Source organism: Leopardus geoffroyi, chromosome E2 (genome assembly GCF_018350155.1).
Source record: "Leopardus geoffroyi isolate Oge1 chromosome E2, O.geoffroyi_Oge1_pat1.0, whole genome shotgun sequence".
NCBI classification, from domain to species: domain Eukaryota; kingdom Metazoa; phylum Chordata; class Mammalia; order Carnivora; family Felidae; genus Leopardus; species Leopardus geoffroyi.
This window is the reverse complement of record NC_059335.1, coordinates 6,391,553-6,462,573: the sequence shown is the minus strand read 5'-3', so window position 1 is coordinate 6,462,573 and position 71,021 is coordinate 6,391,553. Positions and strand designations below refer to the sequence as shown.

Sequence of the window (71,021 nt, the reverse complement as noted above, 5' to 3'; positions counted from 1 at the left end):
TAAGCAGTGTTTTTGTATATCATTAATTGAATGCACTAACTTTCTGCACAGCACAGCCAGGTTCTCATCACCTGTCTGCCCCTAATTAATGAGTGAATGTAGACAAGCACTTAACCTCTCTGTTCTTCTGTGGTCCTTATGTTTCTAAGGAAGGCAGCAGTGCCTGCCTCATGTATTTAATGAGAAATAAGTTATTTCATGGGTGGTAGTTATACTATTGTTTCACACATAGCAAGTGTTGTGTAATGGTTGTTCATGCAACTCTTGGAAGGCCTCAAATGACTGAAGAACTTTAAGTAATTATTTGAAAGTAAGAAGTGTTGGTGAGTGGAGAGTATCAGATTTCAGTTGACATGATTTGTCCGGCCTCTGCCTCCTATTCCCACGCAGGATCCTCTAGCCCAGAAGACAAGTATCAGTCACTGAGGACAGACAGGTTGGCCACCAGGGATCTGGCAATAAGAGTGATCTTCTTAATCCAGACTGTGGTTGGAATCCTGGGCAACTTGTCTCTTCTTTACCATTATGTCCTTTTTTCTTTCACTGGGTGTAGGCCAAGGCCCACAGATTTGATTGTCAAGAACCTGATTGTAGCCAACATTTTGGTCCTGGTCTCTTTTGGAATACACCATACACTGTCAACTTTTGGGTGGTATCACACGTTCGGTGATTTTGGATGTAAATTCTTTCCCTATGTTCGCGGAGTGAGCAGGGGCGTGTCCATTGGCATGACCTGCCACTTGAGTGTCTTCCAGGCCATCACGGTCAGCCCCCAGAACTCCAGATGGGCAGCGCTTAAAGAGAAAGCTCTCAAGTGCCTTGTCCCTTCACTTGTCCTATGCTGGGTCTTGCAGATATTGATAAATATCATGTATCCTGTGTTTATGGGTAGCACTTTGAACAAGAATAACATCACAAACAGAAAAAGTTTCGGGTACTGTTCAGCTGTTCGTTATGAGAAAACCAGAAATTCATTAAATACAATGTTGTTAACATTACCTGATGTGTTGTATGTGGGGCTCATGCTCTGGGCCAGCGTTTCTATGGTTTTCCTTCTGTACCAGCACAAGCAGAGGGTCCAACACATTCATCGGACCAGCGTCTCCTCCACATCATCCCCTGAGTCCACAGCCACCAAAACCATTTTCCTCCTGGTGTGTACCTTTGTCTACTTTAATACCCTTTCGTCGGTCTTTCAAATTGTTTTGTCTGTTTTTGACTGTCCCACCTGGTACCTTGTGAACACCAGTTCAGTGATCACTCTGTGTTTCCCAGCTGTCAGTCCCTTTCTGCTCATGAGCCGAGACCCCAGGGTATCCATGGTCTGCTTTCCCTGTATAAGAAATATAAAATGCCCTCATTTTATGAGAGTTGTGTAAATTGTAGGAATTTCCATAATGTTCCTCATGTCAGTTATTCCTTCTTCACCTCTGAGTCCTGTATAATTGTGAGAGGCTAACTTAATAATGGTAAGCAGAACATATTTAACATCTCCTTTAAAGTGAAAAATAGGGGCGCCTGGGTGGCGCAGTCGGTTAAGCGTCCGACTTCAGCCAGGTCACGATCTCGCGGTCCGTGAGTTCGAGCCCCGTGTCGGGCTCTGGGCTGATGGCTCAGAGCCTGGAGCCTGCTTCCGATTCTGTGTCTCCCTCTCTCTCTGCCCCTCCCCCATTCATGCTCTGTCTCTCTCTGTCCCAAAAATAAATAAACGTTGAAAAAAAAATTAAAAAAAAAAATAAAGTGAAAAATAAGTTACAATAGTAATCATAATGCAATATTATGTCATTATCTTATAAATCCTTATTGAAGTTTTGCTAATGATTTTAGTGGAGGAGTTCATAAATTATGCAATTTCAATCATCAGATCCTGAAACAATCTGGATATTATGCAGAACTTTTGGGAGTGTCATGTAAATTTGTTACAGCAAATATCCCTGAAGTGATGTAGGCATGGAATTAAAGCAAAAGGAGCCTGGAAATGGATCAGCCTGTGGCTGCTCAGCACTGACACTGAAGAGAATAGTATCAGAGGAAAAATTCAGTAAATGAATAAAGCCTTGGACACCCAGTTATGATTGTGGCACATTTCATCCTTAGGAAGGTGGTAGTTAGTCAGGTGAAGTATGATGTTATGGGAACATGGGAGGTGAGCATGAGTAAACATTTTCAGATAGAAATGGTCAGATTGGACTGGAGCAGATAGTGGAGAGCATAGATTAAAATTTTAGCTGATTTAAAAAAAATTTTAGAGAGTGTGAGAATAGAGGGTCAGAAGGAGAGAGAGAATCGAGCTGCATGATACATGTGGAGCCTGCTTGAGATTCTCTCTCTCTCCCTCTGCCCCTCTCCCAGCCTTGTGCCCTGTCTTTCTTTCTAAAGGAAAAAAATATATAAAAGTATGTTTTAAAAATACATAAAGGCACATTCTCCTGTCATAAGTGTGTCGCTCAAGGAAAGTTCACAAAGTGATCACACTCTGTACCAGGTATTTAGTTCAATAGATAAAATATTGTCAGACTCAGAAGCCCCTTGTGCTCCTTAACAGTCAGTCCTCATCACGGTCATGCATGCCGTGACATGGAACAGCATAGGTCACTTTAGGCTCTTTAGTACTGATATAAAGGAAGTTATAGAGCACGAACTCTTTGTATTTGGCTTTTGTCATTTTTTCTGTTGTTTGTGAACTTACTGCTGCATGTTGTTACCGATCATTCATTGGCATTGCTGCAGAGAGGGTTCTCCTGCATAAATTTGAAACTATTAACTCAGTCACTCCACTTTTAATTAGGATAGTGGTGGTTTTCAGTTTGGGTCTATTAGGAATAATGCTGTACGTAAATTTCTACCGTGCTTTGTTAGCACGCATAAAACCTTCTGCTGGCCATAGAAGTAACAATGCAGTTGAATGGTGACAGGTTTACATCTCTGCACCTTTAGGAAACAGTGTCCAAGGAGTTTGAAAAATTGTACAAACGTTCACACCCACCAGCAGTGTAGGAGATTTTTGGTTTGTGGACATGCTTGTCAACAGTGTTGATTTTTTTTCCTTTTTCTTTTTGACTTCTGGTTGGTGTGCACTGGTATGAAGTAGTGAACTTCTTTTTTTTTTTTATTTGTCTTAAAAAATGTTTACTTTTGAGAGAGAGACAGAGTGTGAACAGGGGAGGAGCAGAGAGATAGGGAGACAGAATCAGAAGCAGGCTCCAGGCTCTGAGCTGTCAGCACAGAGCCCGACACAGGGCTCGAACTCACAAACCAGGAGATCATGACCTGAGCCAAAGTCAGACGCTTAACGGACCGAGCCACTCAGGCACCTCATCAAGTAGTGATTTTCTTATACTCTCCTTGATTACTATGGAAGTTGTGCATTGTTTCACATATTCCTTAGACATTGGGAAGTATCTTTTTCAAGTATACCTTAGTTTTATTTTGTCCAGTTTTTTCTATCATGTTGTCCTTTTCTTAAAAAAATTTTTTTTTACATTTATTTTTGAGAGACAGAGAGAGAGAGAGCATGAGCAGGAGAGGGGCAGAGAGAGAGGGAGACACAGAATCCAAAGCAGGCTCCAGGCTCTGAGCGGTCAGCACAGAGCCCAACGTGGGGCCGAACTCACAAACCACGAGATCATGACGCGAGCCAAAGTCGGATGCCCACCTGACTGAGACACCCAGGCGCCCCTCGTGTGGTCCTTTTCTCAATGTTTTGTAGTAGGTCTGTATATTTGTTAGACGTGTTTCCTTTCTTGGTCTCTTTTTTCTCATGCTCTCTCTGTGTCTTTGTATGTTCATTTTTTTTCTTGAAATTTATTTATTTTGAGCGAGAGAAAGTGAGAGACAGCATGTGCACGCGTTGGGGGACACTCAGAGAGAGAGAGGGAGAGAGAATCCCAAGCAGGCTTGATGCTGTCAGCGCAGAACCTGATGATGGGCTCAAACCCTCAAACTGTGAGATCTTGACCTGACCTGAACTCAAGAGTGGGATGCTGAACTGACTGAGTTACCCACATGCTGCCTGTCGTTGTATGTGCTAATGAGAAGAAAGTCTTTAAATTCTTTTTATTTTCTAATGTTTATTTGTGAGAGAGAGACACAGAGTATGAGTGGGGGAGGGGCAGAGAGAGAGAGAGAGAGAATCTGAAGCAGGCTCTAGGCTCTGAGCTATCAGCACAGCTGACACAAACTCACAAACAGTGAGACCACGACCTGAGCCAAAGTCAGATACTTAACCAACTGAGCCACCCAGGTGCCCTGAGAAGAAAGAAGAAAGTTTATATATATATATATATATATATATATATATATATATATATATATTTAAAAAAAATTTTTTTTTCAACGTTTATTTATTCTGGGGACAGAGAGAGACAGAGCATGAACGGGGGAGGGGCAGAGAGAGAGGGAGACACAGAATCGGAAATAGGCTCCAGGCTCTGAGCCATCAGCCCAGAGCCCGACGCGGGGCTCGAACTCACGGACCGCGAGATCGTGACCTGGCTGAAGTCGGACGCTTAACCGACTGCGCCACCCAGGCGCCCCAGAAGAAAGTTTTAATGTTAATATAACTCTTTCCTCCTTTATACATAATGCTTATTTCTGTTCAAGAATACTTCCCTTTTTTAAGTTATTTTTAATTTTATTGTAGAGAGAGCATGAAGGGGGAGAGGGGCAGATGAAAAGAGCGAGAGAAAGAGAGAGGGAGAGAATCTTTAGCAGGCTCCACTCTCAGGTGGAACCCAAGATGGGGCTTGATCTCCCCCTACTTAGCAGAAATCGAGAGTCAGCAGCTCAAATGACTGATCAACCCAGGTGCCCCCAAAATCTTTATATCACGTTAATCTTTAGATTGGCAGTCCTTCCAGAACTGAATTGCTGTATGTGTGGGTAGTGAATTCTGTTTTTTTCTGATAAGCTAACAAATTTCAATTCTTCCAGAATACACGATGTTATATGTGGAAACAAGGGGAACAGATGTGACCACGAATCTCTTGCTGCCTATTGTGTGTGAATAATACTGCCTTTTGTCTTGGTCCCTGGAGTCTCATGTCTTCTTGCAGCATCCATGCAGCTGGCAGGCTCACTTACTGGTTTGCAAATGGGGTAAAATCTTATACCCTTTACATTTCTTGAAGTCTTGGCAATGAGGATGGGATAGCAATTGAGCAGTACAAGGACTAACCTTTGTGTGTTGCCATAGTAACAGTGGGAAGTTGAGTTGATGTGGTAATTGAGTGCTTTCTGAGTCTGTGTGGACTGCTACAAGAAAATTCACAAGTGTATAGTGTAGAAACGAGTTCACATCTCCCAGGTATGGAGTTTGAAAATCTGAGATCAGGGTGCCAGTGTGGTTGTTGAGGGCCTTTCTCTGGGTTGCAGCCTTCTGCTATTGTCCTAAGACAGAATAGAGGAGGGAGTTCTCAGGTCTCTTTGTAAAGGGCACCCATCACTTTCATGAGGGCAGAGCCTTCAGGTCACTTCCCAAAGGCCCCACCTCCAAATGCCATCACCTTGTGGGTTAGGTTTCAATATATGTATTTTTAGGAAACACAAACAGACCATTGCAGGACCCTTTGGAACAAGTTCGACAACCAGTTTGTTTCTATGTCACAATGTCATAGGAATTGTTGTGTTAGAGGCTTTGCTTCCCCATTCCAGAAGTTCCAGACGGGATTGTTCCAATCAGGGTGAGGTGCAGGTAGAGAAGTGTTACTGGGACACACAGCCTTTCATTTGCCATCATTGGGGCATTTCCGTCCACCTCTGATGTACCAAGTTTTCATAATGTATGTGATATTCTGTCTGTTGGCCTGTTAGAGGCCTTGGTCTTAATCGCTCTGTCTAATGTGCCATCACCTCTGCCAGTAGGGGTGGCTGATATAACCCAAGCAATTCAGAACCCAATAAAGTTCACTAGTAAAGTGCTCAGTCCCTCCAGCAGTGAAGGAAAAATCCTCTTGTTTCCTTCCTGTCACCTAGAAGGAAGTCAAGTCTTACTGAACCCCTCGGGTGTGGGAGACAGCATAGGTCTCTGTGAGTGCTGTGTCTGTCATTTGGAGCCTCTGGCAAAGGGAGGAAGCCTTGACCCAGAAGCACCCCATGGTATGTGATTTGGGGGCTCATGCAACACAGTTAACTGGTGCACTGTTTTGAAACAGCAGTTTTAAAACTAAATAAATAAATTTTTAACAATACACTGATTAACTTGCTAGTGTGCTCTCCCCAAAACTGACCCTTAGTAGTGTTTTCACTGTGTGGCTTCATATTCCACTTTTGGAATGAGTCAACATGGACTCACTGGGAAGAGAGTAAGGAAGGGCCTCACGTTTCTCGTGTCGAATGGAAGTGCCTATTCAAGAATGAAGGCACACTCTTTCCGGCAACATGCCACGTTGACAAGAAAAAGTCATACCCATCCCTTCCAAAGAAATTTTTAGCTCCACGGTGTAGCCAAAGCCACTGGCACTAGGAACCCTCAATATCCTGAGGGTCCCCTAAATGCATTGCTCCCTTTGCTGATGGTTTAGGTAGGCTGAACTCTGGTGGTGTCCCCTGGGCCACTGGGTCTGGTTAGTCTCGGTGCTGGCTCTGCAAATCCGAAATCAGAGGCAGTCCTTCCTTCACTGGTCGTATGTCAGATTCCTGGGCTGCTGCCAGGGGTCTAGCTGTTGAGTGTGTGACGTGGAAAACAGTGGATGGCAGATGAATGACTTCCCTCACTCCCCCCCACCCACCGCAAACCTTAATGGGCTGTGAACAGCGGAAGCACATTTCACTGCTATAATAATTGTGTGGGTCCCTCATTCAGTGCCCTTGGTGAGGCCTGTTCTCACAGAGACTGATCAGAATGAAGCTGCTGATTGAGCCTGTTTCTGATCAGAGGTATCTGTGTATAGCACACTTGTGACTCCCTTGCACGGTTTTAGTGAGGTATATGGGATGAATAAAATTGTATGATATTTAATGTGCAGCCTCAGCTAACAAGACCCAGAGCTGTTGGGGTGGAGAGAGATCCCAGAACACGGAGAGCAAGCAATGAAAAATGCAATGCCTCAACATCTCTTTTTATTGGGAGTCTTGCCCTTCTGTTGACACAATGAAGGGGGAGAGAGCATCCCAGGCCTTCCCTTCCCTATCAGCAAACTCACTGTAACAGTCTTCCTAAGATGTTGGTGGAGGTTGTTTTGAGTGAAACTTGGAACAGAGGTTAGACCCAACATTTTCCGACTCTGTCAGAGGAGACAGACTCCAGGGCATACTCACGATGCCAGGTCAGGGATGGAAATTCTGGGTCAGGGGGACAGACACGTGGTGGTGGAGTGTGGCTCTGGGGTTCAGGGCCAAGCCTGCAGAGGTGCAGGGAAGGGGAGACATCTATGCAATGATCTGAGAATTGAATGAGAACTGCTCTCTAAGGTATGGAATGGTTTGGACAAAGGCCTGTTTGGTGTGAGAAAGTGTGATGTGCTGAGGGGGGTCCGATTTTCCACACCTGCTAACCTCCACCAGTGGAAGTGACATGGGGCGTGATAGTGCCTGCGGTGCACCCTGGGGGCTTGGAGCTCCAGACTGTGTCCTGAGCAGGATGCCTGGGCAGGCACAGTGTCTCTGGCCTCAAGAGACTCATGCCCTAGGTGGTCTCTGATTTGGAGTCTGAGGCGGATGAAAGATAGATAATGCCCTCGTGTTAGAGTGTGTTAGAAGTTTCTTTGGGCATCTCACTGAGTCTCAGGAACAGGGAGTATGATGACAAAGGGAGAATTTCTGGCAGGTTGATGAAAGAAGTGTATGACAAATGATAGAACTGTACATTGGACAGTAAAATTTGCTGTATGTACATTAAACATACATATTAAAAAGTTTTTTAAAAGGAGGCAGATCATGGGTGGCTTGGTTTGTTGAGCATGTGACTCCTAATTGCGACTCAGGTCATGATCCCAACATGATGGGATTGAGCCCCATGTCAGGCTCCATGCTGAACGGGGAGATTGCTTAAGATTCTCTCTCTCCCTCCACCCTTCTGCTACTCACATTTTCCCTCCCTCCCTCACTCCTCCCCCCTCTCTCTGTCTCTCAAGAAAAAAAAAAAGAGGAAATTCCTGACACATGCTACAGTGTGGTTGCACCTTGAAAATATTATGTTATTTAAAAGAAGTCAATTCCAAAAGATGATAGATTCCATTTGTAGGAAATGTCCCTACTGCACAAATGGATGGAAACAGAAAATAAGCTTATGGTGCCCAGAGTTTGGAGGGATGAGGCTACTTAGGGTGATGGTTGAAGGCTACAAGTTTTTTGTGTGTGTGGTGATAAAAATATTAAGAATTGTGTGGCGCCTGGGTGGCGCAGTCGGTTGAGCGTCCGACTTCAGTCAGGTCACGATCTCGTGGTCCGTGAGTTCGAGCCCCGCGTCAGGCTCTGGGCTGATGGCTCAGAGCCTGGAGCCTGTTTCTGATTCTGTGTCTCCCTCTCTCTCTCTGCCCCTCCCCCGTTCATGCTCTGTCTCTCTCTGTCCCAAAAATAAATAAACGTTGGAAAAAAAAATTTTTTAAAAATAAAAAAAAAATTAAGAATTGATTGTGTTAATATGTGCACAGGTGTATGTTAAAAAAAAAACAACACATTGAAACCACTGTGCACTGTAGGTGGTGAATTGCATGTGAATTGTACCACAGTGCTGTCCCAGAGATGGTACAGGAAGATAAGAAAGCTGCAGAGCCTAGTTTATGATTTTACAAAGGAGACTTCAGGAAAAGTTGTAGGTAGCAGGAGGGATCTAACACTTTGAGAGAAGGATAAAGTTACCGGGAAGTTGTAACAATCCTGAAAGTCTGAGTACCTACCATCAGAGCTTTAAAATTTGTGAGGGAGCAAAAAGAGAAATAGAGAATCTCACAATTATGTTTCACAATATTTACAGGCTGTGTATGAAAGTCACAGGAGATCAGTAAGGATATGGAAAACTTGAGCAGTGTGTCAATCATGGTGATCTACATGGGGCACCTACTCCACAATGGCAGATACACATTCTTTACAAGGTCATGAGAACTATTCAACATGATAAGCCAAATTCTGGGACAAAACCAGTCTAAACAAAGGAATTACAAGACATAATCTGTGATCATAATGGAATGAAGTTAGTAGCTGGTAGGAAAAAGATATTAGAAAATTATCCTAGATAATCTGAACTCAGAAAACACACTTCTAAATAAAGATGAGTCGAAGTGGAAGGCTCCAATCAGGTGCCATCTTGAACTGATTTAATAAGAATAGTGCACGTCCAACTTTGTGGGATAGAGCTAACATACTGCCTACTGGGAAACAAAGCATGAAATGTTTTCATGGATTTTGTTTTCTGCCACTTGATTAAATTCCCTATTTAATTGTAGTAGATTTGTTATTTATTTTTAAAGAACTGCTTATTTGCTGTCAATCTGATTTCAATTTTGTTTTTTAAATTTTGTTCAAGTATGGGCCAGAAAAGCCTGTGTTTTATTTTGAGCATTTTATTTCCCCATTTGGTTAGTGAGAGATGCTAATCTATAAATTTCTTGTAATGGTTTTGGCATCAGAAGAATGCTAGATTCATAGAGTAAGTTGGAATATCTCACTTCCTCTTTAAATTTGATTAGAGTTTGATAGAATTGGTTTGAATCTCATTATCCCTCCCCCACTGACTGGATGCTAGGTTATTGATTTTAACTGTTACTGTAGTTGCAAGGTGATTGGTTTGCAAGGCTTCCATGGAGTTGAAGAGATTGGATGAGGATTGGAACAAGCTACAGTGCCACAAGGCTCACTGTGATTTGATGTGTGGACTTAATCAGCTGCTCAGCAGGGCAGAAATTATTCACCTCTAACCAGGGCCTCACAAATGGGTCAGAACAGCACACAAAAAATTACATCAACATTTCAATATTCACCTAATCGATTCTAAGCTTGGAAGGGCAACCTGATCTCTCTGCTCTTCTCCTGACATCCATTTATTTCATATTCTTTCTCTCATCATGTAAATATATTCCTTGGGGTCTCTGTCTGTTCTACACTTGACCTAGATATTAGCTGGGTCTAGCTTTAACCCTCTGAAATCTTGTCTTTCAGTCTACCAGTTCCATAGTCTTGAAAGGCTAACGTTTTCCCAGGAGTTTGTGCTAATTCCCACAAGCTGACACTATCAGGATCTCCTGTGTTGTGAAAATAGCTTTCCCCATAAAATTAGACATGCTGTCTATAAGGACAGACATCAAACTGAAGCCCTCAGTGAACATTCCCAAAAGAATCCTCTTACACAGAAAAACATCTGGAATCTATGTGGATGTTGAAAGATGTGGTCAGAATGACAGAAGATTCCAGGGCAGTCTAGGGCAAAGAGTTGGTATCCTCTTAAAATAGTTGTTTTTCTTCCATTGGCCCTCTGAACTGCACTGTTTATGAGGCTTCTTGGATCTTTTCCCTCTTCCTATGCAGTGCCTTCCCCTGCAATTCCTCCCCTCCTCTCTGCCAAGTTGCTGATCTGCCCAAACAAGTTACCTTCTTCTCCATTTGGATAGGGATCGGTAGGCTCTCTCAAGTCTCCGTGCTACCCGAATACCTGAGTATATTGTGATTTAAAGAGTAGTTGAGCTTTGCTTCAGTATAATCCATATTTTAAAGAGTTTCTCCTATTTATCTATCTTCTATCACCTATATTTCAATCTCTGGCTCTGCCTGTTTGTTTTGCATCACAACTATGGTTATTTCAGAAACCATGAGAGTTTGAGATTAGCCTGCAAGTCTTAATAGCTACCAGCAGAAGACAAGAGATTCCTAGATTGAATACAAAGCCCTTTATTACTCATGGCCCAGCAGGCAGCATGAACATCCTGATTCCAATAGTTTTCCAAGGCCCTCTTCCTTGTCCTGACCTTATTCCAATCATGGTTCCTTGGAGGGGTCCCAATGAATGCTACACATGGAGTGTTTACATCACACCTGAGGAACCCTGAGTATACAAAATCCAAGACTTATAAAGGGGTATTCTAGCACACCTGCTGTACTCTTTGACCCTGGGGAAGACTTTAGCTTTGTTTCCCTGTACAGCAAATAAGTCAGTATGGTGTTCCAGTGGGTGACACTGTCCTTGTCTCCCAAGGTATTTTTCTAATCACACATAAGGTAATCCAGTATAGAAGAAAAGCTGTCCATGCTTCTGTAGGAGGCATGTACATACGTGAGAAACCCATGGTAGAACTGTCTTCCAACAATATCCAGCAGTCATTTCTGGACTGTATTGGCTCCTGTCACAATTTCCCATGAATTCATCCCTTGTTCAAATGTTCTGATTAATCTCACAAATGGCTAGGATCAGATTCATTCAATTTTCATCAAATAACATTTGATTGAGACCACTATCAACAGGATACTATGTATCAGGATGAGGTGAACCTGCATTATTCACCTCTACTGTGCCTATATGGTTCCTACATTCATCCATCAGAAGGAATCCCAAATACCCATTAGGGTCCACCATAGAATGACAAGTGGCTTACTCTTTTAGATGCCATATTGGGGTGCGTGGGTGGCTCAGTCAGTTGAGTGTTTGACTTTAGCTCAGGTTATGATCTCATGGTTCATGGGTTCTAGCCCCATGTTGGGCTTTGTGCTGATAGCACCAGATCTGATCTGCTTCAGATTCTCTGTCTCCGTCTCTCTCTGCCACTCCGCCACCCGACTTTCTCTTTCTCTCTCTCTCACACACACATACACACAAATAAATAAACATTTAAAAAATTTAAAAATAAGATGCTATTGACTTTTCTAATGTGATGAGTGAATAATCAACTGAGGATTGTGCAAAATGATACAACTTACATTTTTCTGCTAAGATAGTGTTCCTTATCCAGAAAAAGCAGAAGCTAAATACTGTGGAATCTTGTCTCATTATCAGAAAGGGACTGACAGTTGGAAAACATGCAGAAATTATGTCAGTGAGGAAGTAATGGTGGGTTGCTCTAGACTCAGCAGAGGATCTGGGGGAAACACAAGTGCTGTGAATGTGTTGGACCTGTGCTTGTGCCTGTGCAGGATGAAAACCCTGGAGCTGCTGGCCCAGATCCTGAGTCCAGGAAGTGAAACTTCAGGGAATACTATCAGTATTGCATAGAGTGACCCTGAGATTGTCTCATGGTCAGATGTAGAACAGTATTCAAAATCCCTTTTCTTTGTGATGTTTTTTTGGGCTGCTCTGTTTCCCTGACACATACAACACATACATAGGAATGATAAAATTTTCTATCATACATATGATCCAGAAGAGGGAAATGGACATGCCAACATACTTTGGAGCTTTGACTTGAAGATACTTCTATGAGGAGTTCATGGGGCTGATCACGATGGTCTGGAAGACACTCAAGAGGCAGGTGCTGCCAATGGACATTCCCCTGCCCACCCTCTTGAACATACAAAAGAAGTTTGCATCCAAACTCATTGAAGAAATATTTTACCCCCAAAGCTGCCAATGTCTTGGGGACACCTTTTGAGAGCATCACCAAGGAGTTGGCTATAATTAGGTGCATGAGAATCAACTCTGTGGGTCTCAACCTCCCTTCGGTGTGGTAATGGAAGACATAATGGTGAGGAAGAGAGAAATTGTCCAGGAGTCAGACTGTTGACTGTGGTAAGATTATTGCTATTGCCAAATCCCCAGAACCTATTCTATCATTCAGTACATTTTCCTTTAAATTATAACCAAAGTCATTCCTGTGAACAAAAAGGTTCCTTGAAGATTTGGACATCAAGAGTAACTTTGGTGGGTTGCTCCTTTGGGCTTGCCAAAGACTTGAAGAGGCAGGAGGAGATGGAGAGAAGTACCAGGATATTCCATGGAAGTGTCAGCACTAAAGATGAGGTGGTTTGATTGGGAAGAAGCAAAGGTAAGTGATAGCAAGTGGAAAGAACGCTGAATACTAATAACAACCTTTTTAGAAACTGATAATCGTTACTCATATTGGAAAAAAAAACATACAACGTGAATCATTACCTACATCATGGGATAAATCAATTCTGAATATGTTCCTGATTTATATGTCAAAGAGATAATATGAAACTTGTCATTGCTTGAGTTGATCAAGATAGCAAGAGATGCTTGAGAGATCGATGGTACCATTGGATATGTCCTGCCAAAATTGTGTGGATAGAAAACAAAGTTAGATTCCAAATCATTGAGGAAATGTTTCAAATAACTCTATTCTTGTGGATACCTTTAAGGAGAATGATCAGGACTTGGGTAGAAACAGGTGCTTGAGAATCAAAACTGTGCACCTGAATGTGTAATGAGGGTGGAAAAGGAAGAGATGGTGGTAAGGAAGAGAGAAAGTGCCCAGAATCCCTAGATGGTCTGTGATAAGTAGGCCATTCATATTGGTAAGTGCTTTGATGCCATTCACACAGTTCCCAGTGACAGATCATCATCTTGAGAGCCTGAGGAGCCTGCCTGAGCACATGTGGTGTGGACTATATTGATCATATCAAATAAAATACAAGTATTCACTGAAAAATAATTAACATTTTTGTTGTTGTTGTTAAGCCTCCCAGAGTTGAGGTTAGAATTTTATTTTTTTTATTTTTTATTTTTTCAATATATGAAGTTTATTGTCAAATTGGTTTCCATACAACACCCAGTGCTCATCCCAAAAGGTGCCCTCCTCAATATCCATCACCCACCCCCCCTCCCTCCCACCCCCCATCAACCCTCAGTTTGTTCTCAGTTTTTAAGAGCCTCTTATGCTTTGGCTCTCTCCCACTGAGGTTAGAATTTTAAATAACACTTAGTTTGCATGAATCAGTGCTATCATGTTGTACCTCTGGTATTTTCATAGGTCTTCCTACCTGCATAACGTAGGCACTGCCATTGCATTATTTTCATTGTAAAGAGAAGGAGAATTTGGGACACAGAGGTTGAGCGATCTAAATTCACATGCTGGCAGAGGAGGGGCAGAGAGAGAGGGAGACACAGAATCTGAAGCAGGTTCCAGGCTCTGAGCTGTCAGCACAGAGCCTGATGTGGGGCTTGAGCTCATGAAGGGCGAGATCATGACCTGAGTTGAAGTCGAATGCTTAACCGACTGAGCCACCCAGGCACCCCTTTCTCAGACTCTTAAGTATAGAGAATACACTGATGGTTACCAGTGGGGAGGTGGATGCGGGGTATGGGTTAAATTACTGATGGGGATTAAGGTGTGCACTCATTGTTATGAGCACTAGGTATTATATCAAAGTGTTGAATCACTATATTACACACCGAAAATTAATATAACAGTATACGTTAACTAATTGGGATTAAAAGAAGAACAAAAAAAAAACTTTGCGTATATTGTTTGGAATAATATACAACCTTTCTGTAGTATTAGGAAAAATAATTATATTTCCTAATTAAAAAAAGAGTTAAATATTGTCACTCCACACATCATGGGATGTGGATTGTTAATCAAGTTGCTTTGTGCACATATGAATGAATGGTCTCAGTGGTTCTTGAGATGGGCTGACCTCTCCACCATTTTTGCATGTTCTCACAGTGCATGTATACTTGTGAACTTTCCCTTGAATGGCTGTAAAATGCAAGATCCCACCATCTGCATACCCTCATGCCTTCACCTTTTATTAAATGGTCACTTTTGATGTTGAACAATTTAATAGAAAATGTAAAGGAGAAAATGTAATCTTAGAGCAAATGTACACCTGCATCATATGCTTTATCTAAATTCACCAATCATTACTGGTTTCTCACCAGTCCTTTATCTGTTGACGTGTCTTTGCTGTTTCATGTGAGAATAATTTGTCACCATATTGACATTTTGCCTGAATACCAGAATATTTATCTCTTTACATGAAGGTTATTCTGCTAATGCAATAAAACCTTCACACTTAAGAAAGGATACTAGTGTTATGCTATCATTTCATAGACAGTCCATAGACAGATTTCCCACAGTGATACAATGATGCATTTTTTGTCTGTTTTCAGAAATCTAGGATCCAGTCATGTCACAGGGACTTAATTTATGGTCTTCTTTCTTTAGTTTCTTTAACCTAGAACAGTTACCACTCTTGTTTTTAATTTGTCCTCAGTGTAAGTGACAGTTTTGAAGAATGCACTCTTTGTTTTTCAGAATGTCTCTCAGCATGGATTTCTGTGATTGTGTCTGTTATCCTGTGTCTCAGGTACAACATTTGAGCAGAACTTCTACACACAGATGATGGTGGGACCTGCTGAGTGTATCGCCTCAGAGGCAAAGGTTATAAGGAAATGTTGGTGGACTAGATGTGTGGATAAGTTTCTTTTTGGGAGAAGCAGGAGACTTGCCTTGATTGTTGAAGTGAGCTGGGTAGAGAAATTGTGCCTGAAAGATTTTCAGGGTCCTGAAGGAGCCCTGTCAGCTCCCAGATGCAGACTGATCAGAAGTCTAATTCTTAGCATAGAGTATCCCAAAGAATCTTTCAGGAAAATGCCCAGATGATTCCTAGGCTCATTAATTTGAGAAGTAATGTGTAACTAAATGGTCCCTGGCACAGGTTTCACATTTAGGATCACCATGGGGTTTCAGAAACACCATCACGTGTGCTCTACTGACGTCTTCCATTTTCATTCTGTGAGCTGTTATGTCTCCAGGACTCATTTCTGAGAGTGGAGCCCAAGCTCTGGCCCATGGGGAGGTAACAGGGGTCTGCTGTGCCTGGTTTTGTAGGAGGATCTTGGTGCTGTCTCATCCCCTGTGCTGTAGCAGGATTTGAGATGTTTCTAGGAGGGCAATGTCTCTGAAGACAGGGGAGGAGAAACTTGTGGTAGGACCTTCAGATCAGAATTGTTTGTCTTTGAATCCATTCTGTGGAAAAGGACATAGAAGGGCAGCCTTTTCTGCCTTTGAAGGTGCTTCTTGTGGGGAGGCAGGCAGAAGGGAAGGTGTATCAGTTTGCTGCAGTTGCCATAACAAGGACCCTGAACGGAGTGACCAAAACAACAGAAATTTATTGTGTGGCAGTTCTGGAGGCTAAAAGTCCGAGATCAAGGTGTCCTCAGGGCCATGCTCTCTGTGAATATCCTGGGGGAGAGTCTGCTCCAGGCCACTTTAGCATAACTTCATGTTGTGTCTACCCTTCATGTATGTGTGGTTTATTTTATTTTATTTTTTTAATTTACATCCAAATTAGTTAGCATATAGTGCAACAATGATTTCAGGAGTAGATTCCTTAATGCCCCTTACCCATTTAGCCCATCCCCCTCCCACAACCCCTCCAGCAACCCTCTGTTTGTTCGTCATATTTAAGAGTCTCTTATGTTTTGTCCCACTCCCTGTTTTTATATTACTTTTGCTTCCCTTCCCTTATGTGCATCTGTTTTGTCTCTTAAAGTCCTCCTATGAGTGAAGTCATATGATATTTGTCTTTCTCTGACTAATTTCACTTAGCATAATACCCTCTAGTTCCATCTATGTAGTTGCAAATGGCAAGATTGCATTCTTTTTGATTGCACAGTAATATTCCATTGTGTATATATACCATATCTTCTTTATCCATTCATCCATCGATGGACATTTGGGCTCTTTCCGTATTTTGGCTATTGTTGATAGTGCTGCTGTAAACATGGGAGTGCATGTGTCCCTTTGAAACAGCATACCTGTATCCCTTGGATAAATGACTAGTAGTGCAATTGCTGGGTTGTAGGGTAGTTCTATTTTTAATTTTACAAAGAACCACCATACTGTTTTCCAGAGTGGCTGCACCAGTTTGCATTCCCACCAATGCAAAAGAGATCCTCTTTCTCTGCATCCTTGCCAACATCTGTTGTTGCCTGAGTTGTTAATGGCAGCCATACTGACAGGTGTAAGGTGGTGTCTCATTGTGGTTTTGATTTGTATTTCCCTGATGATGAGTGATGTTGAGCATTTTTTCATGTGTCGGTTGGCCATCTGGATGTCTTCTTTGGAGAAGTGTCTATTCATGTCTTTTGCCCATTTCTTCACTGGACTATTTGTTTCTTGGGTGTGGAGTTTGAGAAGTTCTTTATAGATTTTGGATACTAACCCTTTATCTGATATGTCATTTGCAAGTATCTTCTCCCATTCTGTCAGTTGCCTTTTAGTTTTGATGACTGTTTCCTTTGCTGTGCAGAAGCTTTTTATTTTGAAGAGGTCCCAGTAGTTCATTTCTGCTTTTGTTTCCCTTGTCTGTGGAGATGTGTTGAGTAAGAAGTTGCTGTGGCCAAGATCAAAGAGGTTTTTGCCTGCTTTCTTCTCAAGGATTTTGATGGCTTTCTGTCTTACATTGAGGTCTTTCGTCCATTTTGAGTTTCTTTTTGTGTATGGTGTAAGAAAGTGGTCCAGGTTCATTCTTCTGCATGTTGCTGTCCAGTTTTCCTGCATGACTTGCTGAAGAGACGGTCTTTATTCCATTGGATATTCTTTCCTATTTTGTCAAAGATTTGTCATACATTTGTGGGTCCATTTCTGGGTTCTCTACTCTGTTCTGAGTGTCTGTTGTTGGCCAGTACCATACTGTCTTGATGATTACAGCTTTGTAGTATAGCTTGAAGTCTGGGGTTGTGATGCCTCCTGCTTTGGTTTTCTTTTTCAAGATTGCTTTGGCTATTCGGGGTCTTTTCTGGTTCCACACAAATTTTAGGATTATTTGTTCTAGCTCTGTGAAGAATGCTGGTGTTATTTTGATAGGAACTGCATTGAATATGTAGATTGCTTTGGGTAGTATCAACATTTTAACAAAATTTGTTCTTCCTATCCAGGAGCATGGAATCTTTTCCAATGTTTTTGTGTCTTCTTCAATTTCTTTCATAAGCTTTCTATAGTTTTCAGTGTATATATTTTTCACCTCTTTGGTTGGATTTATTCCTAGGTATTGTATGGTTTTTGGTGCAACTGTAAATGGGATCTATTCCTTGATTTCTCTTTCTGTTGCTTCATTGTTGGTGTAGAGGAATGCAACCAATTTCTGTGCATTGATTTTATATCCTGCCACTTTGCTGAATTCATGAATCAGTCCTAGTAGTTTTTTGGTGGAATCTTTTGGGTTTTCCATATAGAGTATCATGTCATCTGGGAAGAATGAAAGTTTGACCTCCTCCTGGCTGATTTGGATGTCTTTTATTTCTGTTTTGTCTGATTGCATAGGGTAAGACTTCCAATACTATGTTGAATAACAGTGGTGAGAGTGGACATCCATGTCTTGTTCCTGACCTTAAGGAGAAAGCTCTTCAGTTTTTCCCCTTTGAGGATGATATTAGCGTTGGCTCATTCATATATGGCTTTTATGATCTCCGGGTATGATCCTTCTATCCCTACTTTCTTGAGGGTTTTTATCAAGAAAGGATGCTGTATTTTGTCAAATGCTTTCTCTGCATCTATTGAGAGGATCATATGGTTCTTGTCCTTTCTTCTATTGATGTGATGAATCACGTTAATTGTTTTGCAGATATTGAACCAGCCCTTCCTCCCAGGTATAAATCCCACTTGGTCATAGTGAATAATTTTTTTAATGTATTGGTGGATCCAGTTGGCTAATATCTTGTTGAGGATTTTTGCATCCATGTTCATCAGGGAAATTGGTCTATAGTTCCCTTTTTTAGTGGGGTCGCTGTCTGGTTTTGGAATCAAGGTAATGCTGGCTTCATAGAATAAGTTTGGAAGTTTTCCTTCCATTTCTATTTTTTGGAACAGCTTCAAGAGAATAGGTGTTAACTCTTCCTTAAATGTTTGTTAGAATTCCCCTGGAAAGCCATCTGGTCCTGGACTCTTGTTTGGGGGAAGGTTTTTAGATTACTAATTTGATTTCCTTACTGGTTATGGGTCTGTTCAAATTTTCTATTTCTTCCTGTTTCAGTTTTGGTAGTGTGTATGCTTCTAGGAATTTGTCCATTGCTTTCACATTGCTCATTTTATTGTCATATAATTGCTCATAATATTCTCTTATTATTGTTTTTATTTCTGCTGTGTTGGTTGTGATCTCTCCTCTTCATTCTTGATTTTATTTATTTGGGTCCTTTCCTTTTTCTTTTCGATCAAACTGACTAGTGGTTTATCAATTTTGTTAATTCTTTCAAAGAACCAGCTTCTGGTTTCATTGATCTGTTCTACTGTTTTGTTTTGTTTTTTGCCTTTTTTTTTTTTTGGTGTGTTTCGATAGCATTAATTTCTGCTTTAATCTTTATTATTTCCTGTCTTCTGCTGGTTTTGGGTTTTATTTGCTGTTCTTTTTCCAGCTCTTTAAGGTGTAAGGTTAGGTTATATATCTGATATCTTTCTTCCTTCTTTAGGAAGGCCTGGGTTGCTATATACTTTCCACTTATGACCTCCTTTGCTGCATCCCAGAGGTTTTGGGTTGTGGTATTATCATTTTCATTGGCTTCCATATACTTTCTAATGTCCTCTTTAACTTCTTGGTTAGCCCATTCATTATTTAGTCTCCAAGTATTTGTTACCTTTGCAAATTTTTTCTTGTGGTTGATTTCGAGTTTCATAGTGTTGTGGTCTGAAAATATGCACGGTATGATCTCGATCTTTTTGTACTTGCTGAGGGCTGATTTGTGTCCCAGTATGTAGTCTATTCTGGAGAATATTCCATGGGCACTGGAGAAGAATGTATATTCTGCTGCTTTAGGATGAAATGTTCTGATTATATCTGTTAAATCCATCTGGTCCAGTGTGTCATTCATAGCCATTGTTTCCTTGTTGATTTTTTTGATTAGACGGTCTGTCCATTGCTGTGACTGGGGTGTTGAAGTCTCCTATTATTATGGTATTACTATCAATGAGTTTCTTTATGTTTGTGATTAATTGATTTATATATTTGGGGCTTTCACATTTGCCGCATAAATGTTTACAATTGTTAAATTTTCTTGGTGGATAGACCCCTTCATTATGATATAATGCCCTTCTTCATCTCTTGATACAGTTTCTATTTTAAAGTCTAGATTGTCTGATATAAGTATGGCTACTCCGGCTTTCTTTTGTTGACCATTAGCATGATAGATGGTTCTCCATCTCCTTACTTTCAATCTGAAGGTGTCTTTAGGTCTAAAGTGGGTCCCTTGTAAACAGCATATAGATGGATCTTGTTTTCTTATGCATTCTGTTACCCTGTGTCTTTTGATTGGAGCATTGAGTCCATTGATATTAGAGTGAGTACTGAAAGATATGAATTTATTGCCATTATGTTGCTTGTAGAGTTGGAGTTTCTGGTGGTGTTCTCTGGTCCTTTCTAGTCTTTGTTGCTTTTGGTATTTAATTAATTAATTAATTAATTAATTAATTTCATCTTTTTCCCCTCACAGAATCCCCCTTAAAATTTCTTGCAGGGCTGTTTTAGTAGTCACAGACTCCTTTCATTTTTGTTTGTCTCGGAAACTTTTTATCTCTCCTTCTATTTGGAATGACAACCTTGATGGGTAGAGAATTCTTGGCTGCATATTTTTCTGATTCAGCACACTGAATATATCCTGCCATTCCTTTCTGGCCTGCCACGTTTCTGTGGATAAGTCTGCTGCAAACCTGATCTGTCTTCTCTTGTAGGTTAAGGACTTTTTTCCCTTGCTGCTTTCATGATTCTCTCCTTGCCTGAGTATTTTGTGAATTTGACTATGATATGCCTTGTTGATGGTCGGTTTTTGTGGAATCTAATGGGAGTCCTCTGTGCTTCCTGGATTTTGATGTCTGTGTCTTTCCCCAGTTTAGGAAAGTTTTCAGCTATGGTTTGCTCACATAACCCTTCTACCTGTATTTCTCTCTCTTCATCTTCTGGGACCCCTATGATTCTGATGTTGTTCCTTTTTGATGAGTCACTGATTTCTCTAATTCTTAAATTTTTTAAAATGTTTATTTACTTTTGACAGAGCGAGAGAGAGACAGAGCATGAGCAGGGGAGGGGCATAGAGAGAGACACACACAGAATCCAGGCTCTGAGGTGTCAGCACAGAGCCCGATGCGGGGCTCGAACTCACAGACTGCGAGATCATGACCTGAGCCGAAGTTGGACGTTCAACCTACTGAGCCACCCAAGTGCCCCTGATTTCTCTAATTCTTAAATCATGCTCTTTTGCCTTAATCTGCCTCTTTTTTTTCTCCTCATTATTCTCTTAAGTTTGTCCTGTATATCACTGATTCCCTGTTCTGCCTCATCCATCCTTGCCGCTGCGGCATCCATTCGAGGTCACAGCTCAGTTATAGCATTTTTTATTTCATGCTGACTAGCCTTTACTTCTCAAAGAGGTAAAAAATCTGTATGCTGAAAACTATAGAAAGCTTATGTAGAAATTGAAGAAGACACAAAGAAATGAAAAAATATTCCATGCTCATGGATTCAAAGAACAAATGTTATTAAAATGTCAATACTCTCCAAAGCAATCTCCACATTCAATGCAATCTCAATCAAAATGCACCAGCTTTCTTCACAGAGTTAGAACAATCCTAAAGTTTTTATGGAACCACAAAAGACCTCAAATAGCCATAGTAATGTTGAAAAAGAAAACCACGGGCACCTGGATGGTTCAGTGGGTTGGGCGTCCGACTTCGGCTCAGGTCATGATCTCCTGGTTCGTGGGTTCGAGCTCCGCATCAGGCTCTGTGCTGACAGCTCAGAGCCTGGATCCTGCTTCGTATTCTGTGTCTTCCTCTCTCTCTGACCCTTCCCCGCCCGTACTCTGTCTTTCCCTCTCTCAAAAAGAAATAAACATTAAAAAAACATGTAAAGAAAAAAGAAAGAAAACCAAAGCAGGAAGTTTCATAATTCCAGACTTTAGCCTGTATTTCAAAGTTGTAATCATCAAGACAGTATGATATTGTCACAAAAACAGACACATAGACCAATGGAATATAATAGAGAACCCAGAAATGGACCCACCAATGTATGGCCAACTAATCTTTGACAAAACAAGAAAGAGTATCCAGTGTACTCGATGGTGCTGGGAGAACTGGACAGCAACATGCAGAAGAATGAAACTGGACCAATTTCTAACAGCATACACAAAAATAAATTCAAAATGGATGAACAACCTAAATATGATTCAGGAAACCATCAAAATCCTACAGGAGAAAACAGGCAGCAACCTCTTTGTCCTCAGCTGCAGCAACTTCATACTTGACATGTCTCCAAAGGCAAGGGAAATAAAAGGCAAAATGAACTACTGGGACCTCATCAAGATAAAAAGCTTCTGCAGAGCAAAGGAAACAGTCAACCAAACTAAAAGGCAGCCAATGGAATGGGAGAATATATTTGCAAATGACATATTGGATAAAGGGTTAGTATCAAAATCTATAAAGAGTTTACCAAACTCAACACCTGAAAAACAAATAATCCAGTGAAGAAATGGGCAGAAGACATGAACAGACCATTTCTAAAGAAGACATCCAGATGGCAAACAGACACATGAAAAGATGCTCAACATCACTCATCATCAGGGAAATACAAATCAAAACCACACTGAGATACCACCTCACACCAGTCAAAGTGGCTGACATTAACAACTCGGGAAAGAACAGATGTTGGCGAGGATGTGGAGAAAGGGGAACCCTCTTGCACTGTTGGTGAGAATGCATGTTGGTGCAGCCAGTCTAGAAAACAATGTGGAGGTTCCTCAAAAAATTAAAAATAGAATTACCCTACAACCCAGCAATAGCACTACTAGGAATTTATCCAAAGGATACAGGAGTGCTGATTTGAAGGGGCACATGCCCCCAATGTGTATAACAGTGCTATCAACAATAGCCAAAGTATGGAAAGAGTCAAAATGTCCATCAACTGATGAATGGATTAAGAACATGTGGCATATGTATACGTGGAATACTTCACGATGTAAAAGAATGAAATCTTGCCATTTGCGACCATGTGGATGGAACTAGAGGTGTTAATGCTAAGCAAAATAAGTCAGAGAAACACTAATATCATATGATTTCACTCATGTGGAATTGGAGAAAGTTAACAGATGATCAGAGGGATAAGGGATAAGGATGATCATAGGGATAAAATAAGATAAAAACAGGGAAGCAAACCATAAGAGACTCTTAAATACAGAGAATAAACTGAGGATTGATGGGGTGTGGGGAAAATGGATCATGAGCATTAACGAGGGCACTTGTTAGGATGAGCACTGGGTGTTACATATAAGTAATGAATCACTGGATTCTACTCCTGAAGAAAAGACTACACTGTATGTTAACTAACTTGAAAATTCAATAAATAAATAAATAAATTCAAGATAAAAAAAAAAAAGGCGTATTTTGATGCCATAAAAAAAATGTATATTTGCAAACTACGTTTTTTCCAGATGATGAGAAAGAGGCCCGGAGAACTGAAGAGCAAAGGGGGGAAAAGTCTTTCTCAGGCAAATATTGGCTTCCAAGTAAGGTGCTGTGTCCTTTCTTCCCCCTGAGAGGTCATTTGTTTATAACTTGAAAACCTTTACTTCTCTCTCTCAACCCTGTCACCCTGGCCCCTTGTCCTGGATTCTGTGTCTCACACGCCCGCTCTCCTCTCCAGCGCTCTCTGTCCTGGGCCCATGGTGCCCTCCTGCCCAGACTGCTTCTTTCCCTCAGGCTTTGCATCCTTTCCCACACACTAGTGGTCTCTAGAGATGCTAGCTAGAAACTTGTAGTTGTTCTTGGTAATTGGCAAGTAGGAAGAATGTTTGCAAAAATATTCTGAGGACCCAAGCCTATCACTGCTAGTGCTGCTTTCGGTGAAATGCTAATTGCCGTTGTGAGGGGAGGGGGGGGGCTCACACAGTCATAAACACACATCTCAGGGCCCAGCTGCCCATCTTGCACACGTACTCACTTCTCTGACTGTCAACACAGAATCTGGCTCAGTGCTAAAGCTACACGGGAAGGTGGAATACCTCCTGAACCAGGAGCTGAGTTGGTATAAAGAGATGGGGTCCTACACCTACACCCATCCCTGATGGCTCCTAAGGCTCATAGTGTAATCCTCACTGACAGTGATTATGTGGTTTCACCCAAGTGGTCATGTAATCTGATTTTTAATGTGCTTGAGGGCTGTATTTGTGGACTCCCTGTTCAGCCTACTTTGCAGAAACCATAGACGTAATGGTCAGGTTTCTAAGGTGCATTCAACTAAATAGTCAGATGAATGTATAGTAATCATCTGATTGTGTACAGAAAAATGTGTCTGATCGCTGTTGCTGGACTAGAAATGTTTTCTGTAACTCCGCATCTGTGACGCACTGAATAGATTAAATAATTGTGTCTCGATTATGGAGAGACTTTTCCCAGTAATGTCAAGGAAACAGCTTTTAAATAAAATGTAACTTTGGTTTCAGGGCGAGATTTTTAGGCTCAAATGTATCTTGTGATATTTCTGATGCTTTTAAATATTATAATAGCAATCCAAAAAGTTATATCACTTATACAATATACAAAGTTCTTGCATTAACATTCCATTTTGCATATTTCTTATATTGCAATATCTTTCACAAATCTTGCTTTATTGGTACTAATTTTATTTAACTGAAGTATTAATAAAAGTGATATTATGTACATATATATATGTGTGTGTGTGTGTGTGTGTGTGTGTGTGACACCATACTTACAGAGTTCCTGTGTCTTGTGGTATTGCACTTTTGTTCGTAGAATGAAAGCAAATGATTCTTTCTGTTGTCATCTTAATGGAACGTGGGTCAGCATGTGGCAGGTCATTAAATCCAGGTTGTCACGGGGCAGGAACCTGCAGCTTTGTAGTCCTGCCTCAGTGCAGCTACAGTTTACTGAGCTCTCTAGGGTATTATTCACAGTTTATATTTGCCTATAAGAAAAAGTTTTCATAAATAACTAGAAACTTGTTATTAACAAATATTCAAATTAAATAGCACTAATCTAAATTGAAATGATAAGGTACAAAGACAAATCTAAATTTAGATCTTGGTTTATTTAAAGAACACACCTGGAACACTTGTGTGGCTCAGTTGGTTAAGCATCCGACTCTTGATTTCAGCTCAGGTCATGAGCTCAGTGTTCCTGAGATCGAGCCCCACGTTGGGCTCTGAGTTGGGATTTTCTCTGTCCCTCTCACTTCTGCCCCTCCTCCACTTGCTCTCCCTCTCTCTAGATAAATAAATAAAATATTTTAAAAATACAGAAAAAATAAAGAACACAGCTTACTAGCATTTTCTTATATTATGGATTAAATGCACTAATTTTGTTCCCCACCCAGCCATGTTCCAGTCCCCACTCTATCCCTTATTTGTGAATGAATTCAGACAAAGCAGTTAACCTCTCTGTGCTTATGTGGTCCTCATCTTTATAAGGAATGTAATAGTGCCTGCCTCGTGTATTTATAAGAAATATTAAGTTAGTACATGGGTGGTTGTTATAACACTGATTCACATATAGCAAATGTTGTATAACGGTTGTTCATGCAACTCTTGGAAGGCCCTAAATGACTGAAGAACTTTAAGTAATTATTTGAAAGTAGGAAGTGTTGGGAAGTGGAGAATATCGGGTTTCAGTTGACATGATTCATGTGGCCCCTGCCTCCTATTCCCACCTAGGATTCTCTAGCCCAGAAGACAAGTATCAGTCACTTAGGACTGACAGCATGGCCACCAGGGATCTGGCAATAAGAATGATCTTCTTACTAGTGTTTCCTGTCTTCTCTTCATTGTGATTCCTCAAAACCTAAACATAAGTGGAAGGATTCTTTGTTCTCAGTATGTGCTGCTAAATAAAAAGGGAAAACGGAAAAAAAAAAATAAAATCCCCTCGTCTTATTAGAAATCTGTAAATCGAATGTATTTCCATAATGTTTGTTTGGTAATTTACTCATCCCCCTCGGAGTCTCCAGTACAATTGTGAGAGGCTAACCCAAGAATGGTAAACAGAACATACTGAGCATTTTCTTCAATGTTAACAAAAAATTATAATAACTGTAATATTATATAATTATCTTGTAAATACTCGTGTGATTGACGTTTTACTAATGTCTGCCATTCTGGAGGAGTTCAGAATTTATGTGTATATAAACACCAGGTCTTGAAAAAATCCAGATATTATGGAGAAAACTTTGAGCATGTAACTTAAAGTTGTCACAGTAAATTTTCCAAAAGTGAAGTAGGCATGGGATTATAAGAAAAAGAGCCTGGAAATGGGTCAGCATGTGGCAGGTCATCAGTGACACTGGAGAGAATAGTGCTGGAGGGAAAATAAAGTCAGCAAAGAAAGCTTTGGGGAGCCAGGTATAATTGTGTAATGTCATACCAGAGAGGCGGGAGTCAGTCATGTGAAGTATGATGTTTGGGAGCATGGGAGAGAAGCTTGTGGGAACATTTTCAGGGAGAAATGGACAGGTTGGACTGGAGAGGGTAGTGGACAGCATAGAATTACATTTTAGCTGGTTCTTAACCAATATCAAGTGATTGTGACATTTTTATAAGCCATGAATTCCATGGAATTGGTACCTGGAGAAGAAAGATTTTTCCCTCCTTTGTGAAGATGATTTGGGCATGTTGGGAAGAAAGAGGTTTGGAGGTACACACTTGAGTCCTTGAAGTGAAGATATTAGTTAATGTTGGAGACTTCCACTCAATTTGGAGCCCTGAAGGGAGTGCCATCTGAAGGGCAGAGACATGAATCCATTCTGTTTATGTGGATTTTGTGACTCCTTGACTTTCAATTCTCTTTGATTTTAGGAGAGATTTTTATATAGCTATCTCTGTATTTACATTCTGAAGCTGATATAAACTATTGAGAATTTAATAATTTGAAAAAAATTTTTGACCCAATGGATATATCCATTTTTACAGATTAAAGATAGAGCCTTGTACCACAAATGGAATCCATATTTGTAGCTCACATGAGGCACGTAAATATTAACTACATTTTTAGATCACAAAACACGAAGGAGAAAAATATATAAATACATGCCTACCTTCAATTATTGTGTGTAGGGATCTATATCTGTGTGTGATCTGTGTGTGTTTATACATATAAATGTAGACTTAATTATGTTTGTTATCTATCAATTAACATATTGGAAAATTGTACATTAAGAACAATTTTAGGGGTGCCTGGGTGGCTCAGTCAGTTAAGTGACCGACTTTGACTCAGGTCATGATCTCACAGTTCGTGGGTTCAAGCCCCACATCAGGCTCTGTGCTGCACACTTGCTCGGAGCCTGGAGCCTGCTTCGGATTCTGTGTCTCCTTCTCTCTCTGCCCCTACCCTGCTTGTGCTCTGCTCAGTCTCTCGAAAATAAATAAATGTAAAAAAAAATTTTTTTTAAAGAATTTTAAATAGTACTAGTTACAATTATGACAAAACTCAAAATGTATGTGATAGTATGTGTATATTTCCATGCTAGTTGTTTGATTGTAAAATTCCATAAAATGTATTTTTAATTTTTATACTTTAATTCAGTTTCTTTGCCATACCTCTTATGAAAACATCCAATGAATGTAGTAAAAATTGCTTGATTTTTAAAGGTATAATTAATGCATTTAACTGTAATATAATAATTGATACATTTGAATGCAATGGGGTTTATTATTTAATCTATGTTAACTACTTTTCTATGGATTGCAAAATATAATTTTCATTTATAATTCTACATTATAATTGAACTTCTTTCTTTGAAGTTGTATACTCATCATTTCTGTTTTACCTAGAAATTTCAGCTTACATTTAAAAACTAATCACAGTGTCATTTTATTTAATATTCTTAAACCCCACCTTTATAATATATGGACAGCTCTAATCTATTTACCATATCCCATCTTTTTGAGGCTGATATGTATTTGAAAAATTTAAAGACACATGCACTGGTGATAAATGCATTGCTCAAGAAAAGTTCACAAAGTGAACACATTCTGTACTCAGTACCTAGATCAATGAATAGAATATTGTCAGACTTTTGCTCCTTACCAGTCACTATTCCTCTGGGCCATCAGTACTCTGACATGCATGGCACAACATAGGTTACTTTAGCCTGTCTTGCATCTTATATAAAGAAGGTAATAGAGCATTAACTCTATTGTATTTGCTTTTGTCATTCCTTCTGTTGTTTATGAATTTATTGCTGCATGCTGTTATTAATCATTTATTGGCATTGCTGTGTAGGGTTCCATTGTGTGCATATAAAACAATTTACCTAATCATTCCACCATTAATTAGCATATGAGTGGTTTTCAGTTTGTGACTATTAGGAATACCACTGGTATCTAAATGTAGACCATGCTTTGTTGGCACACATACATATTTCTGTTGGCTATATAAGTAACAGTGGAATTGGTGGGTGACAGGTTGACAGTTCTGTAGCTTTAGGAGATAGTGCCTAATGGGTTTGGAAAATGTACAGAGTTTCACACCCACCAACAGTGTAGGAGATTTTTGGTTTTTGCACATCCTTGTCAACAGTTTCAATATTTTTTCATATTTCTCTTTGACTTCTGGTTAGTGTCTGATGGTACCAAGTAGTGATTTTCTTTTAATGTCCTTGATTACTATGGAAATTGAGCATCCTTTCACATATTTATTAGACATTGGGCATCCTCTTTTTCAAGTATGTGTTAGTTTATTTTGTCCATTTTTATTGTGGTTTTTTTTGGTTGGTTGTTTTTTTGGTTTGTTTATTTTTTCTTATTGATTTGTAGTAATTCCTTTTATCTGCTGGAAAAGTTTCCTTTGCTGGTCTCTTTTCTCACACTGTCTCTGTGTCTCTTGGTCTTTCCTGTGTGTGTTGTGTTTTGATAAGGAGAAAGTCTTACTGTAACTATTTTCTCTTTTATAGATAATGTTTACTGTTCTGTTCAATAAATTCTTTCCTATGCTAAGACTACAGTTATTCTCCTTTTTTAAAACCCATATATCACTTTAAAATTTAGATTGGCAATCCATCCAGAATTGTTTTGCTGTATGTTTGGGTAATGTATTCTATTTTCTTCTGAGAAGATAACAAGTTTCAATTCACTGAGAATATGTGATATTGTTCCTTCTTTTCATTTGCTTTCATCTCTCCTTGCTCATGCAGGTTGACATCACTGCTCCTTTGGATCCATCTTTCCTGTGAATGTCCTGGTAAATCTGGGTCTCTTCCTGCTCCTTCAGTCTTTCACAGTGCCACAGCACCACACAACCAAGGGCAGTCTTGGTATCAAAAATCTTCAATGGGTCTTTTTACTCAATCAATCATAACCAAATTTTTAAGGGAAAGGTGCACCCTACGGGGAAACGATTCTGCATGATCCTCTCATTTTTTTTTTTTTTCATATCTTGTTTCAGCTTCTGTCCTGGAATGGCTTGCAAACATTTTTGTGTAACAGCCTCTGAGGATGGCAATACTGTCTTTCTTGGGGAAAGGGCAGATTAACTACCTGGCCAATGTACTAGAGATAATGCCTTCCTCAGAGGCAAATGTTGGGCAGATGCATTTCTAATTCAACTGAAAAAATTGGGTTTTCTGAACTCAATTTTCTCCAGCTGTGACATGAATCTACTGTGTGTGCAGCATCCACCTGGACTTCTTTGCATGGCCCCCGTGAGACCTGTGGAAGCAAAGGGAAGAGATGTGAACACAAAGCTCTTGCTGCCTGTTGTGCACGCATAATACTGCCTTTGTCTCAGTCCCTGGCATCTCATGTCTTCTACCAGCATCCATGCAGCTGGCAGGCTAACTTACTGGTTTGTAAATGGGGTAAAATCTTACACCCTTTACATTTCTGGACAGTCTTAGCAATGAGGATAGGGTAGCTATTGAGCCATACAACCACCAGCCTTAGTGTGTTGTCATAGTAGCAGAGGAAAGCTATGTTGATGAGGTAGTTTGGGCCTGTCTCAATCTGTGTGGACTGCTGTAAGAAAATTCCACAGGCTGGGAACCTTATAAATGAATTCATATCTCACAGTTTTGGAGGCTGAAAATCTGAAATCAGGCTGCCAGTGTGGTTGGCCCGGGCCTTCCTCTGGGTTGCAGTCTTCTTGTATCTTATATTCACAGGGTGGAAGGGATGAGGGAGCTCTCAGGTCTCCTTGTAAAGGGCACCCATCCCATTCATGAGGGCAGAGCCTCCCAATCATGTCTCAAAGGCTCTACCTCCAAATGCCATCACCTTTGGGGGTAGGTTTCAATATATGAATTTTGAGGAGACACAAACAGACCACAGCAGGGCCCTTTGGAACAAGTTCAACAACCAGTTGTTGTTTCTACTGTTAGAATGTGACAGGAATTGTGTTATAGGCTTGTGCTTCCCCATCCCAGAAATTCCTGAGGGGATTATCCCAGTCGGGGTGAGGTGCAGGTAGAGAAGTGTTACTGGGACACACAGCCTTTCATTTGCCCCCAGTGTGTGGGTATAAGGGCTAAGGATTTAGGTCGACCTCTGATGTACCAGGCTTTCATGATACACATGATATACTGTCTGTTTGCAAGTTAGAGGCCTCAGTCTCAATCGCCCTGTCTCACGTGCTGTCACCTATCTGCCAGTAGGGGTGGCTGATACCACCTGCTCAAGTTCAGAGTCCTGTATTCCGACGAAAATACGTTAGAACTCTATGGGCACGTTTACAGTGCTCAATCCCTCCAGCAGTGAGGGAAAAAACCCTTGTTTCTTTGCCTTCCCATCACCTAAAAGGAGGTCCAGCCCTTACTGGACCTTAATGGTGTATGGGAGACGGCACACGTCTCTGCGAGTGAGAGCCTGTCATTTGGAGCCTTTGGCAAAGGGAGTCAGCCTCTACCTAGAAGCTCCCTAGGGGGTGTGAATTTGAGGCTTCTGTGACACAACTCACAGGTGTGCTCTTTTAAAATAGCAGTGCTTAAAAACTAAATTAAATAAAGAGTTTTTAAAAGACTGATTAGCTTATTAGTGAGCTCTCCTCAAAACTGATCCTTGGATGCATTTCAACTGTGTGCCTTGATATTCCAATTTTGGACGGAGTCAACACGGACTCACTTGTAACAGGATAGAAAGGGCCCCAAAATTCCCATGTCCCATGGAAAGTGCATATTCAAGAATGAAGGCAAACTCTTTCTAGCAACATGTCAGCTTGACCAGAAAAAGTGGTACCTGCCCCTTGAGAAGACATTTTTAGCTCCATGCTTTGGTGAAAGCCACTGGCACTAGGAACCCCCAATCCTCTGAGGGTCCCCTAAAAGCATGTCCTTGTTCGCTGATGGTTTAGGTAGTCTGAACCCTAATGGTGTCCCCTGGGCCACTGGAATGGGTTAGTCTCAGTGCCGGCTCTGCAAATCTGAAATCAGAGGCAGTGGTTTCCTTCATTGGTCACATGTCAGATTCCTGGGCAGCTGCCAAGGGTCCAGCTGTCGAGTGTGCGACTTGGAAAACTATGGATGCCAGATTAAGGACCGCCCTGCCTTTCTTGGGCTGTGAACTGTGGACACCAATTGCATTGCTCAAATACTTGTCTGGGTCACTCATTCAGATGCCCATGGTGAGGCCTGTTCTTTACAGAGTCTGCCCAGAATCAAGTTGCTGTTTGAGACTGTTTCTGACTCAGAGAGTTGTCTGTACATGGCACGCCTGTGACCTCCCCACCCCAGCCTTAGTGAGGTATATTTGAGAAAGAAAATTTTATGATATTTAAAGTGCACTCTTACCTATGAAGACCCATAGTCTCAGTGAGCTGTTGTAGTGGTGGGGAGATCCTGGGCACATGCAGGGCAAGGATTGAAATATGTAATGCTACCACCATCTCCGTGTATGAGGAACAGTTGTCTAACTGGAGTGGGTAGGCATGTTTGGAAAAGAAGCTTGGGCTATTCAGACGTGTCCAGGAGTCCTAGCTCAGCTCTGGCTTTCAAGGGGGCAGTGAAGGGGGGAAAAGCATCCCAGGTCTTCTCTTCCCCATTCCCCAACTCCCTGTGTTAAGGTGCTCTTAAAATGTGGTGGGGGGCTGTGTTGAGTAAAGCTTGGAATAGAGATTAATTAGTAAGACCCAACACCGCTCCCACTCTGTGAGAGGTAAGACTCCAGCGCATAGTCACAGTGCCAGCCCAGGGATAGAAATTCTGGGACAGACAGATGAGAGACTGAGAGATACGTGGGTTTAGGGTGGGGTGGTGGTGGTATGTGGTTCCGGGGACTGGAGGACCAAGCCTGAAGAGAGGCAGGGAAGGGGAGACATTTATGCAGAGATCTGAGCATTAAATAGGAACTGCTCTCCAAGTAGAAGAGATGGTTTGGACAAATGCTGTTTCACGTGAAAAAGCACGATGTACGGAGAGGGCTCTAATTTTCCAGGACTGCTGAAGTGCAAAACGGGGAATGGATGTGCCTAAACACTGTTTTGGAACCAGAACCACACGGGGCTTGAGCTTCAGGCAGAAAGTAAGGCAAGTCGCCGCCCTTGTGTGGGCCTCCGCAAAATAAAGCATAAAACCAAAGTCTCAACCCCTACTCCTCCTTCACAAAGTTGCTGGGGATAGAGCCATCAGCCACTAGAGCCACCAGCTCACAAGCCAAAACCTGCAGACTGTCTCGCTCCCCACATGACGTCATGCAGTCCTAGCGACGCCGGCGCAGAAGCTTTGTGCAGGCTTGCCAGAAAGCAGGTTTTGCCTCCTTCGATTCCGCCCTTCATTGGCTAAAACAGCCGCTCGTCTGGGCCGTTGTTAGCGGCAACGTAGGCGGGCACAATCTTGGTCGCTAAGATACCACGCACTTCCGTTTCCTTCCCCTCTCAGCTATACTTAGGCAGCTTCAGCTCGTCCCCTCGACCAATGGCAAATGGGCAGTGGGCGGGGCTTCACTTGTCCGGACCAACGAAATGCAGAGTTGGCCTGGCGTAGCGCGGCCAATGACCGTGGGGCAGCCCCTGTAAAGTGGCTCGGGCGCCCCCACGCTCGCCTTTCGTCCTCTTTCCATCCCTGCCCCTCCCTGCACCGGGTTCAGCACGGCGCTGGCCGCGGTCTGACAGGAACGGGACGGAGCCAAGATGGCGGCGGCGGACGGCGACGACTCGCTTTACCCCATCGCGGTGCTGATAGACGAGCTCCGCAACGAGGATGTTCAGGTCCGGAGGCCACGGGGAACTTGGGGAAGCCGGGAAGGGGTAATGGGGGCACGGACGGCCCTCGCGGAGAAAGCTCAGTGTTCGCCGGGAGCGGCGGAAGGGGGACGCGGCCAATCAGCGTCCAGCTCTCACGTCTTCGGGTCCCAGGACTGGATGAGACGGCGCCGGGGATTGGGTGTCGGCCCACCGGAGGGCGGGAGGCAGGCCACCCTGGAGGGTCCCAGGCCTGCCCTGTCGAGTGCATGCGGCTGCCGGGGTCCTGGGAAGCTTTGGCCGGGGAGGGGGTCGGGCCACTGGGTGGGGCGGAGGGAAAGCCTCGGTGATTGGCCGCAGCCCCTGAGTGGCCCTTTGGGATGGGGAGGGTGTGCGACTTGCTCCGAGTGGGGGAGGGGCGCCTGGTGGGTCTGGACCCGGGTAGGTTTTCCCCTTCCTGTGAGATCCGGCGGCTAGGCCTTAGCGCTGTGGGGGTAAACTCTCTATTGGGGACTGAGAGATGACGGCTGTCTTTCCAGTTCCTGCTCTCCCTCCCTCTTCAGTTTTGGTGTAGATTCCCGGAGGGGAGGGGCGGCGAAAACCCCACTCCCAAGGGGGCAACTAGCTAAATTTAAGAGCAGATTTCGAGGTAGAAATTCTTTCCCCCCGCTTTTGGGATCCTGCCGAACTGCGGGTGGGCAGTTTACTAAACAGGCTAACACATTTCTGATGAGTGGGATGGCAGCCCGGCTGAGCCGGGCTGGCCAAGGGTTGAGAAGACTAAGGACCCCACGGTTTGCCCATCCCAGCTCCACCTCCCACCCGTCGTGTGACCTTGTGCACATTACTTCACGGCTCTGGGCCAGCTTTCCCCGAAACGTGGGCTAATGATAGTTCAGGCCTCTCTGAGTGCTTGTGATGGACTGAAGGAGTTAATACCGCAAGTAAAATAGAACGGTGCTTAGTTGTTATGAGGGCCTAATAAACGTTCGCTACAATTATTGGAGTGAGAAGTAATTGAAGAGGTCCCGTCCTCCCTTTATAGGGGCCTGAATTTGTCGTTTATAAAATTGAGCGGATTGCGCTGGGCCCAGCCTCTGAGTGATCTTGAGGTAGAGCTTTCTGGCTCTGGAATCAGACCGGTTGCTGTTGTACTCCTGGCTCTTCCACTTCTTGCTAATAGACATGGGCAAGTTGGTTAATCTTCTTAAGCCTTGATTTCCTCTTCTCTCAAATGGAGGTCATTATCTAGTTCATGGGGCTGTTGTGTAAATTCATTTGTTCGGTAAACACCTGCCACATATCACTTATGGTGCTGAGGATATAATGGTGACACCATTTGTTATACAAGAGGCAGAGGTGAAACAGCTGAATACATTATTAACACGTGTGTCATGTGGGGAGGAAACAACAGCGTATTGTGATAGTGAATCAGTTAGTATTTATTGGGCCTCTCCTCTGGGTAGGGCATTGTTCTAGGCACAGGTACACAGCAGGGAACAAGATGAACAAAAACTACCCGCCTCCTGGAGCTTTATGTTGCCATGTGGGGAAGCAGATAATAAGACAGTTAAGTAAAATGTATGCTGTCAGGATGGTAAAAGTGCTTTGGACAAAAATGAAGCAGGGATGGGGAGGACAGGAGAGTGTTACAGGTTCAGATAGAATGGCTAGGGAAGGCCTTATTGAGAAGGGGACATTTGAACGGAGATGTGAAGTGAAAAGCAGGCCCCATGGAGGTCTGGGGAATAGCATTCAGCTAAAAGAAGCAAGTGCAAAGGTCCTGAGGCAGGAATGGTGCAGCACGTGTTCTGGGAACTGCAGGAAGGCCAGTGTAGCTGGAGCCAAGAGAATGAGCTGTTGGTGTTGGGAGATGAAGGTGAAAGGGGTCATGACTCACAAGGCTGTCCTGAGCAATCACTTAAACCAGGTGTTCCTGGATCGACGGTCAGAAAAGAATTCTTGAGATATTTTATGGTGCAGCTTAGTAAATTTATTTAAGTAGCACAGGGACAGGACCTGTGGGCAGAAAGAGCTGCACTTTGGCTGTATGTAGCCAGTGGTTATTATATGCTTAGTGCTCAAGGGTGAGGGATTTTGCAGGGAGTATTAGATCATAAATGTTTTCTTAGAATTTCTACTCATAAAACTACTTTCAGAAGGTTTTTCTAGTGATGATCATTTAGCTTGATACTAACTATGGGTGAGATGTACAGGCAGTCATGAGCCTCTTTAAGAATGTAGTAACCAGTACATAGTTGGTCCTTATTGAAAGTAGGCAAGCTATAGGTCAGCCTTCTGTGCTAAAGGTGGACGTTTTCTGCTTCTGTCTTTCATCATCACAGGGATTGGCAAATGGCCACGGGTGGCCCTTTGCCTATTTATTTTTAATAAAGTTTTATTGAAAACACAGACCCATTCGTTTACATACTGTCCATGGCTGCTTTTGTGACACAACAGTGGGGTAGAATTGAGAACAGAGACAGTCTGGCCCCTTTACGCCTAAAGTATTCTTTACAGAAAAGAGAGTGCCAACCTTTGACTTAAACCATCTCTGTATCAAATCCCATCCTCTCCTCCCCGCCCCCAGAGTAACCCATGTTGTCAGGTCCTTACAAATCTTCATAGGCGTGTGCAGTTCAGTGTGGTAGCCACTCTCCATATATGGCTATTGAACATGTGAAATATGGCTAGTTTGAGTTGAGATGTACTTGGAAGTTAAATGCATACCAGATTTCAAAGACACACAATGGAGAATGGAGTGAAGCTTTTTATCTTGATTACCTGTTGAAATGATAAAAATGTTGTTATAGCAGGTTGAATAAAATCTATTAAGATTAATTTTGCATGCTTCTTATTTTTTTAATGTTACCAGAAGATATAAACTTAGATTTATGGCTTGCATTTATTATCTGCATTAGATTTCTTTTGGAGTCTGCACTGTATTTGAGTGTGCTCCAGTCAAATATAGAAAAAGAAAGCAAATGGCTTTTTATTTTTTTAAACATTAAATATTTTTTTCTGCAACTTGCACTTTTCGCTTGTGTTTTTTCCAAATCTTTTCACACAGATATATACAGATCTGGGTGTGAAAGGAATTTGAACATTTTCCTAAGAATCAGAATCTCAGAGATTGCATCTGTGTCCATGTGTATGGGCTTTCTGAGGACAGGGCTTGGCTCTGATTCATCTCTCAGGATTCAGAGGCTCAGTACAGGCCTCAGAGCAGAACCCAAAGTCACAGTCATCACCAGGAAGGCCTGTGGCGGTGCCTGTGATATCCAGTGATACAGGAGCTCACAAAGGGTTGGATAAATAATAATGATAGCTGATGTCTGTTGGGTGATCGCTCTAAGCTAACGGCTACAAAAGGCAGTGCATTTGCGGGCTTACTGAATTCTCATAGCCATTCTCTGAAGTGGGTCCTGTGTGTACCTATATTTTCCCTATGGGGAAACTGAAGCACAGCACAGCACGGTAACTTGGCCAGATTTATGCAGCTGAAAAGTGGAGGACCCAGGAAAGGTTCCCAAAGGAAGGGTAAGACCTGAGGAGAGGACAGTATTTGGGGAGGGACAGAAACTTGCTGTTTCCATATGCCAGATACTTGAACTGGTCTTTAATGAGACAGTTTAAGATACTAGAAAAAACATGGGATTTGCAATCCTCTAGTCTTGATTCATTTCTCAGCTGACACTTGTTCAGCACCTCCTACGCACCAAACTGTTTTACATGCTAGGAGAGGGGTGCCTGAGTGGTTCATTCAGTTAAGCATCTGGCTCTTGGTTTTGGCTCAGGTCGTGATCTCATAGTTCGTGAGTTGGAGTCCCACATCTGGCTCTGCACTGACGGTGTGGAGCCTGCGTGAGATTCTTTCTCTCTCCTCTCTGCCCCTCCCCCACTTGTGTGTGCATGTGCGTGCATGCCCATCCTGTCTCTCTAAATAATAAATAAATAAACTTTAAAGGGTAGGATACACTGGGGAGTAAAAGAGCAAAGCTGCTGCCTTTGTGGGACTTACGTTCTAGTAGAGGAGGCAGACGGATCAAGAATGTGATGTCAGTGGCAGTAATTGTTTATTAGAAAAATAAGGCAGGGACCCGGGAATAGAGCAAGCCCCGGGCTGCTTTTTAGACAGGGTGTGTAGGGAAGGTTCTCTGAGGAAGGGATCAGGAGTAAGGACTTGAATGAATTGGGGGCAGGGAGGACTCTCCCAGCTGTTGGTACATTGGTACAAAGGCCCTGAGGTGGGAGCGTGCTCCTTGTGTTTAGAGGACGGCCAGCAGGCCGGAGGCGTGGCTAAAGCAGAATGAATGGCAAAGTGGTGAGAGGTGAGGACCAGTCTGAAACGAGATGGAGTGAAGGCCTGTGGACCAGAGCAAAGGCTCTGGTGATGCTGCAAGGCTTTGGCTGGAGGAATGACATGTTCAGACTTAATTCTAAAGGATCCTTGTGGCTGTTTAGTGGGGGCTGGGCAGGAGCAGATAGACCTGCTGGGGTGCTGTCGCAGAGTACCCAGGACTGGTGTCGGCACGTATGTAGGGAGAAGAGGTTAGATTCCAGGTCTGTTGAGAGAAGGGCTGTTGGGGTTTGCCGGTGGATAGGATATAATGTGGTGGGTGGTGAAGGGGGAGGAGTCAAGGATGACTGAGCTTTGAATCCCAGCTCCGCCACTTTGCTCCCTGTGTATCCTTGGACCAATTCCTTGTCCTCGCTGGGCCCGGATTCCTCGTCCTGAGAGTGGGGATGATGATGAGGAAGCAGCATCTGCCATGGAGGTTGTGAAGGTGTGGTAGACCCGACACGTTAAGTGGCTGCTTAGAAGTAGGCATGCGGTAGTGACGACCTCGGTCAGTGGTCGTGGTAGCTCATTGTTTATACTCGGGAAGGTGATGTGCAGAAAGATGGTGTCCCTTATGTAAGGCCTGCCCAGTCCGTGAGTGGCAGAGGCCGGGTTGCAGTATCCACGGGTGCTTGGGACACGGTGATACTGACAGCATGGTCCCCTGGCTGAGAGGGTGGGTCTCTGTTAGGCTCTCTCTCTCAGTCTTCTCATCTATAAAATGGAGTGGTTTTGTCATTTGGGAGTTCATAAGGGTGTTGTGAGGATTCAGTAGTATTGCATGTGGAAAACGCTTAGAACAGTGCTTGACGAATTCTAAGTGTTCGGTAAGTGTCGGCCGGTAGTAGTCTTAGTGGTGCTGAGATAATGGGGGCTTTGTCTGTCAAGGTGAGGTGCTTTGGGCATTTTTAAAAACTATTCGTGATCACTCTAGAGCAGTGGTTCTTGACTTGGGGTGACTTCGTTTCCCCAGGAGACAAATGTGGAGATATTTTGGGCTGTCGCGACTGGTGGGAGAGTGCGTCTGGCATCCGGTGCGGGGATGCTGCTCAGCGTCCTATGCGGCACAGGACGACCCCCACCGCGGAGACGGTCCAGTAGTGCTGAGGTCTAGAACTCCTGCCATGTGCCGGGCAGCATGCTGCTGAGTACTCAGTGTGTGTTACTTGAATCTTCACAAAAACATCTTATCTACTTTCCTTTAAAAGTTTTTTTCAGAAGGGGTGCCCGGGTGACCCGGTCGGTTGAGTGTCCGACTTCGGCTCAGGTCATGATCTCCCAATTCGTGGGTTCGAGCCCTGCATCGGGCTCTGTGCTGGCGGCTCGGAGCCTGGAGCCTGCTTGGATTTCTGTGTTTCCCTCTCTCTCTCTCTGCCTCTCCCTCACTCCCGCTCTGTCTACCCTTTCTCTCAAAAATAAATAAACATTAAAAAAAAATTAAAAGTTTTTTCAATGGTTAAATATCAAATATCAACTTTTTTTCCTGTGTTCCTTTCCCTCCCTCAGGTTTTGGCAGGGGTGGGGGGTCGTTTGTTTGTTTTAAGTATTTTAAACATTTTTTATTAATGTTTATTTTTGAGAGACAGAGTGCAAGTGGGGGAGGGGCAGAGAGAGAGGGAGACACAGAATCTGAAGCAGGCTCCAGTCTGAGCTGTCAGCACAGACCCCGATGCAGGTCTCGGACCCACGAACTTTGAGATCATGACCTGAGCCAAAATCGGACGCTTAACTGACTGAGCCACCCAGGAACCCCCGTTTAGAAATATTTTAAAAATCAGTCCCAGGCTTCAGACATTTTCTCCCACATACTTTCTCCCACATAGCACCTCTAAAACAGTGGATATTTTAATAATCACAGTGCCATCATCTGCATCAGTGATTGTTCAGTATCCCCTAAACCTCAGTTCATAATCAGATCTCCTCGCTTGCTTCAGAAGTGTCTTTTACAATCGCCTTGTTTAAATCAGTTTGCAAATTTGGCTGTGAATCTTCCCATTTAATAAATAAGGATACTCAGTTGGTGTCCTGCAACCTGGTAAGTAGTGACACTAGCAGTTAGCCAGGGACACTGGGTTTCAGGGCAGCACTCCTCACCACTCAGCTGAGCCCCCTGTAGACACAAAGCCTACGCCTGGAAGTGACACAAGGACACCATGTTATGGGTGGAAACAGACCAGGATTCGAAATCCTGGATTCAAAATTTATGAGTTACTACTCAGCGCTTCTGGCCTTGATTGTTTGAAAGAAAAGAGGATGGAAGACAAACAGGCTGGGTTAGTGAGCTGTACCGCGTAGACAGGGCAGTCACTAGCCACTGTCTGAGACCTTGCAGCAGCACGCCCCATGGCCATGTCTTAGGAACGTGGCGTTACAAGCTTTGACTTCTTTTTGTGGAATGCGTGGGGGATTGGTGAAGCAGAACTTAGAAATGAGAGTTTAAACTAGAGAAAGAGAAGTTGTGTAGGATGGTAGTGCGGAACTGGGTGCGAGTTCCAGGTTCTGCCACGGTTCGCGGGGCGGCCTGCGTTCCCCTCTCTGTACCCCACTTGCCCGTCTGTGGAATGAACACAGGGCTGGCGTCTGCCTCTGTGGGGTTACCAGAATAGCAAGAGAGAACATGTGTAGAGTACCTGGCTGTGTGCCTGGCATATAGTAAGTAGGCTGTAAATTAAGTCGTTTCTATTTATGCCTTTTAGTGTGCTCAGCCCTGTCAAAGGTTCAGGAATCACCACTGGTAGTAGTCCTGACCCTTGTCCCAGAGACCAGTCACTTTCCAAACCAGGGAGACAGGCGCGTCCATAAATAATCATCATGCCAGGCCAGCTGCGGTGGGAGGTACTCACTCTAGTGCTGCAGTTTCTGAGGGGGGGAGAGATTACTGTTGTTCCTCCCCTGCCTCCCCCACGAAAAGCCAAATACACAAGAGACATGATAAGAATAACAGTAATACTTACGTGCTTGGTACCTGCCAGGCTCTGTCTCTAGGTTTCCCTCATTAGATCATCCCAGCAATCCTGTGAGTCCATAGGCACTGTTGTGATTCCCACTCTTCTCGTGAGGAAACCAAAGCTCCGAGTGCCCAGACTGGCCTGGGAGCCCTTAGCTAATGGGGAAAGCCAGAGTACACGCTCCTTTGTTACTAAAAAATTCACGTGATCTAGAAATAGAGGTTGTGATGCCCATTTCCACTCTTCAGCAGTGCTGAACGATTGCCAGGTGGATGCTTCATTTTTCACACCCACACACATTGTGTTCATTTAGAAACGTGATCCTTTGTGGAATAAGGAGGCAAGATATATAGGGCGTTAGAGGAGGTGGAGAGACTTCTGTCACTCACTGGGCACTTCCCCAGGCCGCAGCTCCTTGGTAAAGCACACACATTACGTCACAGACCCCACTGCCCCATTGCCAGCCACCAGCCGCTGCAAACGGTTCCAGTTTGGAGCGCATTCCTCTAAGAAACTTGTTACTGCTGCTTGTACTAACATCTGTTTCCTTTATTAAAAAAAAGAGAGAAAACATTAATCTGGCAAATATTTCTTGTTCTAGCTCCATGCCAAGTGTTGTCCTAGGTGCTTGGCGCACGGGGTGGAGAAGGACAAACTGGACAGAGAAGAGCGATGAGAGTTCATGCATGTGGAGAGCGATGGCCTGCTGTTTTCCCTGGGTGGGTCATGTGTGAGGATCCAGCAGATACTGGGGGTGTCTGGAGGGACAGCGTCTCTGGCTGAGGAAACAGCACATCAACAAGTGCAAAGAGCTGGGGGAGAGTTGGGGTGGCGTTGGTTTGTTGGTTATTGTCAAGAAAACCGTTGTGACAGGATTTCTGGGGGCAAAGGGGTGGTGGGCGGTGAGAGTGGGTGGGGAGACGGGGGCGAGATTGTGTTTGGGCCTCGGAGGCCACAGTAAGTCCTTTGGGTTTCGCTCTTGATTGTGAAGGGAAGATGGACTGTGTGTGGCTCACCCCATACACGCTTGGGTCAGGAAAGCTCCCTGGGGTCACACTGTGCATGTTCACGTCAGGGAGGCTTTGTGGATCGAATGGGAACATGGGCCTTAAAACGCCAAGTAGTGCTTTTTATAGGTGGATGTGGTGGCAGGACGGGAGATTTTATCCATCATGTTGTTGGGTACTGGGCTGTGTGCTGAAGACTGCTGGGGTACAGGCAGACCCAGCCCGGGGACCAGTTTGGGGGACAGTGCACAGGGTACTCTTCCAGCACTGTGACATGATCAAGGAACAGGAAGGATTTCTTTTTTTTTTTTCATCTTCTTCTTATTTCTCATTGATGTCGGTAGCTACTCCATCAGGAATGTCACAGAGAGCCCAACAGTTGTCCCTACAAGTAAGGGTTCGTTTTCCCCTTCTATACAAGTTCAACAGCTCAAGGATATCACAGAATTGGGTCAGAGTATGCTGGTTTTTTGACCTGGCTAGTGTGGTCACAAGGTTGATACAGTGTCTGCTATCATTAAGTCCTCCCAGGACCACACTGAAAGCAGGGGCCGACCCAGGACAGAGAGGGTTGTTTGTTTTTGTTTTGTTTTGTTTTGTTTTGTTTTGTTTTGTTCTGTCCTTCTCCCTTATTTCCCAAGGAAGAAAATCTTTTTTGGAAGCTCCTTGGCCAACTTGCTCCTTGTCCGGAACTAGGTCATGTGCTGAGTTCATTGGGATTCAGTTTGGCTGTAAATCATAGGAAAATTCAAAAGGAGGTTTAAATGAGCTTAAAGTTTATTTCTGACTCCTGTCTGATGGCAGTTCAAGCTGGTGTGGCACTCCGTGGTGTCAGGGTCTCAGGCTCTTACACATTGTTCGGAAGAAGAGTGTGACCCCAGATCCTCTCAGGGACACTTCTAGAAGTTGCACACACCATTCCTGCTTGGATTTCACTGGCTGGGCCTTAATTTCCTAGTCATGTTGGATGCAGGCATGGTTCAGAAATGTCTTGAGGGGATCATGTGCACAGCTGCAACCCAGGGGTTACGAGAGGCAATGTAGCCCATTACAGGAGCTCTTAACCCAGGGCCTGTCTAGAATTCCAGCAGAGAATTCCCATCTGAATTCAGATGGGAAAAGTAATGCCTTTCTTGTCATTACCCTAGAACTCCGGTTTACCTTTCCTTCTATTACAAACTGTAATACAAACTATTACAAACTATTACAAACTGTAGTGTTATGATAGCAGAGCGCAAATAGCGTCAGCAAAGCCTGTGGAAGTCATGACTGTTCATATCTCATTTCAGCTGTTGCAGGTATTTCTAGGGTCGTCTATGCTTTCCTCTCTTTTGGAATTGTGGTTGTTATTAGACCTGCTCAGGGTACCCCCACCCCCAAAGGAAAAACACAGAAATACAAATTGATGGTTCTGGTGAAGAGCCAGGTAGCTGGGTTCCCATCCTGGCTCTGCCACCTTTGAGCTGCGTGAGGTTACTGAACCTCCCTGTGCCTTTGTTTGCTCTGTCATGTGGTGGGGGATCCTGTGTTTACCTCCTGGGGTGGTTGTGAGGATCCAGTGAGTTAAGACATGAAAGCACCTAGAACGGTGCCTGGCACACAGTATGTACCATGGAAATATCTCCCTCGAAGAGAAGGGAAGAGAGACGTCAGTGGATACCTACCCAGCTGCCACATAGCCCTTCTTGATACCTGAACAAAATCAGGTGCTACAGCAGGTGAAGTGGACACAGCTGCCATTATTGTCTTAGCTGGTCCTAGGGTGTTCCCAGGATATGTCACGTGGCACTCACAGTAACCTGAGGATAGGTGATGATGTAATCCCCAGTTCACAGGTGAGGAAATTGAGGCTCAGAAAGGTGCAGAATGGCTCAAGATCCCATAGCTAATGACGCAAAGCTGCTTAGCCTTGAACCCAGGCCGTGTGGCTCCAGAGCACCACCCCGTGCTGCCTCTTTTGAGTGTTCACGGTGCTGTCTATGCTGAAGAAAGTAATCTGATGTTCTCAACAACACCAAAACCAGAATCTCCAGGGACAGCAGGAGGGAAGGGGGCTCTCTCCCATGGCAGAGATGCCCCGATTCTCATGTGTCCACCCCTTAGGCGTCTTTCCTTAACTATAGTGATGTTGAGATTGAGAGTCAGGGTTCCTGGCTTCCAGCCTGGGCTCTGCTACTTTCTGGCAAATGACAGCTTCTCTGTGCATCAGCATCCTTACCCTTAAAAGGAGGATTCCAGTATCAATACCTGCCTCAGAACCCATTTCTAGGGATCAAATATGGTAATTCTCCACATCAAGCACTTGAAGGCTACCAAGCGCATAGTAAGTGATCAGTAAACATTAGCAGCTGTTGTTGCTGGCATTATGCATATGATCATTCCTTGCTGCCATCTCCTTGTGCTCAGGACTGCCGTTCACGTGGTGTGGCCCTGGCCCCCCTGTACCTTTCCCCATAGCCCAGCCAAGAGAAAAACCCAGAGATCCAACTTGGAGGCAACAAGGTGGAAAGAAACTGGCAACTGAGTCCGTGCTCCCCCTGATATTTTATTATGGAAGACTTCAAACATACAGAACATTTAAAGGCTAGTACCAGGGCCAGCAGACTACAACGCATGGGCCACATTAAGCCCACGGCCTGCTTTGCAAGTGCAGTTTTATGGGAACACAGTCTGGCCCATTTGTTGGCATATCGTCTGGTTCCGTGACTGCCAGTGCACAGGTGAGTAGTTGGGACGGACACTGTGTGGCCCAAGATGCTCAAAATATTCACTTGCCGGCAATTTACAGAAGAGGTTTATATTTACCACCCGTGTTCATTAACTGTTAGTGTTTACCATATTTTGCTTTTATGTTTTTATTGGCCTGTCTCTATATGTGTTTTAATTTTTGGCTAAAAATAACACGGAGGCCTCGTGATGCTTAATCTTGAGGTTCATTGCTGCCAGAGAGGTGAGCGTTCGGACCAGATTAAACCCAAAAACCCAGTGACATTGTGTGAGAAGTTGTGAGTGCATTTTTCTGAGAGCTGAGGCTGCCATAGCATTTCCTCAGAGTCCCACCAGTGTCTGTAATCTCAGAGAGACTTTTGAAGCCCTGGACCGGGGGACCGATGTAGGATCGCAGTCACGGGCAGGCACACCTCTTTGGGAAAAGAACCCGCCCAGGGAGCCCCGTGCCTTCTTGCTCGGCCTCTCCTTCCAGGAAGAGGATGCCCTCTGGGTGCCCGGCAGTGGCTTACTCATTCACAAGGGTGTTTCCTTCTACTCCCACGCGCGTGACCTCCCTCATTCTGCCACAGCCCCTGTGGAACTGGAGGACCGAGAGGGCTTTCCGTTCCGGGCCTGCGTGCCAGGTCCCTGCTCTCCCAGCGCTCGCGTCTGCATGTGTCCGCCTCTCTGAGCCGGTGTCCGCCTCTCTGAGCTGGTCTCCGCAGGAGGGAAGGGGGTGTCGGATGCTGACCTCCCTGGGAGGTGCTCCGTGTGAGACGGCTCCTGTGTTAGCCAGATGCGTTAGAGTCCTGGGTGCCACAAGTGACCGCTCGCTTGGTGGCTTAATGCAACAGAAATGATTCTCACCGTTCTGGAGGCCAGAGGTTGAAGTAAGGCCTCAGCGGCGTTGGCTCCTCCCGGAGGCTCTGAAGATTCAGTTCATGCCTCCCTCCTGGCTTTGGGCAGCAGCTGGCAATTCTCGACGCTCCTTAGCTTGTGGACCCATCGCCTCGGTCTCACCCTCCATCTTCACATGATCTTCCCCCATGGTGTCTCCATGTCTCCTCTGTCTCACTGGGACACAGTCATTGGCCATGTAGAGCAAAGCACTACCACACTCAGCGCTTCTGACACCACGTGTGAGGTTTTCCTCACGCCAGGCAGTTCTCTGTGACACCAGCTGGGTGTCCCACAGTGCATTTCAGTTCTGACACTAACAGGAGTCAGCACAGATCCCGCAGGTTAAGGGCGCGGTACCCCGAGACCCCCGACCTCAGATGCCTGTTGCGAGTAATAGGTCCCCACGTCACCCACAGCTTCTGTCAGACTTGGCTACAAATTGGAGGTTCCCACGACCCTGTCCTTGCATTTGATTATTTGCCAGAACAGCTCACAGAACTCAGGGAAACACTTAGATTTGTCACCTTATTTAATAAAAGATTTAAAGGGTTCAGATGAACAGCCACATGAAGAGCTACCTACAGGGTAAGGTCTGGAAGGGTCCTGAGTACAGGAGCTTCTGTTCCCCTGCATTTGGGGTGCACCACCCTCCTGATACGTGGATGTGTTCACTAACCTGGAAGCTCCCCAAACCCTGTACTTTGTGGGTTTGTATGGAAGCTTCATCATGCAGGCATGATTGATCATCGGCTCCCGTTTCCAGCCCCTTTCCCAGTAATGGGGGGTTCCCGGCTGTGACCGTGGCTTGGTCTTCCTGGTGACCAGCACGCATCCAGGAGCCCACCCAGATTTGCTTCATTAGAACAAAAGACATTCCTGTCACTTAGGAAATTCCAAGGGATTTAGGAGCTCTGTGTCAGGAATCAGGGTCATAAGCCAAATATTAGAATGGAAGATGCTCTTAGTGCTTTTACCACTTAGGAAGTTGCAAGGGTTTTAGGAGCTCTGTGCAGGAACCAGGGGCAGGGACCAGTAAACATATTTTCTGTTTCACAGGGCTCCCCCTTGAATTAGATGATCTCATCTTGAGATGCTGACTTCATTACATCTGCAGAGTCCCTGTTTTCACGTTCATGATTACTGGGGTTAGGGGTTAGCTTTTGGGGGCCGCTATTCAACCTGTTACACTAGTGGTATTATTACAGTTTACTGTAGTTTACAGTTTACTGTTTATGTAGCAGTGTTGTTGTAATATTGTTTGTCCTGTCATCATCACTGCTAGCTGGTGGTCCTGGGTTTCGGTCCCTGCCCCACGCCATGTGAGCTGTGTGACCTGTAGAAGGGACTTTTGCTCCCTGAGCCTGTTTCCCCCTATATAGAACGGGGCTTACCACAACTCTGCCCTCAGGGTTGTCGTGTGAGTGCCTGGCCTAGGACCACAGAGTAAACGTGCTGGAACGTGGCCGCCCCTTTTGGAGCCTGTCAGGTGCTGAGTGCAGGAGGGGCAAAAGCAGAGGAGGAGGATCAGGAGTGTGGGGAAGCAGTGAACAGTTTTAGAGCGTGGTCTAAGCGTGGTTTTAGAGTGTGGGAAGCACCACAGAATCAGTGTTGGCTCCGTAAGACTCATTACATGCTTTTTCTGAGACCGCGGCTACCATTGTAGTTACTGACTCATGCACCTGGTCGGTGTGTGCCAAATCCCCATTCCACCTCCTTCCACACATTAGTGAGGCTTCCAGAGGCTGTCTGGATCCAGAGCTGTCCCACACCCCTAAGTTGGGGCTTGCTAAGATTCTCTGACCCTGCTGTTCTTTTCTCTCATTAGCTTCGCCTCAACAGCATCAAGAAACTGTCCACCATCGCCCTGGCCCTTGGGGTGGAAAGGACCCGCAGTGAGCTTTTGCCCTTCCTGACAGGTAAGGAGGTGGGGCCCCAGGGCCCGGGCGGATTGGGGGCTGCCGGGGGGGTTCCTGCTAGAGAGGCCTCATTGGGGATTTAACACATTGTTTTGTGAGCATCTGCCCTGTGCCGGGCACTCGTGGGGTGGGGGCTGGATTGGGAAAAGGGGTCTGGAGGCGGATGGAGCCAGGTTGGCACTGCTAACAGTCAGCAGCTGGTGACGTTAGGTGAGTTACTTAACCTAACTGTTCCTTATAGTTTTTCTGTACAGAGCAGGGATGAACGTGTGCGTGCCGTAGCGTTGACGTGAATGTTAAGTAACAGTAATAATAAATGCTGCTGCTTCCCTGCCTACCACGTGCCCGGCAGTGCTCGCGACCCCCTCTCGGGAAGATTGGGTTAGTTCACGTCCTCAGACTGGGGGCCCGTGCTCAATAAGTGCACGTCCCCATCGTTCTCTGAGTTCACCTCACAGCAGCTGTGTAGGTGAGGAAACTGAGGCAGGAAGAGGTGAAGTAATATATTGGCCGGAGATCCTCCAGTTAGGAAGTTATTTATCTGATCGTGCTGGATGCAAATCTGGATGCAGTGCCTGAGAGTCCTGACTACCTGGATTCAGACCCAAGCTCTGCCACTTTCTGACTAAGTGACCTTGGGCAAGGTACTTCACGTCTGCCTGCCTCTGATTCTTCATGTGTGAAACGGGCCTGATAGTGTGGCCTGACACAAAGATGAACTAAGAGCCCGTGTAAAGTGCTCATACAGTGCTCAGCGCAGGGTAAGAGCTGCTAAGTGTCAGTGCTCAGACCGCCCCACACACTCCTCTCTGAAAATGTGTGCACAGCACTGAGCACAGTGGCGGACGCAGGCTGAGCCCCCAGTTAATAGTAAGTCCTCTGTTTCCATTGTTCTTATTACCGCTTCATGCTTCCTACTGATCCGTCTGCCTGGGAACGCCACATAAGGATTTAACACGTGACGCTGAGCAGATGACCCGACCCAGGTGGCTTCCATGGGCGAACGGTGGGCGAGACTTGAAAGCTCTTGGACGCTGAGACAGGGCCAGGTTGGGGCATGGGGAGTATGGCGTGTGGCACGGCACTGTAATAAAGTGGGTAAAGGAGTTGGCGGGACCTGGGTTTGAATCCAGCTGTGCTGGATATATGATATATGGAGTCTAGATTTTAATTCACGTCTCAGAAACCACTGGAAGATTGAGGCAGGAGAGTGTGGTGATTTGAAGGATCACTCAGGATTCTGGGAGGAGCCCGAGCAGTTTGGGGGCCAGGGCAGGAGCAGAAAAACCAGTTAGGAAGCAGTTGCAGTCACCCAGCAAGGAGGGTGAGGTCAGAGTGACCCTGAGGTGGAGGGTTGGCAGGTCTGTGTCAGGCGGGAGGAGGCGGCCCTATGCCTTTGAGGCCAGGAGAGCAGGGAGGCTGGGAAAGCAGTTCTGTGGAGCTGGGGACGGTGAAAATGTGAGGTGCTGGCAGTTCTGCAGATTTGACTTTCAGGAAGGCGAGGAGTCTGGACTGCAGACTGAGTTGAACGTGAGTTAAGGCCGTGGAAATGCACAAGGAGATAGAGGAAATGGGGAGGGTGAGGTTAAGTGTGTCCAGGTAGGGCTTGGGAAGCTGAGGCTGGGAAGGACCCGAGCGCCTGGTGGGCCCGGAGCCACGCTGGCCTGCATTTACGGAAGGCCTGACTCGGGCCAGGCCCTGTGCTGAGCTCCTCGAAGAAAGCGCCTCTTCACTTGGGTCTCACAACAGCTCTGCTGGGGTGTGGGGGTGAGAAGACAGGCTCAGAGGTGAGGTGACTTACCACCACCACCCCCTCGCCCCCCAGCCAGCAGTAGAGCAGAGAACCCAGCACAAGATGAGCATGTGATGACAGAGCGCTGTGAGCAGAGAGGGAGGAGATGAGGAAGCAACCCGGAGTGGAGCCGACCACTCGTCTCACGCCCCGTTGGCCCGAGCATGGTCACTTGGCGTGCCAGCCGCGCGGGAACCTCACGATGTCTGGCTGGGTTGCTGTATGCTTGGCTGAATCTCAGGGAGTCGAAATGCTAGCATAGGTGCCAGGGGTATTAGCTTCTTCTGTCACAGAGGTGAGCAGTTCCTGCCGGAAACGTCTTCTGCCACAGAGGTCAGCAGTTGAGGACAAAGGTCTTTGGGTTGAACGTGAGGACACAGCAGCTCTGTCTTCACACGGTCATCTGTCCTCTCAGCAAACCTGGGCTGAGCTCCTGCGGTGCTCGTCTCTGGCAGAAACTGGGGTACGGAGAGGAGCCAGTCCTAGACCCTTAACATCAGGACTCTGATCAAGGTGGCTTGAAGTTGGGGGGGAGTGTGGAGAAGGGACGTGCCCTGGTCTGGTCAAGAAAGCTTCCAAGAAATAGTAGCTGAACTGAGTCTTGAAGGACAGAGAAGAATTTCTCAGGCTCAAGAGAAAGATGAGCTCTTGGCAGAGAGGGCAGTGCTGAGGGTAGAATCTGGACCGAAGCGAGAAGCCCCCATGTCTCGGGTTCTGCACTCTGGTTGCGTGGTCTTGTTTGCTCCTCATTGACTCGTGGTGAGAGGTGGGCTAGCACCATCTTACAGGGGTAGTAATGGGCTCGCAGAGTGGTCTCACTTCCCCAGGGTCCCTCACCTCGTAAATGACAGAAGCGGGACTTTGGTGCTCTGTCCTCTGACCCAAGCCTGTGCCCCAGTGTCCACACCAGCCCAGGTGGAAAGTGGGGAAACTGAGTGCTGACGGTTTGAGGACGCAGAACGGAGCCTGTTTGTTCCCAGCTTGGGTCCCTGAGGCGCTGGGGTCAGACTTGGGGCGGGACTGTAACGGAGTCTGTCTTGGTTCCACAGACACCATCTACGATGAGGATGAGGTCCTCTTGGCCCTGGCGGAACAGCTGGGCACCTTCACCACTCTGGTGGGAGGCCCCGAGTACGTGCACTGCCTGCTGGTGAGTCTGGGAGGCAGGGTGGTCCCCTTGCTCTCCCCTTGGGATCAGACCCGTGGCCCTGGCAGGAGCAGGGTGGGAAGAATACAGCAGAGGCCGGGGGCCACCTTCTAGGAACAGGCAGGCTTTGGACATTCTCTTTAATGCAGTAAGTCAGTAATGGCATTTAAGTCAGCAGTACCCAAAACGCACTTGTTTGCCTTACTGTTAGCTGGACACTTGCCTGAGCAGTGGCAGGCCCCACCCTTGGAGACAATCTGAGTTCTGCCGCTATTTGCTGTGTGACTTGTAAGAGTTACTTAACCTCTCTGAGTTATACTTTATCTATCAAATGGGAGTCCTTAAGACCTGTCTTTATAATTGATTTAAGCCCTTGGCATGTGGTAGGTACTATCAGGTGTTCACTGTCAGTGTCATTATGGTGTCCTGAGGTGATGTCCACCCTTTGGGGTAGGGACAGTTCCCTTTTTGTAGATGAGCCACTGGACACGCCAAGAGGTTGAGCATCTTGGCCAAGGCCTCACGGGTGTTAAGTGGCTGAGCTGGGATTCCAGGAACCTGCGTGAGCACCCCCGTGCTTGGTGGCATCTGGGGACACAGAATGGATTTAGATACTAATAGTAACTGCTGTTTGTGAGAAGAGAAGGGAGGACTCTGGTCCTGCGACCTGGGAGGGAGGACCCTTGGGGGGTTCCCAGTCCTTTGGTTCCCACCACCCCTCAGAGCCCTGGGACACTGCTGCCCCCACCTCCACCCCACCCCCAGGAATTCTGTCTGTCATGGTTCGTAAAGACACAGTTGTATACTTGGGCATCTGCCCTTAATGACGTCTTAAATTTTTTATTAGCCTTTCTTCCTTTTAGTAGTGTATGCAATAATGGCACTTCTTAAAACTGGGGAGTTTGGGATTTGAGCAGATGCAGTCATTTTTCTTCCAAGGAGAGGTACATCTGAAGAAATTTGATAATTGTCATTAAATTTTGGTCTGTCAGCTTTCGTCTGTGTGTACGTGTATAATTTACGTGTGTGTACACACAGAAAATTGTATGCAAATTAGGTCATTTCATACATTTTGCATAGATTAGGGTTGTTTAACAGGAACATGAGGAGGTCTGGGGACCAGCCTAAAAGGAGTCCCTTGAATTCCACGGAACTTTCTGCAACCCCTGGCAGTTTTTCTGAGGAGAGAATGTATAGCTTTCAGCAGCGTCTCTGAGGACTTAGGAGCAGAAAACACGCACCCCATAGCTTCAACAAGGGGCCCAGGGCCCTCATCTGGCGTGGGCCTCCCCACTGGGGAGCAGGGCTGGAACCCTGAGGTTCTTTCCCTGCCGTGTCAGGGTCATCCCATACTTCTTCTGGGGGAGAGTCACACGTCCTCTGGGGCTGCTGTTCTGGTGTTCCCATGAGCTGGCAGGCACGTCCTCAGGGCCCTGGGCCGCGGAGCACTCAGAACCCCCAAGCACCAGCAAAGGCCAGTCAGGTCCAAATGCTGGTGCTCCTTGGTGCCTGCAGGTGCCTTCTGCACAGTGACCTGTCACCTCCCCTAGCGACCCTAGGAGATGCACGCTGGTGCTACCCCCAGTTCACAGATGAGGAAACTGAGGCTCCAGGTCTGGTTAGGTGGATTGCCTGAGCTGAGAAGAGACAGTCAGGATTTGAACCTAGGCCCCTGCCTCTTAACCATTGCCACTCCTCTCTGCTACCCTCCAAGGGCTCTCGGTTGCTCCACAGGCTGATTGGAGCTGCACAAGAGGGAAGCTGGGGGAGCTTAGAGCCCAGAGGAGGCACCTAACCTGTGTCAGATGGGGTGGGGGAGCTGTCCAGGAAGTCCTCCTGGAGGAGGTGGCAGTGAGTCTGGATTTTGACAATTAAAGAGCGATGGAAAATGGCTGTTGTGCGGTTTGTTCATTCCACAAACATGAGTGCCAGCTATGGGTCCTGGGAACCCAGAGGTGTGTCCGAGCCCTTGTTCTCTGCAGAGGTGAAATGGAATTAATTTCACAGGGACCCGTGTAGTTATAGCACGAGGATTGATTCTGTATCATCAACTCTTAACCCTTTTGGATTTACGGGTCCCTTTGAAAATCCGATGAAAACTCTAGACCCTCTCATAAAAGTACGGTGATTTTAGGAGATTCACACCTCTCCCCTCCCCTGCATGTTCTCTGGATTTGAGAGCTCCATCCTCTCTACTTTGTAGAGAGGCCCCGCGGTACAGCTCATCGTGGGAAAACATTGTCTGAGTTTCCTAACCACACACCTTCCTGGGCCCCAGGATATTCTTATGGTCTGATATTCTTGCGGCCTGTGCTGGGCTAGGCCTCCTGAGTGATCCTGTTGTGGGTGGTCCAGACCTCGCTATGACCACCACTGCCTTCGGCAACCCACTGGGCAGAGACCCTTGCATGACATACGAACCGCCTGGCCTTGGTCCCCAGGCCTCTGTTCTAGTGACAGGTTTTTCTCTGAGTGGAACAGGTAAATACTGATTGAGGTAAATACTGAACCCGGCAAATACTGATTGAGGACCTCCCATGTGCCAGCCGCGGGGGAGCAACAAAACCAGGATAAGAGGAACCCAGCCCCTGCAGCAGCCCAGTGATACCACCTTCAGCCACGCTCTGAGCTGGTCCAGAACCAGAAACCCCGCGATAGCCTGGCTTTATGACAGAGGCCACAGACTGGTGCCCCCCCAGGCTGGAACAGCGTTACATTTTCCTTTTGAATCATTGCCAATCTTCGTAAATGAGATTTTTAAATTTTTGTTTTTATTGTGGTAGAATATATATGATATTTACAAATTTAGCCGTTTTTAACTGTACAGCTTTGTGGCATGGAATGTATTCACATTGTGGTGCAGCCATCACCACCATCTGTCCTCTTCCAAAACCGAAATTGTCCCCGTTAACCAGCATCTCCCCATGTCCCCTCTTCCCCTGCCCCTGGGACCCTCCTTTGTACTTTCTGTCTCTATGAATCTGGTGACTCTAGGGTCTGCATATAAAGGAATCCTACAACACATGGCCTTTTCTGACTGCCCTGTTTTGCTAGGCAGAAGGTCTTCAAGATTCATCCGTGGGGTACCGTGTGTTGAATGAGATGTTTGACCTATAAACACCTGGCCCTTTTCGGCTGCTTTTGGAGAACAATAGATATGCTTTTACCAGCTGTGTTTTCCTGCCAAGCTAGTTGATGAAGCCGCCCTCCCCAGCTCTGCCGCTTTCCCTCCTCCCGCCCATCATCTTTGCTCCTTATTTCATTCTGTTGCCTTCCTGGGCCCTGGAGGCATTTCCATTTATGATGTCTTCCTGACTTTGACATGTGTCCAAGTACACTGGACTTTAAACTGCAGGCCTCCACACCTTTATTTGCGCAGACTAGAGTCACTTAAGTCTCCCTTCATCTGGTCAGTAATTGCCAAGTTCCCACCCTATCCGAGGAGCTCTGCTGGGCTCTGGGGACATAGGGATGAACCAGTCAGACATCCCTAAAGGAGCTTGCCCCCTCCAGGCTTTACGGTCCCCGGGCCCAGGTTCCCCAGTGATGTGAGCTGCTGGGGGCAGTCGTCTAACAGAAACCACAGCCGTGCTTTCTACTTTCTGTCTGTGTAAGCTCAGGAGCCTGGTGGCCCGGTTTGGGTCCTGGCTTGTAGCTAGCACTAGTATGGGTAAGTGATTTAGCGTGTCGGTGCCTCAGTTTCCTCTTCTGTAAAATGAAGACAGTCACGGGACCTACTTCATAGGCTTCAGTGAGTTAGAGCCAGCATTGTCCCCTCCCCCCATCCTAAGTTGTGCGATGCAATGGCCCTGTTTAGGACACCCAGCAAATAGACGTTCAGTCAACATCTGTGACTATCCCTGCACTTTGAGAGCTAATGACAACTACGGCCACCTGCTCAGAAAGTGTTGGGTATAAATGTGAGGTCCGTGGCTTTCACCGAAGCACCTTCAAGGGCCTTGGAGGAGATGCGCGAGCAGCATGAGGCGGGGCTTGAGGCTGGGACAGTGGGGAGGGACCCTGCAGTGACCTTGTACTCTCTGCCACAGCCGCCCCTGGAGTCGCTGGCCACGGTGGAGGAGACGGTGGTGCGGGACAAGGCGGTGGAGTCTTTGCGGGCCATCTCACATGAACACTCGCCCTCTGACCTCGAGGCCCACTTCGTGCCGCTGGTGAAGCGGCTGGCGGGTGGTGACTGGTTCACCTCCCGCACCTCAGCATGTGGCCTCTTCTCTGTCTGCTACCCCCGTGTGTCCAGCGCCGTCAAGGCAGAACTTCGACAGTGAGTCCCAGCCTCGCCCTTAGCGTGGACCCCTTCTGTCAGCTCAGCCCCCCTCCCCCACCCGCCCCTGAGAGCTGGTGTCCCCAGGCCTGGTCCGGACACAACCTCATGCTCACTTAGGAAATGGAGAAATGAGAGCTCCTTCCTCCCGTTGGGTGTGTAAGGATTTACAAGAATTACCACGTACAAAGTGCTTAGAATGGAATCTGACTCATAAAAGCACTCCACCCGTGCTGTGTGATGCTGTCTTCGCCTGCCCTAGGTCCAGAGCCCTCATACATACGCTGGCTCAGTTTGGCTGCCTCCTCCACCCTCCTCCCTTAGTCTTGATACCCGAGAGAATTTCTTGTATGTAAGACTCTCCTGGAACAGTTCACAAAAATGCTTCGAATTGGATTAAAATCTCCCATTACCATGTGTTCCTGTCCTTGAGCAAGCTCAGGCCCTGAGCTCTTACATGACAGCATACTGATTGACAGCTAGCCACACGTGCTTTGTGTGTGTGTGTGTGTCCACGTGTGTACGCTTCCCCCATGCATCTCTAATTGGAGCAGTCACTCCTGAAAAGTAAAACCTTTGAGGGGCCGCTGACCAGCCCCTTAGCTCAACAGCTTTATATGGTCATAATGATATAATCACCTTCCATGCACTGGAACTTAACTATGTGCAGACTGACTGCTCTGCTTTCACCACGTTATCACCCTGTGTGGTAGGAAGTATCGCCGTCAGCTCCATTTTGTAGGCCTGGGAACACTCGGGAGAGGGGTCCTGACTTGCCCAGGGTCATGCAGGCAAAGCCAGCTGCTGTTTTCACTGTATACTGCTGTGAGATCTAGGGATTCCTTCCTCCCGAGCCCCGTTTCCAACCCCCAGGTACTTCCGGAACCTGTGCTCAGATGACACCCCCATGGTGCGGCGGGCCGCAGCCTCCAAGCTGGGGGAGTTTGCCAAGGTGCTGGAGCTGGACAACGTCAAGAGTGAGATCATCCCTATGTTTTCCAACCTGGCTTCTGACGAGCAGGTGGGTGCTCCCCAGCCTCCTCCCCCTCCAAACAGTGTCTACAAGGAATCCCAGAGCTAACGGGCCTCTGCCTCCCTCTGCCTGCTCCAATCCTCTCCCCAGGACTCGGTGCGGCTGCTGGCGGTAGAGGCGTGTGTGAACATCGCCCAGCTCCTGCCCCAGGAGGACCTGGAGGCCCTGGTGATGCCCACCCTGCGCCAGGCTGCCGAGGACAAGTCCTGGCGTGTCCGGTACATGGTGGCCGACAAGTTCACAGAGGTGAGTGGGGACTGTTGACGTCTCACAGATGGGGAAACTGAGGCCCTCAGAGGGGAAGGAGCGGGGCCACATACAGGAGCTGGGGTTTTAGTTAATTCCAATGGAGTCATCAGGTATTTGAGCATGAAGATCTCTGATCATCTGGCTGGGTCTCCTTTCACATGGCCAACCCGGTTGAGTAGTACTGGCAACTTGAAGTGCTGTGTTGGGAAGGATTCTGAAGCCAAGTTCAGGTTCTGCAGAGAGCCATAAGAGCAGAGGAACGGTAGTACCTGTGTACTGTTGACCTAATTGAACTTTGTCCTTTTAAAAAGGGAAGGCATAGCCTGTATTAGTTTTGGGGGCTGCCATAACAAAGTACCACAGACCGGGTGGTACTTTATTCCCTCACTGTTCCTGGGTGCCGGAGGTTTGAAATCAAGGTGTCCTCTGGGGTGGTTAATCTGAGGCTTCTTTCCTCGGCTTGTAGATGGTCTTTTCCTGTGTCTTTGCATGGTCTCCCCATTGTGCATGCCTGTGTCCTAACCTCCTCTTATAAGGATTCTGGTAATTTTGGATTAGGGCCACCTTAATAACCTCTTTAAAAATCCTGTGTTCAAATGCAGTCAACTTTGTGAGATAGTGACGGGTTAGGACAGTTCAGCCCATAGCACAGCTCAAAACTTGGGTCAGAATGACCCCACTGGGCAGACAGAACAGGGACAAGATCCAGTGTCTCTGACTCTGAGGACAGTGCTCTTTCCATGGAGACCCAAGTTTGCTTTTCCCACCATCATGTTTGTTGACCACCAGCTCTTTTCTGGCTGCTGGGGATCCAGTGAATTCGCATTCCTGGCCTCCATGGGGCAGGCAGTCTGAAGGGGAAGGTCTACTGAGGTAGAGGGAAACGGTGCCCAGGCCGACAGACACGCATGAGGCACTGAGAACAGGAGGTGGTGCTGCAGCTGGTTCTAGAAGATGGGTGGGTGGGAGCTGGGATAGGAACTGTGTCCCAGCAAAAGGACAGCATGCACACGGCCCTGGGAGGCCAGAGCCAGTGCGAGGGGCAGCATTTGGGGCTCACTCTTGGGGACCCCATGTGAGGGAAAGCCAGAGAGAGGCTCAGGGTCTGACCTTGGGTGCACTCCACCCCATGGCTCCCTGTTCCTGTAAGTGTGTTTCTTTCCATGGTGTTTGTGGAAGGACTGGGAGGCTCCGGATAATATTTCCCGGGACCATCCACGTTCCCCATGAAGATGTTAGCACGTGGCCACACCCTGGAGGCTCAGCACCATGGTTAAAGACAATTCTTCTGTCCTTGGCTTCTGGACAGCATGAACTGGATCACACTGGGTTTTAGATAAAAGCTCAGCAAAGGCAGGGATTTTACACTATTTGAGCAGCGCTTGGCCTGCAAGAGATCCTCAGTAAATAGCTGTTATGTGGAGAAGAGGCAACATTTGTTCCAGGTAGCATTAGGCCCTTCAGAGTTTTTGTCTGTCCCTCTCTTGGTCATGAACTGTCCTACTTCCTCCTAGGGCTTCAAGAGTCAGGGGATAGGCAGGGCCTAGCGGGCCTTCTTCCCCCTTAGTGTGTATACATTTATTTTCATTAGAAAAATAATTCATCTTCTGGTAATTTGAAAAATACAGATGAATATAAATTAAAAAGCAAGAGCCATCACATGACTGGAATGTTTTTTGGTGGGGGGAGAAAACCCCACCCCAAATAGCTTGAGTGGTAGAGATGTGTTACCATTCTTAATGCAGACAACAGCGCTATGCGGTAGGTAGTCTCATGGCCCTCATTTTGCTTTTAAGGAAACGGGCTCAGAGAGGCTTGGAGACTTGGCCCGGCTCACCCTGTGGTGCTGGGATTAGATCTCAGCAGTGATTCTAAGGGCGCACTCTTACCCTCACTTCTGGTGCCTTGAACTTTGATTCTGGTCTCAATTGCCCAGAGTACCTGCCCAGCTGTCTCACAGCCCCTGCTTTCTGTCTGCAGCTCCAGAAAGCAGTGGGGCCTGAGATCACCAAGACAGACCTGGTCCCCGCCTTCCAGAACCTGATGAAAGACTGTGAGGCCGAGGTGAGGGCCGCAGCCTCCCACAAGGTCAAAGGTTGGTGCTGGCGACCAGAACACAGCAAATGGATGGGTGTCTGAGGGGTTTGAGGTAGAACCAGATGTCAGGTTTCACCTTCTTCTGCCTCCCTTCTTCTTCCACAGAATTCTGTGAAAATCTCTCAGCCGACTGTCGGGAGAATGTGATCATGACACAGATACTACCCTGCATCAAGGTAATGGAGTTTGGTGGGAGGATTAGGGGAGATCTGAGTCTGCTAAAGGGATGGAGATGGGGCTTTATGGACATCCAGACGCAGATAGTCCCCAGCCTTCTGGGGCCAGGCAGACTTGGGTTGGAAGCAGTTGGGTTTCCTGAGTGCAGGCAGAATCTGAAGCTTGGGGCCGAGCTTGGAGGTGGGAGTGCTTCCTCTCAAAAGTCCCAAGAGCCTTGGGATTGGGTGGAGGCTACTGGGAACATGGAACTCTAAGCAGGTGGGACAGGTAAGAAACTGCCGTGTAGCTATGTGCCCTAAACCGTCCCTGCTCCATGCGGGAGATGGGCAAAAGCAGGCCATGGCTCAGGCCTCTTAGGAAGTGGGAGTCTGCTTGGCCATTTGCTGCTGCGGGGGTTGTCCTGATCCTGTGGCTCCCCTTTCCCTGTCCCCCCCAGGAGCTGGTGTCAGACGCCAACCAACACGTGAAGTCAGCCTTGGCCTCCGTCATCATGGGCCTCTCCCCCATCCTGGGCAAAGACAATACCATTGAGCACCTCTTGCCCCTCTTCCTGGCTCAGCTGAAGGATGAGGTAATGGTGCCGGGAAGGCTCTGAGCTCTGTATTGGCAGAGGTGACAGGTGGGTCAGCTGCTTTCCTAGATTGGTCTGGAATCTCCTAGAATCTCAACAGACACCCAGGTCCCGAATGAGTTGGATATTGGTGGGCACAACGGAGTGTGTGTTCACTCATTCACTTATTAGGCAATGTTTTGCATGCCCTTGCTCTGTGCTAATTCTTTCTCTGGGGATCAGGGACACCAAAAGAGACTAAGACAGTTTCACTCCTCAGAGACCTTCAGAGACTGACAGTGGAGAGAGGGAGATGGGCAATCCCATGATCACATAGGTGCTGTGATAAGTTCATGTCTTTTAGGATTTAGGCAAAGATGCCGTAATAAAGACCCCCAAATACAGTGGCTTATGTAAGATAATTTTCTTACAACAGTTCAGAGCTAGGTGGGTCCTACATGAGGGGTTACCTCTGCTGACCTCCACACTCTTTGGGTCTGAGGCAGCTGCTCCAATCTTCACCATCCCCAGCCAGGATGAAGGCAGAAGGTATTAGACAACAGGAAATGTGTGGTCCTTGTAAGAGGGCACCCACCAGTCTGTTCCACGCCCCACACGCCCCACTGGCCAGAGCCAGTCACTTGACCACACCTTGCCATTCATTTGGGCTGGAGTACAGAAGATGAGAGTGCCAGGCGGGGGCTAGACAGGTTGTGGGGTGACAGCCAGGGAAGGAGTTTGGACTTGAACTATGGGCATCACAGATGTGGGTGCCAGAAAGGAACCCTGAGGCTACTGTCAAAGAAAGATTGCAGCATGGAGGCCAGAAGAGGTGCAGGGAGACCAGACTGGTGGGAGAGGAGGTGTGGCTACAGAGATGGGGAAGGTCTATGTGGAGGGGGTTGGTTTGCAGGCTCCCTGGTTCCTGTCATGGTGGTGACCAGGCAGACGGTGAGACTCTTTAGTGCTTTGTGACTTCCTCGTTGCCAAAGGCCTCTGTCTCCCTCTTTCCCTGCCCTCCCCGCCCTTCCCCCAGCACACACAGTGCTAGGAAATCGCATCAGATTTGAGTCCCCTGCCACTCCCCCAAAATATCACATTATTAAATTCCTCTATGATGGGATAATCTCTCAGCCCCAGAATTACAAATCAAATTTGTACAAATTACAAATTCAACAAATCTTGTGTTGAAGACTGTGCACCTGCTAAAGAAAAGCTTAATAATCTTACTGTTGATCATTTATTTGTGTCACTTGTTACAGTTCAAACCAGAATTCATTTTTATAATGACTCAAATTTTATGACCTAAGTGAAGTGCTTCACACACACGTTTTCTTTTATAAGCATGCTTTTTGTAGCTATAGCTTGTTACAAATATAGTTTGTATTTGCTTCTGATGCTTAAGTGGAGACAGCTTGGCTGGTGAGCGTTGGCTTCTGTGTCCTTTTAACACCTCACCAGGGTCTCGAGGAGCATTTTGCTTCCTGGCATCAAAGGGAGCTCCACATTCAGCTTGCGTGTGAAGGTGAGCCCACCTGTGCTACAGCAGTGCCACAGCTAGGGCCGGTTTCTGCACCGGCTTCGCCTTCAGCAAGTGCTACGTGATGGTCCTGTTCCCGCAGCCGTAGTGTGCCCCAGGGCAGCTTCTCTTGCAAAGAAGACAAGACCCATCATGATTTTCTTTGTCTTTTTCCTTTGTATTTTTTTAAAATATTTATTTAATTTTGAGAGGGAGAGATCGAGCATAAATGAGAATCCCAAGCAGACTCTGCACTAACAGACCGACATGGGGCTCAAACCCACGAACTGTGAGATCATGGCCTGAGCTGAGACTGAGTCAGACTCTTAAAACCAACTGAACCACCCAAGTGCCCTGACCCATCGTGGCTTTCTTGGTGTGCGATACTTATCTGGCTTGTATCTGGAATTTCAATTCTAGACCTGTAAACTTTACATTTCATACTTGATAAGATTTATAAACTTACCCAAATAAAAAGGGCCTTTTTCTGGGTATGCCTAAACAGAGGTTTTTAAATTTTTTTTTTTTTTCAACGTTTATTTATTTTTGGGACAGAGAGAGACAGAGCATGAACGGGGGAGGGTCAGAGAGAGAGAGAGGGAGACACAGAATCGGAAACAGGCTCCAGGCTCTGAGCCATCATGAGCCATCAGCCCAGAGCCTGACGCGGGGCTCGAACTCACGGACCGCGAGATCGTGACCTGGCTGAAGTCGGACGCTTAACCGACTGCGCCACCCAGGCGCCCCTAAACAGAGGTTTTTAAATGGTTTAAGCCATCGTATTTGTATCTTCTCTTGTGTTCAGGACACTGGCTTGTGCAGCAGGGGCTCAGAGATGACCTCCCAGGAGCTGGGCAGGCGCTAGCCCTGTACAGTCCAGGCCTGCTGAGTTAACCCTTCACTGCACACACTCACTTGGTTTATTGGTTCATTTCTACGCCTTGTTCTTTTGTTTGCTTGTGTTTTAACAAGGAAATAGTTTTTTTGCCATCCCTGAGGGTAAGTGGTGTCTGTGGGAAAGCCTTCATCTGAGAAAGGCCTCTCTTGTCTCTGGTCTCTGGCTGACACGGAGTCTCAGAATTGTACCTGACCTTTTCAGATGCCCCAGCGAGGGTTGCTCTTGAGCTGTGGCCCGGAGTTCTTCTGGGCTTTCTGAGATGGCTGGTGCTCCACATCAGGGAATGACGTGGCAGCGGGGGGAAGGAAGCCTGTTGACAGAGGAGGCTTAGGTCGGCTCCTGTGCTGCTGCAGAGCCCAAATCCAGTTAGACGGTGTGCTTTGTTGGGGGCCCATTTCTTCCTTGTCTCCAGAGGTGAGACTCCCAAGTAGGCACACACCATATTTTTCCATCCTTAGAATTGTGTATGGCTAACCTTCGGAGAAAGGAAATCGGCCCATTCACTGTCGGGACATTTCCGTTCACATCCCTGGATAAGTGCTAACTCCCCTAATTTTTCATCGTGTTTGAAAACTGAGGCCAGACTCCTCACATGGGTCTCCGCTCAGTGCAGGAAGGCCATCACAGTGGTTTTATATGCATTTCAAATGTCTTTTATTCAAATTAGCCGTCAATCCAGTTAGTTTTCAATTTATTCAAAGAAGAAATTTCCCTCTCTTTTGGGTGTTACAGATGCCTTCATTCCAAGTGGGGAAATGCACAAGGCTCTCTCCTCTCCCTTCCCAGCCCTGACTCTGACCGCATCTTGGTCCGCTCAGTTGACTTGAATCATCCTCATTACTTTCCCCTGGAGTAGATTGTGACTCATGTACGTCTACACTAACGCGCTTTTTCTAACCTGGGGTTAGGATGGCAGACAGGGCAGCTCCCGCTCCAGGAATCTTTCTCAACGTTTATTTATTTTTGGGACAGAGAGAGACAGAGCATGAACGGGGGAGGGGCAGAGAGAGAGGGAGACACAGAATCGGAAACAGGCTCCAGGCTCTGAGCCATCAGCCCAGAGCCCGATGCGGGGCTCGAACTCACGGACCGCGAGATCGTGACCTGGCTGAAGTCGGACGCTTAACCGACTGCGCCACCCAGGCGCCCCTCCAGGAATCTTTCTTAGGAAAAGAAAGAAGAACAGGTATAGTCTCTCGTGTAAGTTCAGGCTTTTAAACAACTGTCACAGGAAAAGGACACCAGCAGGGTGGACAGCACTGGAATAGTTCCTCCCTTCCTCAGCATCCTTGGCTCGAGAAAGAACTGAATTAATACCTTGTAGGGAGGGAAATGGTGTTGGTTCTGAGAGTTCTTTAGCCGTTGGACTGGCCGGCCGTAAACTGGCTGTCTTCTGTTCCTAAATGAGACCTTACAGTGTTTGATAAAGAAAAGATGTGCTCGTAGGCAGGGCCTCCGGGGATTCTACTCTGGAGTTACCGGCCAAGCCATGCTGTCCTCACAGCAGTGGCTGTACCCGTCACGGCTGCTGCATCTACGTCCCCACCTCCATGCTCAGGGTCAGCGATAGGCTAGAACAGCCTTCTGCCCAGAAGATCTGTCACACTTGTGGTTGCTGTTGATCAAAGTGAATGGATAAAGTCAGTGAGGGAGCAGGTGCACAGGAGACCCGGCACGAGCCCCCAGATGTCCTCTCCTTGCAGTCCTATGGACGGCGCTTAAATCTCCCACAAGTGATGTGTGACCGCGTGTTGCCAACCAAGGAAGCTCACTGAGCCTTGGTTTCCAGGGATTTGATAGAGGGGTTGGTCAGATAGCCAAGGAATGGAGCTGCCTGCATGGCTGACCTCAGTTACTCTGTATCCAGCCCCTCCAGAGGTCAAGTTGGTACCTCATGGCCCACGGCCCTCCCTGTAAGTCATGTTGTTAGAGTTGTCTGCCCGGCATGGCCCAAGCTTCCCAGGTGACCACAAAGACGCTCTCATCAGACAGGATATTCTCCCAGGAGCTGGTCAGGGTCCCAACCCTTGTTTGGAACATGCCCAATTGGATCTGGATCGACCTGGATCTGCGGAGTTAAACCCATTATGGCACTGTGTACTTGTTTACTTGGTTCATTGATTCGTTTCTTACTAGGTTCAGGTTACAAAGAACTACTTGTGACGTTTGCCATCTGGGAACATACGATTTGGAACAAGGTTCTAGTAGGGCTTCTGTTTTTTGTTTTTGTTTTTTAAATTTGCAAATTTTTTTTCTTTTCAAATTTCTATATAAATTCTAGTTAGTTAACATATAATGCAATATTAGTTTCAGGAATAGAATGCAGTGATTCGTCACTTGCATACGGCACCAGGTGCTCTCACAGGTGCCCATCCCCCCACCGACCTCTTTCCATCAACCCTCAGTTTGAGTCTCTCATGGTTTGTTTCCCTCTCTCTTTCTCCCCTCCCATATGTTCATCTTTGTTTTTGTTTTTTAAATTTTTTGTAACGTTTGTTTATTTTTGAGAGAGAGAGAGAGAGAGAGAGACACAGCATGAGTTGGGGAGGGGCAGAGAGAGAAGGAGACACAATCTGAGCTGTCAGCCCAGAGCCTGACATGGAGCTCGAACTCACAAACCGTGAGATAATGACCTGAGCCAAAGTTGGACATTTAACCAACTGAGTCATCCCAGCACCCCCATCTGTTTTGTTTCTTAAATTCCACATATAAGTGAAATGGTACGGTATTTGTCTTTCTCTTGACTAACTTCTTTCACTTAGCATAATACACTCTAGCTCCATCCACATTGTTGCAAATGGCCAGATTTCATTCTTTTTCATGGCCAAGTAATATTTCATCTATACTTATATGCCACATCTTCTTTATCCGTCCATCAGTTAATGGACATTTGAGCTCTTTCCATACTTTTGGCTATTGTTGACGATGTTGCTGTGAACATCTGGGTGCATACACCCCTTCGAATCTGTATTTTTGTATACTTTGGATAAATACCTAGTAGTGCAATTGCTGGGTCATGGGGTAGTTCTATTTGTAACTTTTTTTTTTTTTAATTTTTTTTTTTTTTTTTTCAACGTTTATTTATTTTTGGGACAGAGAGAGACAGAGCATGAACGGGGGAGGAGCAGAGAGAGAGGGAGACACAGAATCGGAAACAGGCTCCAGGCTCTGAGCCATCAGCCCAGAGCCCGACGCGGGGCCCGAACTCACGGACCGCGAGATCGTGACCTGGCTGAAGTCGGACGCCCAACCGACTGCGCCACCCAGGCGCCCCTCTATTTGTAACTTTTTGAGGAACCTCCATACTGTTCTCCACAGTGGCTGCACCAGCTTGCATTTCTACCAACAGTGCGAGAGGGTTTCCTTTTTTCCGCATCCTCGCCAACATGTTTCTTATGTTGTTAATGTGAGCCATTCTGACAGGTGTGAGGTGGTATCTCATCGTGGTTTTCATTTGTATTTCCCTGATGATGAGTGGTGTTGAGCATCTTTTTGTGTGTCTATTGGCCACCTGGATGTCTTCTTTAGAAAAGTGTCTCTTCATGTCTTCTGCCCATTTCTTCACTGGATTATTTGTTCTTTGGGTTTTGGGCTTGATAAGTTCTTAATAGATTTTGGATCCTAACCCTTTATCTGATATATCATTTGCAAATATCTTCTCTCATTCTACAGGCTGCCTTTTAGTTTTGTTGACTGTTTCCTTTGCTGTGCAGACTTTTGTCTCGATGAAGTCTAAGTAGTTCATTTTTGCTTCTGTTTTGATTAACAATAACTGTGTTTATGTGCCTTTTCTTTTAAGTTGTTCTCCTCCTTTAGGGAAGTAGGTGGGGTACATGTGTTTGTGTCTGTGTATCTCATAATATATATGTGCATGTACTTACATAGTTATAAGTCAGCGCTCATAGTATCGGTAGTCAACAGGCAGCTGAAAGTGCATTCCTTCAGCAGAAGTGTATTGAGTGCCTGCTAAGGGCCAGAGACTCTGCCGGGTCCTGGAGACATAAGGATGAATGAGACTTACTCCTTACAGAGCTCAAAGACTAGCGGGAAGAATAGAAGTCATAGAAGTGATACTAATGAGCTCCCGCACATCACGCCTCTTGCGGATCAGACGCCAGCAGGCACTTTAATGGTCTCAACCACCCTCGAGGCAAGATGTATGTTTCCCTGTCACAGATTAGTATCCAGGGAGGCCCTGTCCTTTGCTGCCGGGCTCACAGCTGCCACACAGCAGAATGGGAATGTTATCACGTCTGTTCTTTCCAGAGCACCATATTTTTGCAGTAATTGCTGCCAGTTCTTCAGAACAGCTAAGCATCTCTTATGCTCTGTGGTGAGATTCAAAAAGCTGCTCACGTAATGTGCTTGCTGAGGAGGAGCTGGACTGGGCAGTAGCAGGCCCTCGGGAGGTGGTGTGGCTTCTAGGGAGTTGATGCTGTGCGGCTCTATGAGCTGTCTTCTGGGCCAGGTGCATCCTCTTAGACCCCCATCCTCCCCTCAGTGCCCGGAGGTGAGGCTGAACATTATCTCCAACCTGGACTGCGTGAATGAGGTCATTGGCATCCGACAGCTGTCCCAGTCCCTGCTGCCCGCCATCGTGGAGCTGGCCGAAGACGCCAAGTGGCGGGTGCGGCTGGCCATCATCGAGTATATGCCCCTGCTAGCCGGACAGCTGGTGAGTAAGGCGGCCTGGAGTCAGGCCTTGTTGTGTTCAGCGTGTCCAGGACTCTCACAGTGTCACCAAGGCCCCCGAGGGCTGTCTGGGGAGTAAGAGGAAGGGGCATGGGAAATGGGGCTGTAAAGGTGAAGAGACTTCCGTTAGAACAGAGAAGGGAAGGGAGTCCCCCAGGGGAAGCTGAGGAGTATCCGATGTGTTTGGGTGGGTGTGTTTCCCTGTGTATCACTGGAAACTCCCCAGTCTCCTTTGATTCCTTCTCTTTTTTTCTCCTGCAGGGGGTAGAGTTTTTTGATGAGAAGCTCAACTCCTTGTGCATGGCATGGCTTGTGGATCATGGTGAGTCCCTCCGGCAGGTGGGGGAGGATGTTGGTGCTCCAGGAAGGATGGACTCGGCATTGACTGGGGCTTGCAGGGGTGTGGAGTCACTGCCCCAGGCCATCTGCCGCTTATGTGGACCAGCTCCCTTTTTAGAATCCTGGATAAGGGCAGGGTGGGAAGGGAAACAGAGCAGATCACCCAGGGGCGACCTGGCCCGGTACAGTGTAGAGAGTGCCAGGGCGGCTGGGCAGGTGACTCGGGCTAGAATCCTGCCCCTGGCTGCGGAAACTCGAGCACACTCCTCTGTGAAATGGGTGAGAACTGCTCATTGTTTTCACTGAGGTAAAAGTGTTTGTTTGTTTCACTGCCATTCTAAGTATTAGTTACTAAATAATTTGCTTAGGCATATCAGTTTACCCATCTGTAAAAAGGTGGGTAGTGGAAGCTGTGTCTTGGAGCTGTTGGGAAGATACTGCACGAAAAGAAACCGCACTTTAGCAAGTAGCACAGGCTTTGCTTCACCTGCAGCCCGGCACCCAGGGCTGCCCGGTCAGCAGTAGCGAGGGACTGCTCCCTGCCCGCTCAGCCCTTCGCCTTCTGAATCCCCGCCCTTTTGCAGTCTATGCCATCCGTGAGGCGGCCACCAGCAACCTGAAGAAGCTGGTGGAGAAGTTTGGGAAGGAGTGGGCCCATGCCACTATCATCCCCAAGGTCTTAGCCATGTCTGGGGACCCCAACTACCTGCACCGCATGACTACACTCTTCTGCATCAATGTGAGTGCCCCCACCTGCCCACTGGCCTGTCCCCCAGGGAACTGAGAGTACCTGGGAGAGGAGGGATGGCCGGGGTCCTTAGGAAGACATCTGGCTCGGGAGTGGGGACGTGGTAGAGTTGGGGGCGGGGAGGAGGGCAGGGATGGGTCCCTGGGGAACTACAGGCCGGGGGTAGGGACCTGCATGGGGGAAACCCAGGACCGGGGAGGTTTGGCCTGCTGAGCAGTGACTGCCAAACCTTTCGGAGCATCCCTCTTGTTGTCTATAAGGTGTACGTGTATATTTACATATGATACATCGTTTATGTGTGCAAGCTCTAGAGTCAGACCTACTCATTAATTCTAGTTCTGCCATAGATTAGTCATAGGCCTTGGGACATTTCCCAACTGCTCAGTGTTTCAGTTTTCTTACCAATAAAGCACTCATCCTGTTAATCACAATACCTTACTCAGGAGGTTGTAAAGATTAATCTGGCCATACACACACAGGGCTTAGAACAGTTGTGTTATGTGGAGCAAGGGCTCCTTTCTAGTCACTTAAGTAAACCATCCACATAGCTAGAAATTAAAAGATAGAATTTAACAACATATAAATATAACTGAGTGTTCCGTTGATTTCTTCCCACATCTCACTTTGGAAACCATCACACTAAGGAAAGCATCCTGGGGTTAGGAATCCAGGCTCATCCCCAGAAGATAGAGGGAAGTCTGAGGATGGGGAGATGGGACCAGGACAGTCTGAGCTGAGGGTTTCCAGGATAGGGAGACAGTGGTATTAAGGTGTTAGGAGGGCGTTAGTAGAGATGGCAGCCTCAGGAGAATAAACTTCCAGAGTGAGTGAACCTGGGCTCAGAGGCTCCCATGTTGCTCAGCGACACCCTCAGGCGTGATGATCACTGAGATGGCCTGGTCAGAGGAAGGAGGAAATGGGAGTTAGCCATGAGCTTAGTATAATCACCTCTCTGTCACTCACGGCCCCCAGGTGCTGTCTGAGGTCTGTGGGCAGGACATTACCACCAAGCACATGCTGCCTACAGTTCTGCGTATGGCTGGGGATCCTGTCGCCAATGTCCGCTTCAATGTGGCCAAGTCCCTACAGAAGATAGGGCCTATCCTGGACAACAGGTGAGGTCTGGACCCTCCTTCACACACCGGCGGGGCTGATTCTAGGCATCTTAATCTTTGACCTTTGAAGTTGGAGCTTAGGGTTGGAGACCCAGCGTGGCTCTTGCTGTGTAAGCCTGGCCGGTCTCTTCATCTTCCCAAGGTCTTAGTTTCCTCAGATGTGGAATGAGAATTCCCATGGCCCACCTCATAGTGGGAGGGAGGCAGTAGGATGGCAGTTGTGTGTATACTGGTAGCAACAGGAAAGAAAATGAAATTAGCAAGTTTTAATTATTTTTGAATGTGTGTGTATGTGTATTCTTATTGCATCAAACCCATCAGATATCAAGGAATAAATTTAATAAAAGATGTAGAACATTTTTAGTGAAAACTATAGAACATTGCTTTGAGAAATTAAAGATTCACTTAATATTCTTGGATGGAATTGTTCCCCAAATTTATGTATACATTCAGTATAATCTCAGTCAATCTTAGCAGGTTCTTTATTGAAAAATTGACAAGTTGATTCTGGAATTAACAGAAACGAAAAGATCTGGAGTAGCAAAAGTGGTCCCCAAAAAGAAAAAAGTTGGAAGACTTCTAATACCAGATACCAAGACTTATGATACCATGGTAATTAAAAAGTGAGGTGTTGGCACAATAATGTAGCCCAATGACCCAGAATCAAGGGCACAGAAACAGACCTGTGTGTATATAACAGTAGGTGCTACTGCAGTTGAGGAGTGAAATGTAGGTATTTTCATAGACAGCCCAGTCAGTTGGATATGCATGGGGGGGCGGGGGGCGGGTTCCCACTTCAGTGTGTAAGCAAATTAGAGATCATCGACCATAATCAGAAAAATAAAAAAGATTTTAGAAGAAAATTTGGGACAAGATCTTTAAGACTTAACAAAGATTTATTAAATTGCTCAGATTTGTTAAATAGCTCACCAGGGGAAAAGGTTGGTGTGTTCTCCTTGATTGAAAAGAACTTCATTGAAAGAGAACATTATGAGGGGTCCCTGGGTGACTCAGTTGGTTAAGCGTCCAACTGTTGACTTTGGCTCAGGTCATGATCTCAGGGTCGTGAGATCCAGTCCCATGTTGGGCTCCACGCTGGGTGTGGAACCTGCCTAAGAGTCTCTCCCTCTCCCTCTCCCCCTCCTCCACTGCCCATGCCCCCTCTCTCTCAAAAAAAGAAACACATTATGAGAGTAAAATGGCAAGCCACTGATTGGGAGGATTGGGGGTAATACCTATTTCTGACTAAGGATGGACTCATGCAGACTACTTTCCTACTAATCAATAAGACAAACCCCCAAGAAAGATATGGGCAAAACCGACTTGAAGACGCACTTCTGAAAGATCTCCTTGTAGCCATTAATATGTGACAGGGTGCTCAACATCATCAGCCATCAGGAAATTGCAAATGAAAATACACCCCAGAATGGCTTAACCTGAAAAAAATTCAGGGTCATTCGGCGTTTGTAGAATGGCTGGAACTCTCATACACAGCAGGTGAGGCCGTGAGTGGCATATAGGTGCAGTCACTCTGAAAACTGGTAGAATCCAGTGGAGCCAAGTGTAAGTACACTGTGAGCCAGCACAGCACGTCCATTCCTGGAGAAACGAGTGCTTATTTGTAGCAAAAGGACGTTCGTGGTAGCTTTATTCATATTAGCCACGGAATGGAAACATTCCCAAGTGCCCACCGGCAGTGCAGTGGATAAAATCGTGGTTTATTCATACTGTGCGAGACTGTCTTGAGCAATGAAGACGCCTGCTCTACTTAACACAGGTGATTCTCACCAGCGTCATGTTGAGTGAGAAGCCGGACCCAGGGAAACAGCCTGTGATTCCACTTCTGTCAAGTTCAAAAATAGGCAAAACAGATCTAGATGATAGAAGAGAGAATGGTAGTTATGTGGGGCAAAGGAACGGTTCTGTTAACTGCAAGGGGACATGCCTTCATTTCCCCAAACACTTGACTTGCTGTGTGGGTGCATTTCCCAGGGGCCCTTACTGGAGAGTAGATACCTCCCCCTTGGCTCCTGTTGGGCCAGGTACTTGTCCTTCAGCACTTGATATGTCTCTGTTAATTATCGTCAGTTTGGTCTGTGTCTTCCTCCTCGCCCAAGCCCTTGCCACGGGCAAGGCTCAGGTGTTGGATTTACCACTCTGCTCACACCTAATGCAGAGTAGGCCTCAGTAAATATGTTAAATAAAGACATGCATTTGCTGAGCCTCTGAGACTTGTGGGTCCTGTGATTCTCTGCCCCACTTTCCCAGACTGACTGATCTCCCTTTGTCTGTTCTGGACCCCCAAGACCTCTGTCCTAGTTTGTTAGACTTCCAGCCCGCAAAGTCATTTCATCTCTGGGCACACGTGCGTGTCTGTATCTGAACCCCTCCTTGCCCAGAAACCCTCTGCCTCCCTCACGCCCCCAGCCTAGGTTGCCTCACCCTTTCCCTCGCCTTTCCTTTCTCCTTCCAGCACACTGCAGAGTGAAGTCAAGCCCATCCTAGAGAAGCTGACCCAGGACCAGGATGTGGATGTCAAGTACTTCGCCCAGGAGGCTCTAACTGGTAAGGCGTGAACTCAGACACCCCAGCGGGAGGGTGGTGTACAAGGACGAGCCTAGGCCTGAGAATAGCAGCTCCTGGGAGGGAGAGATGCAGAGCAGTTGGGGGCAGAGGACTAGCTGTGGTTCTGACTCCCTCCTGTTCCTGTTCCCCCAGTTCTGTCTCTCGCCTGATGCTGGAAGAGGAGCCAACGCCGGCCTCTGGTGTTCACCCTCCCCCCCCAAGTCCCTCCCTCAGGGAGACGGTGGGGGGCCTTTGGCTGTCACTCCCTGTGCATGGTCTGACCCCAGGCCCCTTCCCTCAGCACGGTTCTTCCTCTCCCCAGCCTGGGAATCCGACTTCTTGCTGTCCACCTCCCGAGGGGCTTGGGGAGCCCAAGGTGGGACAGGGCAGTGACCCTGGGAGGAAGGGGCCACTTCCATCCGCAGAGATGTGAGTGTCCAGGGTCACTGGCTCCGGCTGCTGTAATGGGGACCCCCTACCCCATCTTCTCCACCTCCTTTCTCCCTTTCTCCCTTCCTTCCTTCCTCTCCCCACCCCCCTCAGTGGTTTTTTTGTGTGTCGACTGTGCCGTTTTTATTTTGTTCCTTTTTTCCCTTTTCACAGAGAAATAAAGGTCTAGAAATAGCTGGTCCTCTGGTTTTAGTCACTACCATGGAGGAGGGTTGCCACACCAAGGCCATGCTTTCTCCCACTCTCTTTGGGGAAGACCTAATTATTGGGCTTGGGATTTCTCTGGGGAACCACCAGGAGGGTAGCTGGCTTGCAGGGTAGAGAGGGTCCATGAGGTGTCTGTGGCCAGCAGAGGCCTGGCTGCAGCTTAGACTCGCAGACATCAGCCAAGTATGTGGTGGTTCATAGCAGGTGCCTTGGAGCCAGACTGCCTGGGTCCAGATCCCAGTTCTTTTAGAAATGGCTGTGTGACCTTGATTGAGTAGGTTACCCAGTTTCCCCAAGCTCAGTTTTGTACTTTGTAAAATGGGGAAAACGGTAGAGTCGAGATTGCAGTGTGAGGACT

General features: G+C 46.3%; 2 protein-coding genes and 1 pseudogene across 2 annotated transcripts; 2 read left to right on the top strand and 1 right to left on the bottom strand.

The window, feature by feature from the left end:
- The first annotated feature begins 63 nt into the window (after positions 1-63).
- Positions 64-1,379, top strand: LOC123578493 (vomeronasal type-1 receptor 4-like). The gene has a single exon (XM_045441359.1). The coding sequence runs from the start codon at positions 354-356 to the stop codon at positions 1,377-1,379; it is 1,026 nt and encodes a 341-aa protein (XP_045297315.1). The 5' UTR covers positions 64-353.
- An 8,766-nt stretch (positions 1,380-10,145) lies between these two features.
- Positions 10,146-12,767, bottom strand: LOC123578492 (annotated as a pseudogene).
- Positions 12,768-32,728: 19,961 nt separating this feature from the next.
- On the top strand, positions 32,729-70,630 carry PPP2R1A (protein phosphatase 2 scaffold subunit Aalpha). Its single transcript, XM_045440470.1, has 15 exons — positions 32,729-33,008; positions 46,713-46,803; positions 49,645-49,745; positions 53,792-54,024; positions 54,898-55,045; positions 55,148-55,303; positions 57,287-57,401; positions 57,509-57,579; positions 58,017-58,151; positions 65,049-65,222; positions 65,501-65,561; positions 66,163-66,317; positions 67,299-67,441; positions 69,915-70,006; positions 70,160-70,630. The coding sequence occupies exons 1-15, from the start codon at positions 32,931-32,933 to the stop codon at positions 70,174-70,176; spliced, it is 1,770 nt and encodes a 589-aa protein (XP_045296426.1). The 5' UTR covers positions 32,729-32,930; the 3' UTR covers positions 70,177-70,630.
- The last annotated feature ends 391 nt before the right edge of the window (positions 70,631-71,021 follow it).

What these genes read in the sequence shown, in the direction of transcription:
- LOC123578493 (XM_045441359.1), top strand. Translation starts at nt 354, where the DNA reads ATGATTTGTCCGGCCTCTGCCTCCTATTCCCACGCAGGATCCTCTAGC.
- PPP2R1A (XM_045440470.1), top strand. Translation starts at nt 32,931, where the DNA reads ATGGCGGCGGCGGACGGCGACGACTCGCTTTACCCCATCGCGGTGCTG. An exon ending in TCCGCAACGAGGATGTTCAG is followed by an intron (nt 33,009 to 46,712) that starts GTCCGGAGGCCA and finishes TTCTCTCATTAG; the next exon opens with CTTCGCCTCAACAGCATCAA. An exon ending in GGCATGGCTTGTGGATCATG is followed by an intron (nt 65,562 to 66,162) that starts GTGAGTCCCTCC and finishes GCCCTTTTGCAG; the next exon opens with TCTATGCCATCCGTGAGGCG.